We start from the raw sequence: 72,089 nt of genomic DNA on the forward strand, positions 1-72,089 counted from the left end.
GCCAAACAGACTTTGTACCAATATTAATAAAAATGATGAACAACCACCAGTAAAAGCAAAATGGTGTACTGAACTAAATGCCACAATTAATGAAAAAGAATGGAATTGCATATTTTAGCTACCCTTTTTAATAAATAACTAATGATGTAAAGGTTGAGTGGTTCCAATACAGAATAATTCACAGGAAACTTGGAACAAATGGTCTTTTGACTAAAATGAAAATTACAGATGATCCATTACGTTCTTTTTGCAAACAAAGTCAGGAAAATTATATATATATATATATATATATATATATATATATATATATATATATATATATATATATATATATATACATTTGATAGTGTTTTGTTTTCAGAGAAGTTTATTTTTCGTTATAATTTTATCATTTTTCATTCAAAATGATCTTTTACTAATTAATATAATAGCCACACGCCAGCCACCTGTGATTTTGAAGTTGCCGGTTATCTATTATAACAGAGCGCGCACCTCATAGAAAGCACAGTCAAATCCTCTCCTAAGTATGCAAATCAACGCAAACCGAATGAATCAGATCCTGACTTGAGATCATCCGTACAACGAAAGATTATGGAAGGGAATATCCTCCAGTTTATTCATGTCAAAAATGTAATGTGCGATGTTGTAAAGTGCCAAATGCGTTATGCTTAAAGACAAACCGCAATACGTCTCACGCTTGACTGCAACTCGAATACGAAACTAAACTCAATATTAAAACTTGTTTCTTAATATTATAATACTGTCAGTATGGTTTTGGGGCAATGTTGTAAACCGCTTATGCTAAATGCTAAACGAAACACCGAAATACGCTTGACTTCAATTCGAATACGAAACTAAAATAATTCTTGCCATAGCTAGCTGTAACTGAAACGGTATCGAGCGGTGACATTAATTAACGGTTTTTATTTTTAAATGATTCATTTCATAGACCGCTCAATTTTTAACGAAAACATAGATAAGCATAGTTGCCGTAAATCTCGTAAGCTAATTATGCTCCCCGAAAATTTTCGGTGGAGCATTTAGTTTCCAGTCTCACTATTGCCGGTAGAGCCCCGGTCAATTCCGGTTTGCTAACGGCGGTCGACCGGCGACCGGCTGATAACGTAGAATTTTTAACGCGGTCACACTATTTCCCGGTCCTGCCCCGGTTGAAGCCGCTCAACAACCTGGCAGAAACCCGGTCAACCCCGGACTAGCTTCGGTTTATCCCGTAATGCCCAGGTGGAGCCCCGGTGAAAGCCGGCAGCGTCCCGGCAGAGCCCCGGTACTCCGTAACTCCACCGGCACTCACCGGGGCTATACCGGCATCAGACCCCGGACGGTGCCGTCCCGGTTGTTCCCGGTGCCACACCGGCCGTTGCCGGTCCTTCCCGTCCTTCCCGTTAACTCCCGGAGGTATTTAACATTTTAATACTTTCCCGGTGGAGATCCGGATCATCCCGGTCGTCCCTGATGCATCCCGATAGAGCCCTGGTTCATCCCGGATTACGCACCGGGGCTCTACCGGCAACATAATGAGACTGGGCCTTTACTTCCTTCCGTCATACCATCCGTAACACTTTTGTTACAGTTTCTTCAATATTTTACCGATCTCTCACATATTTGGCATGAAGGTACCTTGCATAAACCTCTACCTTTCCATGAGGTTTGAGGTCACTGGGGTCAAGGTCACCGAGGCTAATAATAGATTTTCTCAAGGTCATGTACTTTAGTGACCAGTGTTATTTGGGTTGGAGTTCCATTTTAAAGGAATAGTGAGTGTATACTATTATTGTCATTAATTATTATTAATACCTGTTTACTTTATTATGAACTTTGAGCTGCATCCATCGTTTTCAACGATACTTCTTGCTATTTTAATTTAGACGTACCGAAGGATACTTTCATGAACACGTGCTTTCAAAGCGAACAACCATGTGATTATATAAATACACGTGCAACTTAATTGACTTAGTAGCATGTGGGTGATTATTTTTACATAAAACCATTATTCTCCAAATGAAACAATTAAATGTGTAAATCCATATGCCGTCATGAGCACGAATACGGTGGATTTTTTGCGACATCTTGATCCGTTCAAAAATAATAGAGCTGCAAAGTCATATTTTCCCATATGTATTTACACAGAACGGAATACAAATCAAAGGGTGGGTAACCTTTGTACCCTTGTAAATGTTTAATTGCAGCTTTGTTTTTTAAACAGATTTAATATTCGCGCTCAGCGACAAAACGTCATAAAGATAAACACTCAGTCATTCCCTCACTACCTCACCCACTCACAGTCAGTCACTCAATCACTAAGTCACTCACTCAGTTACTTATACAGTCAATCAGTCATAAAGTCTTGCGGATAAAGATTTTAGTTATAATTATCGGATACATTTAGCCCTTAAATAATATTGCAAGTTCGTTCGCACTGTTGCGTTTAGAAAGTCTTTTCGCTTAGCTCAAGGCAATATTGATAACAACAATTGAGTGTCTGTAATATTATTACACTGTTGTGTGTACTAATTTTAATAGTTTCAGACAAAAAAACTGAGCAGAACCAGTACTAATCATGAATGCATATTAATTGAATAAAAAAATAAATCAAGTAATTTTCCTGGGTAGGGTTATTAGAACCAGTACTTACAAAGTATACATATTAACATTTACAAACTATTTACAACATAATAAAGTCACATTCCTGGGTAGAACCAGTGCTTGACACAGAAATACATGAATACAGCGAGAACATAATCAAGTTTCCTGGGTAGGGTTAGTAGAATCAGTACTTACAACGTGTACACATTAATTAAAAACATATTTACAACATAGTAAAGTCATGTTTATGTGAAAAACCAGTACTTGACACAGAAAAACCTGAATACAACAAGAACATAATCAAGTTTCCTTGGTAGGGTTAGTAGAACCAGTAGAACCAGTACTTACAAAGTATACATACATAATAACATTTACAAACTATTTACAACATAATAAAGTCACGTTCCTGGGTAGAACCAGTACTTGACACAAAAATACATGAATACAACGAGAAAATAACATAATAATATACAACAGTTTTCTGGGTACAAATAACAGTACTGTCAGCCGACACGGGTAACGTGAACTCATGGATAACCAACTCCATTTGCAACTTTTGCAACTCGCGGTTTTTCTCAATGTGGTGTAGTTTCTCACAGAGTTGTTTTTTCCAGGGCTGTGCCATCTTAGGTTTACGCTTATCACGTACATCTAAGACAGACACTGTTTTACCCGTGTCGAATGACTCAGCTATCTCTGCAAAAATTGGACAGATCTCGTGAGTCTCGTCCTCCGAGACTTGCTTGCGGTTACTCTGGCTGAGGCGCGACGAGGTCGTCATAGTGAAGACGTCGTCCTCATCACTAGACACCTGTCGAGGCCAAAGCCCACCCAGATGGTCAGATAAGATGCGTATTTGCGTAAAATACGCATAAAAAAAACAACAGAAAATACGCATGACTTAAAATTTTCTGAAGTAAAAAACACTCCTGGCTAAATTCGGATTACGCATCGTGTGCAATTTCAATGCGTATTAGCCGTTTATACATGCATATAAATTCATGTAAACATGACTGGTTCCCGTCATTGTGTCCACACCGGTAAAAACGTAGTGACATGACCATCTATGTATAGAATGTGGTTCCCGACCTTATTTACTCCTCAGTCAGAACGGTATCATTTCATTTCGGTCCACGATAAAGGCCAATGTCAACACAACAGGCTCCCCGCTGTATTGTTGAGCATCGATATATGCTTATGGTGAAAACATTTGACATCACATTCGATAAAACCCGAATCGCCCAACTTCAAGCATTTAATTTTTGCTATCAGTTCATCTCTTGTGAAACACCTTTTTCCTTCAAGCACTTTTTAAATGGCAGCCGAAATACACATATAATAAACAAGTTGTGTTGACCAAGCTTAGAAGAATTTGATCGTGGCTGTACAGTGTGTGCTAAACAGTGGCTTGCCAAATCAAGACGAAAAAAGAGATTAATGGCTGCTTATAAGCCACGGGCAAAAAAAACCAGAACAACTGTTAAATACATTGTGTAAAACAAAAGTGATTGCTATATTGTGTACAAGACTGCTTGTAAAAGCGAGTTAACACTACATGTACAATTTATTATTAATTGTGATCATTGACTCCTTAAAATAATCGGAGTATGATTTTTACTTATCAATTAAAAATTTCATGAGTGAAATACCCCTTGGCTGAAAAAATTATCTGGAGCTCTGAAATTTTGATTACGAATTGAAGCTATGATACTTGAATAATTAAGCTTCCAGGTTTAAAAAAACATATTATCGACAATGACATAATATAATTATAAGGAAATTTAAATACATATAAACGATAGAATATAGTTATTAACCTAAGAAAATAAAATTGCAATGGAATATAATTGTTAAAATATTGAATCAAATAAAACAAAAACGATATGCTGAAGCTTGGTACATTTTCAATGTTCTCATCAGAAATACATCAAAACTCGTTTATGTAGATCAATAAAACGTAACTCATTATTAAACATGCCCATCATCAGCACCATCATGCTCGTCGTCGTAATCATCATTATTATCGCCATCATCATAATAATAATTTTATTTGTGCACATATCATATCAATACAATCAACAGTCACAATTATTAATAATTCAGATATATCACAGAAAGTTTCCATCAGAAATCATAAAACATATATATATGGTTCATACTCTATAAAATCGATAAAATCGTACAAAACTTATTTCCAACGGGGTCCAACGGGGTCATCATCCTCGTCGTCGTAGTCATCATCATCATCATTATCATCATCATCATCATCATCATCACCATCGTATTTAATTGTCTTTAACAATCGCCCTTAACACAAAGCCTCGATGCTGCATCCGTATTTCCTTTGAAAATTGCAGAATTCAACTGAGTATAAGCTTGCGTGTGAGTCTTTTTCATGCAAATAATTACGACGAACAAATACTGATAAAAATATATAACTATGATAACTTTTTTAGACAGCCATGATGCTAAGGAGCCTTTTGATAAAAAACGCCTAATTTCTATGTTTTTAAAGGTGACTGTAAATATTTTTTTATGAAGTGTTCGAACAGTTGTATATAAATGGCTGTTAATGGAACTTGCAGTGTTTTTTTTTAATTCAGACACTATAAATCTAATTAAATGCCCGAACATCCGAAAAAAATACCTCTTTGTGAATGAATTACTGACAAAAGAAAGTCATAGTCGCACGGCGGCGATTCGGAAGTTTGATCGTTTGTCTCATACATAATAGGTGGGGGATCGGGATACAGTACTCAATATAAAAGCGTTAGGAAACATGCGTTTAGGAATATGCTTATGTAACCTACTGCTAAAAAGTTCACAGTTCAATTCACCAAGTTTATGATGTTTTTTGACAATTAAAAGTTTACTTTGATGTATGTAGAATCAAATCAACTAATGGAATTGATTTTTTTTGCTCTGCAACTACACTCAACTGTCACACTTGGTTTCTTTTAAACTAAAAAACTGTGTCTTTTCCCTCCAAAAGATAGGTCATGTGTAAAACACCGGAAAATGATACTCTTATAATATTAGCAAAGGTTACACAACACCATTAAATATTAAGATAATTGACTTGGTCACATACTCTCCCACTTCAAGAAATGGCATCCCGTCATCAATCCAGTCACGTCAATCAGTCGTTATTAACATAGCTACTATTTAAAAATTGAAAACATCACTGAGGGCCCTATGTCAGAATAGTGACCAGCCAGCCATTGAGCCTGAAGTGAGGTTTTCTATTTCTTATATTATACCGAGCATTTTTGTGCAGATAAATGTCAATAGAAGTAAAAATAAATAACACAATATAATTTCCATCAATATTTATCAGTTACTAATAATAATATGTACCGGTGTAAAACAAGACTACATAATGTACATTTTTGTAAACAAAGGAAACTGTACTCGAAAATCTTTGCATTGTTAAACTTGCACAAATGTTACAAATAACTAACTTTCAAGCGGGCACTATTAGATGCGCGCGCATCTAGTCAGCGGGCGCTATACTGTATATATAGCGCCCGCTGACTAAATGCGCGCACATCTTTACCGGGCGGTATTCAAAATAGTTGTAGTTTATAAACGCAAAGAAGAAACAAATTTATGTGAGGTATAATATTTGATAATATCTACAATAATAAACTTCCATTCAACTACTGAACATGTACAACAAGTCGAAGTACGCATGTTCCTAAAACAATCTTTACTGCACAACTACCTACATGCAACAACAAAATTACAGGTAATAAGTAAGCCGACAACTCAAGTCTCTTCCCTCTCCTTTTTTTACTGCGATTACGCAAGTCTGGGAAATATCAAGATTTAAATTTATTGTATTACCTTTTTTATTAAAATATTTAGTTAAATTTTATGTTTATTTTATATGTATGTCCACTTGGTATTATGTAATACATTAATGTTTTATTTTAATTAATGAATAATAATTAATAATAATGATAAATTAGCATTATCATTTTTTTAAATTAGTTTTTCCTTTATATTATAATTTTAGCATATGGTTGTTTTCATGTTAAACTTAAAACACCTTCTTTAATAAATGCATGTATGCTTATTTTACACAATATCATGTATGATAAAATTGACTTTCACCATCAACTTCAGGACCGTATCATCTTTTTTACAATTCTCAATAACAATTTTACATGACAATACAATTGTCACATAAATATATAGCTTTATTAATAGACAAACATATGCGTATGAAGTGGAACATTGACACTTCATAATTTGATAGGACAAGTATGAATGCCTAACACATTTCTGCTCAGTTGTAACATCAATAGCAATTCAAACAAGGTAATGACTAAAACTATATACAAGCTTGAACATACCTTGTATAAATTTCAAAACAATATAAAAACACAGCAAGTGTTTGATGTTCATTTAAATACGGCTCCTAGTAACTAATAAGCCATATCATTATCCATGTCATCCAATACTCAAGAATCAAGTAAAACATTCAATGTCTTAAATTTACTATCATAATGCCTAGTTGTTAAAGAGGTCATTTGGTGCATAGTCTATCTATCTGGTGGCTATCTTTGCCTCACAGATCTACGTTGCGGTACTGGGTGAGTTTTTCTCTTAGCACCTTTATCCTGTCCTAGACCTTTTTTTGTAGCCTCAATACTACTGATTTCTTTATCATGTTACTGTGCTTCGGTATGTTCAGATTCAAAGTGTTCTGATGCTATTCCTGAATTCTGCTAACATCTGAATTATAAGCTTCAGACTCAACATTATTTATTGTACTTTCATGGCTCTCGGAAACGCTTAATCAAGCGTATTTTGTACGCATAAATTAGAAAAATGACGCCTATTTGAAACCCATTGAGAGTCCCCATGACGCAACTTTTTGCATAACTGAGTTCTTCAAGTCAATACATTAACAAACAATACCTCTAAAGCAACATCCTATTTAATTTCAAGCCAACACAATTAATTTTCTCATTCCTGTTTAAAATTCAAGTAATGAAATGATCTGTTTAATGTTGGATAATTTTCTCTCATCCCATCCTATATGGATCTTAGCATTAATGCTGTATCTGGCTATATAAGCATGCTTCCAGTAATGAAGTGTTGATTAATGCTACTTGCCGATGTGTTACAAATGTGCAGTTTAAACTTCCTAGAAACTGGCCCCAACTCCGCATACACATCAAAGACCTTTGATGTCTTCCAAGAGCATTGACAGCTTGAAGCTTTTTAAGCGAGCTCGCCGCAGGCGATGCGAGCACTACGTTAACACGTTTTTTTACTGTAGATCTACAGGTCATTGCTTTGAAAAGTTTGGTATCTGCGCGCGCAACCGAACCGGATATCCGCAATATCCGAAACCAGAACTGGAAATGTTCGAAGTAAATAACCAGCGTCTCCTGATTGATCATAATGATAAAATAGATAAAAATATTCTAAAATTCTTCTCTGTATTTATTGTGACTATATTTCGAATAACGCATCGGCATTCTTCGTGTAAAACAGTTGTCTTCATTTCGGGAGTTCCCCGTTCGATAACGTCATCGCTAGATTTAGCACTGGAATATTCTTGTTTTTAACAAAACAGATTTTTATTTCGATTTTTAAATCATCATTTCACGTTGTTTTTCCATTTGATAAAACATAAATGGTATGCCAATTTATTTACTTATCTCAAGAAAAAAAGTAAATGAAATGGTGGGCGGAGTCTATAGAAGCTATGTTACAGTATGCATGTCAGGCTGTGACAATAAACTAGGACGAAATTAATCTGTTTAAATACCATCAATACAAATGCGTGCATTTTGTGCAGCGTGTGGTTTTTCTAAGAGATATGACGGAATACCATGTAAGTATAATTGTGTATTTGAATTTGTCCGACGCGTTAAAGAAATGATTACACGTCGATGATTGCCATGAGCAACACATCATTAGCATCATTAAGTGACAAACAAGAGTTTATAAAAACTCTTAATTTAGTATAAACGTCACGCTTACCTTAATGCCATCGATAATCCATTGTTTATAACAAATAAGTTGACAACTTTAATCCAAAATTTATAACAAACACCTTGCCCTTGGAACGATATGCACTTCCACTTTTATTCTTCCATGTCTTTATCGAAACTTAGTTTAAACCACACTGTTTTATGGTATTCCTATCAAAGTTTACATTTATGCATGATCCGAAATACGTTTTGCATTCGTTCGATGCTTTAGTTTAAACAAATAGTTTAATGGTAAAAAACACCACGTCCGACATGTCATACATTCCAGATAATCAAACTAAAACTATTGTGTTTCGTCACAGAAATGACGTCACACGATTTACTACATTTACTTTTTACAATTTAATACATTTTGTAATATAAAATCAAAGCGCTGAAGGTATTTAAAAATGAATTAAATACTATCTTATGCAAACGTATGATCATTGATGATGTTTCGATTAAAATACAATGAAGTTTGTAAATGCAGAAAAGGGCTTTGTGTTATTCTATTGTGTTTTGGAAAAAAGTGGGGATGTCCGACAAACTGCAGTTGTTTGCTCTTTTTACCTTTTTAATATTATAGTCAAGGGAAATGAAGTTCTACTTTTTAAGGTAGCTAATCGAGCAGCCACGAAAAAATAAAAATTTCTGCGAGCATTATGGTAACCATCAACTAATGCACAGAAAGAATCGGCTTTCAATTTGATTTGTTCTCCCCACTCATTCCATCCCGCGAATCCCTTATTCTCCTAAGCAAGGTAATCATGCTAGTATGCAGCATTGCAGTTTACCTATATATTTTTCAAAAGGTCAGATAGCTTAATTGGTAGAGCAAACCAGGCCGGTATCATTAGATGGCTCATGTGTGGTTTCGGGTTCAAATCTCGATCTGACCTTCGTAGGTAAACCTTTAATAATTTAATTCAAATATTATCTTATGTAAGTTTATTGTTAGTTCCTTCTATTTAACATAAAACGAGCTCGCTTTGAGGCTTTGCCTTATTTCATATTAGGCATATGTATATTACCGAAATTCCCAGTTCAGTTCACCAAGTTTATTATGTTTTATGACAATTAAATGTTTACTTTGATGTATGTAGAATCAAATCAATTTATGGAATTCAATTGTGTTTTTCCTCTGCAACTACACTCAACTGTCACAATGGTTTGCTTTTACTGTGTCTTTTCCCTCCAAAATATATGTCAGGTAAATATTAAGATAATTGACTGGGTCACACTTTAAACGAAAAGGAACGTTATGAACGCGTCATTAACACATTTTAGCTGGAAGTAATATTGCATTTCTTCGTGATACACGTTGATGAACATCAATTCGTTCTCTGTCAAAAGATAATGTAGACAGTTAAACAGTGTTGTAATCAGTTGAACACACAATTATTTTAGGTAAGGCACTTGATAATTGATTTTATAATAATAATATTAAATATAATTAATTTAATTATAAATATTAATATACATGCACTACACGGGAATTAAAAATATTTCTGTAATACTTTCTTAAATTTCAACCTCGAAGATTTCTCATCTCAGCGATTTTTTTTATCCAGTGATTTTGTTCTGATGTAATTTATAGCATCCTGGATATCGTGAAGTCCGCAGCTGATTCCGAGGTCAACCATGGCCTGCAGTACAACAAACCATGGTTCAGATTGGTTTCAAACTTGAACATAATGTCTTAATGAAATATCACATGCATTTATTGAAAAGCTAATATTCATTCTGTGTATGTCGTATATTAATTAAGTAGGCGTGGATATAACTTTCACACAGTCAATACATCCATTATGTTAAGAATGCGTTTTATATCATTTCTTTACAAAAACAAACATAAGCATTGAAACTTTGTAAGTACATTCCAGCTGCCCTCAAATTTCTGCTGCTCTAAACTTGCAACGTTTTGTGCTGCATCTGAAACAAAAAATAATAAACATCAAAGGTGGATATTTCCTGAATTTAAATAGTTAGGATTGTAAATAAGGTTACCAATAAACTAGATGTTAAAAATTAATAATGCAAATTTTAAAACTGTCCTTTAAATAGGTCTACGCGTACTTACTTTGTTTCTCACGATCCTGATACGCTGAATGTTTTCCTGGTCTGAATAACCTTTAATTTTAGCGTTATCTTTCTCGACCCACGCCTTGTCTTTGGGGTTTTAAATCACAGAGGTTTTGAAAAAGACCCGTTAACAGAGTGGCATCAAATTTGCTCGAATATGGATTCGGGTTTTACAATTTGTATTGATCATTGGATATAATACCATTTCTTTTTAGCTTATCAAGTGTTCTCTTCACCCCTTTGAGTTTCTCATGTAAATCAGCAGGTTTGATAATGGAATCAAACTTGGCTCGCAGAACCTTTTGAACTTCCATAATAAGCACATGGAAATGTAAGTAATACTCCTCGTTTTGTCTTCCGTCAACAGTAGCCATTCTGACCAAATAAAATAACGATTGTGTTCGTTTTACACAGCACAATAATCTTTAACCACTAACCAGTATATTATTTATCTGACTGTTGCATTAAGATTTTCCGTACATCTTTTTAAAACAAATCAAAACTCAATGGGATATCAACATAACCAGTCGTTCAGTGAATCTGAAATATCTAAGGACATGTACTTGTGTTATCATAACATTACAATCAATATACAAGTAATTGTTAATTGAAAAAAATCGTGAGACGTTAGTTTTAAGTTTCCAATTTATGCCGCCATTTTGAACAAACTAAACTATGCCCCAATCAATTTGAATAACAACTTTTAAAGTCATAGTGATACCACTATCAACATTTTTCTACGGTAAAAACGAAACAGATAATGAACTGTAAATACATCGAACATATATACACAGTAAAACATCCATTTTGATATGTACTGTTAATTGATCAACATACCTGCGCGTTGAAGACGGGCCAGCTTAACTTATTAAAATACGCAATAAGACACCATGGGAATTCCTTAACGCATGAGCTACTTTCATTTTCCGTTGGTTAGTACCATAGACATTTAAATCGTTTTCTGTCTAAAATCAATAGAATATATTCAAGAGAAATTATCAAAATACAGAAAATCTTATTGAACCATGTTAAAGTATGGGAAAAAACTTAGTCCTGGCGAGAGAGTATATCAGATGGAGTTCTGCCCCTTATTAGCATCTACTACTACTGTTACGCTACCTTCTGGCGAGAGAGTATATCAGATGGAGTTCTGCCCCTTATTAGCATCTACTACTACTGTTACGTTAAGGTAGCGCACCTCTAATGATTTCCCGCGATTTCTTCGAAGGTTGAAGATCCTACTATTAGGTGCCGTAGCCTAGTGGTTAAGGCGATAGACTAGAAATCTTTTGGGATATTCCCGCGCAGGTTCGAATCCTGCCGACGACGTATACTTTTTTGCGACGCGTTTTATTTATTTTCTAACGTAATTTGATTTAATATGGCATATAAGCTATATTTATTGTTAAATATGTTGCAATTTTTATGCACATTCTTCAATTATTAAAATTAAAACAACGTTATGGCGAAATTGGGTGATTAACTGTTGAAAATACGAACCATGCATGTTGCATTTTTATTTTTATTTCAAAAAGTAAACGGTAAATCTGTCTAGTTCTTGGTATTTTTTGCTGTATATAGTGTTTCTATAAAAACTAAGTTTAAAATATGACTTAAATGATACTATTTTGAATTTTATGACACTTTGTTTTTAACCGACCCAATTTTTACTTGGCTGAAATCACTTACATTTCATGGCGCTCTTCCATAGATAAAAATTTGTAAAAAATAAATGTCTGTAAAAGAATACTTATTTCATCTTGTTTAAACTTTAAACACCTTTACAGCATCTGTACACACCAACTGCATGCCCATATTTGGAAATTTGAATGAATTATGGAACTTTTATATACCCCAGGGGTGAAAAAAAACTGGACAAAAGCCGAGCGTGGGGGTGGTTTTGAAAAAATCGGTATATTTCTTTAAAAAGCATGGAAAGCCTACCTACAAATTTGCATGTAGTTCAGTGAAATGATGCTGATTAAGAAAATAATTAATTAGATTATATTTGGATATGTGCCCATTAGAGGTGCGCTACCTTAATATTTATACTTATTTGCAGAGGGCAAATTATGCGTACTGAGTCGTGTAATACGTGTATATGTATTTCAGACATTAAACATACACTAATGATTTACACTCAAATAGTCAGCTTTGTGAATAATTCTGGGCAAAAGATGAGGTTCGGCGCGCCTTTAAAATGTTGTAAAACATTTGCTATACGCCTAAAAACATTGCGGAGACTTACTAGAAATACCATGAAAAAGTATACATGTTACTCCATGAGATACATTTGTTTCCTATTTGAGTCACCTTTAGTTTATATTTGGAATTAGTACATAGGCATCTCACAATACATGTATCTTTCAGTAAGATTTCAGTAAATGATAACTTAGAAAGCGTTACAATACCTAATTTATATAAATAAAGAGTCACAATAGCAAGAAAAATGAATGGAGTGATTATTTTATGTACACTGTCACTTTGATCAGTTCCTTTAAATACAACCAGTCCTGGATAACCCATTAGGCAGTGTAGACAACTGACTATGGGTCTCGCGACTTTTAGGGGCCCCATGAGACCGTGCAGGAGGAATTGTTTTACTTACATACTTACTTGGCCTGCAACAATGTATTTCTCGGTAGTAAAGGTGTAATCGTTTGCGTGTATATCCCTTATTAATATATCAGATAAATGTTGAAATATACAATCATATTTGACTTTCTTACCTTTCATAATTATTTTTATTACGAAAATCCATAAATGTTAACTGTAGTATCAACAAATACAACACCACCGCGTGGGCCTCCGAGGTGCTTGGTTCGGCGATGAACACAACTTTCCTATTAAAATCTGCTTACTGTACTCCAATGCTATTGTCTTAATGAAGTTATACACCTGAATTGCAAAAAGTATTACCGTTACAATTAACTCAATTATATAGTCCTCAGTACTGCTTAAGTATTAGTTGTGGACAAAGTCCTTGAAAATACACTAGGAGACTTTTCTAACGCAATACCCACATTAAGATTTTTTAACGCAACAATTTTTAAACTTGAATACATCAGTTATGAGTAAAGATTTTGATTGAAAATTGAATATGTGCCCCTTTGACTACATTTGTGCAAGCTTACGATACCATCATTCATCCGTGACGATCGGACGCTTTAGCGCGTGGGGTCGGTAGCCTACAACATGCAAATTTCGCGGTGGCGCTACTGAATATTCTTACGAACCATAATGTTTTCTTAAAATTAATTAAATTAAAATTTACTGGTGTAAGAACCCACCTAAAATGATGAAATCGCAAAAAAAAAATAAAATTACATCGCGTTAGTCCATTTCCCAGTGCAAAACGGTGAAACCATACTTACAACACGTGCAAAAGCGTCCGATCGTCACGGCCCACTAAACAATGTTACCTACCAACATTAAAGTCTCTATCATTAAATATATTTTATAAAAAGTTACTTTGCTATATTTATCTTTTTACTCCAAGGGCTTCGCCAATTTTGACACCAAAGGCATGATCAAAGCTCTTAGCACTAAAGTTCATATGATAAATGTGACACAGCCATTGCGTCCGTATCTCACGGTATCTCAAATGCTCACCATAAGCACTAAAAACATTAACGTCTAAGAGGCCGTATTTTGCTATCAGACATACTGATTATCACATATTGATGTTGATCATCGAAGTATTATGTATAAACAGTTGTATACATTCAAATGTCACATTGGAGTCTACAATCAATTAATGCTATTATACAGTATGGAACCTTTCCTGGCGTAGCCTTCGGTTTTTATTATAAGCATTATTAACAATAATTTTATTCGACTTGACGTTTAAAAAAAGTGAATGAACACTGATTTTTATGTTTTTAAATGTTGAAAACTTTATTCAAGACGTTCCTAATGTATTCAGTGTTATTAAGCCTGTAACATTATCAGCGAATAACACCAGGGCTTGATAATTAACAATTCAAGACACACAGTAATAATTTATCATTGAAACATCTTTAACACTGTAAGCCTTTCCAATGCATTAAGCATAGCTGAGCAATCATAATGAAATTATTACTTAACTTTGAAAGTAAATCATGATTGCCCTGAAGACTGAATATGTTGTTGTTGTTTCTACAAAATCAGCATTAAAAGCTAATAAAAATCGGCTATAACGACCACTCAAGCAATTCTTTTAAATCTGTATAGAAGCCTCATTAAAGAATTATAATAGAATCATGTATTAGGTGTTGTTTGGCCAGACTTATAACAGTGCCGCCGCTTAATTCTTTGATATTTGTTTTTAGTTTACATGTATAATGACCCCGATAATATTTGTTGGTAATGAGTCGTTTTTTTTTAAATATTTATGATCTGATATTATACGTTCACAGGTAACTTAAAACAATCCTAGTTCACCAAAGAGGTATGTGCTTCGTCTTGACACGTCTTGTCAACCGCCTACGATCACCCTTACTCATTCCAAGTCGCAATTCAAGTGAGTTATATTTAAAGGGGCTATTTACAACCAAAATAACAATGTTAACGAGTGGCATTAAATTTTATAGTTTAGTTGAAATAGTCCCTTTAATATAAATATTATTATGTTTTGTGTCAAACAAAATTAAAACTCTCCTTATTTGTTATATTATTATTTAATAATGAGTTCTTTATAGCCTTCAAACCTGAATAAGTCTCCACCCCACTGCTTAACATTGACCATTCCAATGCGGCGATCCCTGTTTTTATTATTTAGCAAGTGTTTTGTTTGATGCATATCTGTTATCGTACAATACTAGCTGAGGGGTTAGAGGAAATACTCTTCTGATAATGTATCTTGAGATCTATTGTTTCTATATTTATGCCAGTCCTGATCCACAAGAGAACTCCCAAAGATGTCCAAGAGTGAGTTTTGGAGGGCTAAAATTTTAAACGTAACTTATTCAAGATTATATTCATTCATCGTTTTTATCATTGACTTTGTGAGATCATTAATTCAATTCAAACACTTGGACCTCATAACTTGTTGTTATTGTTCAACAATCAATGACAAGTCGAAAATGCAGACTTTTATTCTGACATGAGTTATCACAAAAATCAACAGAATAAAAATCAACAGAATAATCATCAACAGAAATAAGGCTTTTATTATACTTCGCTTGTTCTTATTTTTTTATTTTAAAACAAAATTACATTTAATATCTTATCCATTTGAAATCATTTAAACACTAACCGTAATAAATAATAAAGACACGTTACTTACAAAAAGCTTTACTATGTTGTAAAATATTCTACGATATACTTTCCGATGTAACGTGATACATACAATGTTGGTATTTTGCAAACATGACGGCAATACATAAAACATTATCATCAAAATACATCGCACCTAACTTATCTGAACAAATATATTAAGTTTAATGTATTGTATTAAACCACATTGACAACAATCACATTTCGAATCAAATCGATTGTTAATAGGTATGTTCAATCTGTTGTTAAAGTATTGAAAACTTTTCAATAAGACTTACAATCAAGGGCGACAATAATGCTCTTGAAATGTAAACCACCAAATGTGCAAAATACAATAAGCTAAGACAATGTAAGCCGGGAGCAGAGGCATTAATATTACTGATGTTAATAGCCTATCCTAAAGATTTAATATTATATATAAGTATGCAAGAAGAAGGGTTTATGAGCTTCAATAAGAGGGTTGAGGAATAATTGTGTGGAGCCAGTTAATGTTTATTACATTATAATATAAAAGCAGAATTTCACAATACAATTTAAACACAAAATTGAAGTTTTATAAGTAAATTAGTATCAGAACTAGAATATAACCACTGGAATGTGATTGATACGTTGTGTGGAAAAAAATAATCTGTGTATACCGGGTATTTGCTTGTATAAGCTTAAATATAGTCACATCAAACATATAGCAAAACTCATCACCTTATCGATTGAAATTGCAATCAGAGAGCTAAAAGAACTGCAGTTGTTCTCTCTTTGAATGTATTTAATGTAACAGTCACAGGGCATGAAGTTTTTTAACGTAGGCCAATAGAACGGCCATAAAAAGCAAACGCCAATCTAATTTATTTTTAATTGTCTACAGTAGTGAGATTTTGCAAAAACACTTAGGAAGAAAATGAGATTGATTTACAATCTCTCATAATTTCATACATGATTCATCCAAACTCCACTAATAATTACAAAGATGAAGCTAAGTTTAACCAAGTACTATCTTTAAAAAGATATTTCACGTATATTCTGACTTTGAAATAAAGTTAGAGCAATGACGTTTTTTAAATTATAAAATTAAAACCAAAGATTAAAATTGCTTTTGTGTTCTGTCACTTGTAAGTCGCATATTTAACGCATGAAATTTGTGTAATTAAGTGTACGTATATCCAAACCACTCTTAAATGTTCGTAAATAAAAATTATACTATGGGACATAACATCATATATGTCCTCACATGACTACGTATGTGTTTAAAAAAAATTTCGATATCGAAATATATGGTATTTTAATATTTTATTAACACGCATTTCACTTTCATAGCCGCGTCATGCGAACATGGTTCTTATGACGTTTCGGCCAGCGTAGCTCAAGGTTTCGTGGTCTCATCAGGTATCTCCTTACCAAACTGCAAGATGCGCAGGCTGGGCTATAGCTTCGCTTGCCGCATATGGGATAAGACCCGTTTTTGCATGACGCGGGTCTTTCAACATCTCTTTTTTAAATGGAACATCCAAGCACAATACTTCTCGATAAAAAATTGAAGTCAAACGACTGACCGAGTACAGCAAATATTTGATGTTAGATAATTATACGATTTTCGTCTTGTCATGAGACTATACTATTTCGGTATTTTTTGTTTTTCTCATATTGAAACCAATACTGTGTTATCAACGTTTATCGATAGGCCATTATGTCATTCCCGGACGATTTAATGAACGAGTAACGAGTCAAAATGCGAAGTTTGCCATCGATGCGAAAAGCTGGTTTTAATATTAATATAAGTATTCTTTAAACATAATAATATCAATAAGAACTATCTTTAAAAAGATGTACGGCGTTGATTGTGGTTGGTGTTGGTGAAAGATAAAGAGTTATATAAATGAAATCAAAATAACGAATTTCTTTTTCTGCGTATTTCTTAACTGCATCACACGAAAATCGATTACGGGGTTTTACGCCAGATTTCGTGGCATATTTCGCATTATTAGATCTATAGAAACAGAACAGAAATGAAATGAAAACATATAAGTCAACCGACCACACGCAAACTATCCGTACATATTTGAAATATTTATACGCGCGTTCTCCGAACAGACCTGTTTTAGTGGTTTGTCGGACATTGTTATTTGATTCGATTATTAATAGTATCGGGAATCATCGCGCTCATGCTTAATAAATTGGTCAATATGGTGGAATTATTCTTGTTAAATTAATACAAAATAGTATTTATTGACATACCATAATTATATCGCCGAATACCTTCGTTTAAGATATTTCTGGTTAATATGAAATTCCAGTTCACCGAGTCAAAGGGATAGCGTTTATTAGTTGTTCGCTTGCGAACAAATAAGGTTTATAACAAGTTTCGCAAGCCAGGGCCGGTATTCATAAAGCACCTAAGGTTTAAGGAAGAAATTTCCTTAGTTATCAAACAATTTTCCTAAGGTAAGGATTTCCTTAAATTTCGTATTCATAAAGAACCTTAGGTTAATACTTAGGTAAGATTTCAACTTAAAAACTAAGGCAAAATTATCCGATTTCGTCTGTGCGACGATTCGTACTATTTTAGTAACCGCTTCACCGAATCTATAATTAGGTCGCAAAATGGCAGACAATTGTTTAGCGGAATACGTTGTAATCAAATTGAACGGGTGTTACTAGTGTTAATGGTGGGTAATTGATACAAAAAGGATATATATGTGAGGTTTACGGATTCGGTATGTATCGAAACAGTTGCCACATTATTTCTGAATCGATAACATACTTTTCTCGTCGACCTTGTTTTCAACAACAATAAGCATGTACACAATTGGAAAAACCCGGAAGTAAACGCAGACGATAATCATGGCTGAGATGGCAAAGCAGAGATCGCCTAATTTTTCTATGCAAGAAAACTCTCTCCTTTCCCAGCTTATGGGCGAGGAATATAAAGACACGGGCCTTTCGCGTCACAAGTACAATATCCATAGGTTTACCAGCAGTGAGTAATTTATTAATACTATATTTTATATAAATAGATTTTTTATAACTAAACTATTTAAACATGTTAATGATTTGTTTTAATCATAATTCTCCTTTGTTCATATATACATATTGGGAAACAAATATGTAGGTCTATTCTTAAATATATTTGAAAATGTTTTAGAATTAAATTAACATGGTAATAATTGTTTCATTGCCTTATTCTGTTAAAAAGAATTTGCTAAATATTTAAAAAAAAGTTCAACTATAAAATGAATACATGTTCCAACACGAATACGTATTACATCCATGCAAGTTGTATTTTCAAATGTTGATGTCAATTACAAGGTGAAATACTATTTGTTACTTCATTACTGAAAATGTTGTCATGTTAACATAACAAGAGAACCGCATAACGGATGCCAACGTTCGGCTGCAGGTACAGATTTGAATAAATGAAAGATTGTCAGAATTTTTTTTAAGAGGTCACAGTGACATGTGACCTTTGACCTAGTGACCCAAATATGGATGTGGCGTGTAGAAATCATCAAGGTGCAGCTACATATAAAGTTTCAATGTTGTAGATGGAAGCACTTTCATTTTAGAACCAATGTTCAAAAGTTTAACAAAATTTTAAGGTTTTAGCACGACGCGGACGACACGATACAGCAAGCTGGTTATGACAATACATTGGATTTTCTCCGAAAACAGCCGAGCTAAAAATACATGAGCACATTTATGTACTCTCAAAAAGTCATGTGGCATTTTACTTGGCTATAGCATTTTATTATTGTTTATGCAGAGATTTCCAGGGTAACCAAGAATGAGATGTGGGCTGAAGTTGCAGAAATGTTCTCTGCAAATACCACTGGTCCACATCGCACAGCAGACCAGCTTGAAAAAAAATGGGAAAACAATGTCTCCAAGCACAGGGGATATATAATGATCACCAGCGCCTGCTAAGTTTGACTGGTGAAACTTAATTTTTTTTCCCCAATATGTTTGTAGTAACACCATTAATATTATTTATTCTTTTATAAAAACTTATATTTATACTATACACCCCACATGACATTTTAAAATGCTTTCAAAAATTATAAATTGCAATAAATTACCTGTATATGATGTCAATGTGAAAATGGAAGTTCAGAATGTAAATGCAAGTCCAAAAAGCTTCTCTCAAAGCAGCAATAATAGATTTAATATAGAAATGTTAATGTTAGTAAACTGAAAAAAACAACTTAATTTTCCTGCCTGTACATAACCTACATTTATATTGACACATTACAGGAAGTGCTCCCTTCCAGTCAAAATATGATATTATAACTGAGTCCGTCATGGCAGTTGTTGGAAAGGAGAGTGCGGCTGTGCAAGGCGTTGCCCCATTCACCCTGGATACAACCTTTATCCAGTTGACAGACACAAGGTAATTTAATATTCATTGTTATGGAATGTATTACAACCTTTTACACCATTCAGGTACAAACCAATACACAAAACACAAAACTGGCATAAATCTATTCTTTTAAACACACATAAGGTACTTTGACAATTTTTTATAATTTAAAAATATCGCAAACTATGGAGTAAAATGCAATAAAAGGCCAATAGCATGAACACAACCAATATTGCAAAAGTATCTTAACAACATAATACAAGTATTAAAACACAAACTTACAATAATGCCCCATTCCAAAAGCTTGGCTTTCTATTTCAACTACTAGTAATGATCAATAATTAGAATCGTACAAGAAATTCAAATTGTGATTGCACAAATATAAAACACCAAAATTACAATTACTCTTTTGTTGTTCCATTTTAAAACATGTTTTGTATTTGTTGCATACAAACAATAAGTACAATATATTCATAATTCTATCTAATTTTGTACTTAGCGTAGTTCAAAAGAAAATGCAAGCATATAGAATGGTCATTGGCAAACAAAATATATATTACAGTCAAGCAACAACAGTTGAACCACCATCACCTGCACCGCCACAACAATGTGACAACAGAGCTGTGAAAAGAAGGTATACTCTTGGACTGGATATACATGTATTAATGAGAATACAACTTAAATTTATTTAAATTTTCGTTCAGTGTGTTTCAAACACTTATTGAATATCACAAACTAATTAAAAAAAAGCCTATTGACTTTTACAGACTCGATACAAATGGGGAACATGCTGTTTCTGCAGTCAAACCAGCTACCACATGGTATAATACTTTCAAAGATACACAACTTATTACCATTGAACTGTAAATTGTCTTTATATTTTCAATAGGTTAAAGTATTGTAATATACTGAATATAAGATAGTGTCTAACATTATAAACAGTTTTACAATGTCTCCTCAACTAAATGAGACACAACATACATTATTTTTAAACAAAATCAGACAAAATAAAAGAATTAGACACCCATTTTTATAAAGAAGTCCCTTTAATATCATGTTGACACATTAAATAGGTCACTGAGGTAAAACCCATATACATTATTTACATTTCGGAGGACTCGTGCGTCATGCACTGAACCCAGCCATCTCGGAACCATGTCTTTTTTATAGTAATTATTGATTTAAATGAATGTATTTTTAAATATAATAAATTATTCTACACATTGATCTAGATAGCATATGCATGTGCAAAATATGAATGATTGAACATGTAGTGCTATCAATATTTACAATGTTTCATTATAACAAAAAAGAAGCCATTTAAAAATATCAACTTTATTTTTGAGAATGAAATTAAAATTAAATAATTAAAATACAATATTTAAAATACAATGTATCCATTTAGTTGCAGTCATTGCAGTCTGAACGAACTGAATGTTCTGAAGAAGAGAAAGATGGAACTACAAATTAGACTGTACAAGGCCCAGTTGGCGCGACTTGGCGAAGAATAAAGCAAATAGTATAATTATATTATGTGTATTTTATCAAATATTACATTATTATTTTGTTATGAAGATAAAGTTTAGTTATATTTAAGGTTAGTTTATCTTAAATATAACTATACTTTATCTTCATAACAACATAATAATTTAATTTTTGATAAAATAGACATAATATAATTCTATTATTTGTTTTATTCCTGTTCATGAACTTCATCAACTTTATGTTTTTTTATGATTTTTGGACTAATTGTAGGCAGTAAGTTTGAAATGTCACAAATGCTAAAATAATTATTTAAATTAAGTATGCAAGTTTGCTTTGTTGAAAGAAGTTAAACCTTTGTTTTCATGTATATTTACCACACTATTCACACTAGAGTATATGTATGAACAGTAACATTTATTATTGCATCAACAATTTATTGTTAATATATATCAATGATGATGAATTATGTATTGGAGAAACAAAAACACTTTTATATGGAAATGATAATCATTTCCATATACAAGTTTTTTGTGTTTTATTGCAAACACATTTTTCTAAACTGTTGCTTTTATGCCTCTAGTATGCCAGTATATTTATATTACACATACTAAACATGCATCTGTAAGTTTATATAAAAGTATGTATTGGAGAAACACAAAAACTTGTATATGAAAATGATTATCATTTCCATATACAAGTTAAGTTTTTGTGTTTCTCCAATACATACTTTTATATAAACTTACAGATGCATGTTTAGTATATATATATATATATATATATATATATATATATATATATATATATATATATATATATATATATATATATATATATATATATATATATATATATATATATATATATATACTGGCATACTAGAGGTATAAAAGCAACAGTTTAGAAAAATGTGTTTGCAATAACATTCCTGTAGTGAAGACCATCTTCAAGCCCAGCATAATGTTCCAGTTGGTCTTGCAGTTCTTCAATGTTCACTTCATCCATTTGAATGTTCCTAGTTTTGCAGATATTGTGCAATACACCACAACACAAAATGATCCTGAAATTTAATTTAAATTTTTAGTTATTGGAGCCAGTATTTTACACAATTTGTCAGGGTATATATTGTTCTAATTCATTTCATGTAAACATTGACTATTTTAACAATTTATATATTTGAAACATGAACATATGGTAACACAGTGACACATTTTGTTTCTAAATCAACACGTGGTGATATTTTGGTTTAAAAATACATGCATACAAAGGGATTACTAGGTTATTGTTGAATACAGAGAAGTTTTTCTGAATTATTGTACTGTGTAACTTATAGTACTTGTATTTGTTAAAATCTAATGCAAATAATACTTATGCTACTACTTTTAATAATAATAACTGTAGTTCAGTTCAGAATCTGGTGTGTATGCATAGAGAAAGAGCAAAGTAAATTTGTCAAATTTGATGAAAGTGTTCTATTTAAACAAGCAGCTTCTACTTTTTTGTCAAATGGGTGCTGCAAAACATGTAATTCTTTAAAAATTATGAAATGACATGCTTATAATTAACTATTTGAGATCAATTTACTGTGCATTTTAACTTCATACAATAAAGGGTGTTTAAAGTTGGTGGCACAGTTAGTTGTTAAAAACACCATGGATCTGACCGTTTCCAAACTGAACATACTTGCATGCTTTGAGTGGCTGCATTCTTATCTCCCCATGAAGCACACCCCATCATCGTTTCAGCTGCCCTATCCCCCTCTCCACCACAGACCTGGTTCGTTTATGAGCACTGAATTATAACAAGAAATAACATAAAGTTTATATAACCAATAAGTACTACTGGGTTAAAAGTTAGTCATGTGCAGTGTATGCAATATTTTCGAATATCTTTATCGACCAACAGATATATATTTATAGCCATGTTATCCAAAAATTTGTAATTTGGTTCATACATGTTGAAGTTAAGTTGATGTTCACCATCAGGCCGTAAAAATGGGGTCAAAAGCCAGCGTTTACAGGGGTAGCCCGAATCCCCCAGCAAGTATTGGTGTCTTTCTTGCTCAACGTTGTCCTCCATGAACTGGTACACTCCACTGTTACGAAGGATTCGGGCATCATGCACCGAACCTGGCCATCTTGGAACAATATCTCTAATATGGTAGCTAGCATCAAAAATGATCTGTCAAAAGAAACAGTAATGTGTATAAATGTACACAAAGTCAATTGTCATTGAAAATAATTTTCGAATTAAATATGTATATCAGTTATTACTATTGGCAGGGCGTTAATAAATAATGGAAAAATTGAAGTTTGAGGAGTTAAACCTTTCAATAAATTATTTTTATATGACCCAAACACCTATAAATTATATTTTTTAGTTGAGAATTTAAACTACACCAGCGATGAATGATTTTTCTAACAAATTAAAATATGTTTGTATTTTTTTAAGCTGAACATTCACAAAAAATACATATCAATATTGAAGTCCAAGTGATATGCAAGTATGTTACTGTTACTGTAGTTCATGTATGCACGTCAATGTAAATATTTTTTTATAAGCAACTACATACAATGACGCTCTTTTGGTCATTGTCGGCTTGGGTACTTCTCACATGTACCCGGGTACTCTTAAGTAAACTAACATAGTACCCCGGTATTGTAAATATACTAAAATGTACCAGGGAATTTTTACGCTAAATCGGTGGTTGTCAACTATTTTTTTTAATTAATTGTGTTCGCATTTATGTCAATTTTCTGTTTAATGGCCTCTATATTATCGGAACTAATACTCAAAAGGCATGTTGATGCAGTTTTTTTAAATAGAAGTTTGCTTAAGATGAACAATTGAATATCGTTTAACTGTAATCGATAGCACGTTTTACTACATCTGTTTTAGGCGGAAATACAACTCGGGTACAGTATAATATTGACTGGGTACGTTTAAGTATATTTTCTGTACCCGAGGTACATGTACGTATACTTAAGTGAGTACCCGAGGTACATGCAAGTTAATACTTACCGAGCCAACAATGACCAATCAAGCTACAATGACAAATAGATGTGATATATATAATAAGTGGTCCTCATGTAATGCAGCCAATGTGTGGACTGACTAAAGTAGAAAACACGCACGATGTAATGTATTATATTATACTATAATATACACTGTTTATATGAAAGCAGTCTTTCTAGGAGCATGGCATATACAGTTTACCTGTGTGTTAATGGAGTGGTACCCGATTCTATTGACATATTGGGGTTCATCAACTGTTGGTGCCTGTATCTGTATATGTGTTCCATCTACAACCCCAATAACGTTGTGAAAGCCAGCAACATTAAAAAAGTCCGTTTTCTGTTGTCTGACATCCCATAAAGTTGTGGGCAGACAAATATATTGCCTCACAATTTCAGGCAGTGTCAGGGCATCGATTACTGCAGTAATCGACCGAGAGACTTACGGCATGGATGTCACCGTCATTAAGTTGTATGCTTGATGAGGGAAAATAGCGCAGTGTTAATAATATTTTTTCAATGCTGTTGAGACTGTGGTGTCTTTGAGTTGTGGGAGATATAATATGCTCAAGCTGCTGGTTTAAAAATAAAATTCCATCTCTGTCAAATCTGTATCTTTCAATTAATTCAGTGTTATTTAATTTATCTAAGACATCTACACGTTCACGGAAGTTTCTTCTTGGCATTCTGCAATAAAATGGTTTACAATTCAGCAGATGTTGTCATGTAAAACTAAACATAGATTACTATAGATAAACAGTACCTGTTTGATGAAACTAATATAATAATAAAGGCTGGCCAGTTGACACTAATCATCAAGGTTGACACAAGTAAGATTCATGCTCCCAGGACCATGGGTCAATATATCGGACAGATGGGATTTCCACTGGATAATGATTTTTATTAATCCAGTTCCAACGCTGCCCAAACACAAAATTAAAAATCATCTCATTCTTCGACGTCAACTTCTAGTTCGATTTTAAATGGTGAACAGTCCGGATGTACGAAAAGCATACCGAATCTTTTGATGACTTATTTCAAAAACAAAAGAATGGTTCACGTTATCATACACCCAGACATCGTTTGAACCAAACAAACACAGACATTTGATCAAATAAGTTGGTGTATATTTTGATCCGCCATATTTGTTATGAAGTTCCGGTATGCGTAAATACCGATTGTGAGTGATATAACAGTAGTCTTAAACATCGAACATCAAAAGTAAAAAATACATTTATTTTTTATGAAAATTAAACGCAGAAATGGTTGTAAAATGAAAATATCGTCTGTTTTGTCGCCATATTTAAGGATTTAGTCGATAAGTTAAGGCAGCTATGTACGAACCTTAACTTTTTAGGGAAAAATAACAGTCCTAAGGATTTTCCTAAGGTTAAGATTTTTATGAATACAAACTTAGGGAATTTCGCAAAGTTAAGGGAAAAAACGCATAAAACTAAGGAAAATATTTGTAACCTTAGGTAATTTTCACCTTAGGTGCTTTATGAATACCGGCCCAGATTTGTAAGAGACCCAAAGTATGATAACTTCCGCATTTGCGCCGTGAAAGAGTTCGCTGCGCGGTTTCAGGTCTTGAACTATAATCATTAACACATTGACACATAGTATGAATATCGTGTTAAATGGAATAATTTTGAACGGATCGTACATTGAAAAAGACAAAAAAACAACAACATTTTTTTAAACTATACGTGTCGCGGAAGAGGAAGTTTATAAATTATTAAAATAGTCTACTATGTGCTACGTCAGTGAAGTGGTATTTTTGCGCAGAACAGGTCATTCCAAATCTGAGGCTTTTCATAGATCAGAAAAGATAAAACGACTGCTGATCGACCATGGGATGTCTAGATTGCGATACACTATCATGCGTCTTTTGCGTAACCTAGTTGATAGTGCTTGACTGATTTCTGGTAGTACAGCGGGGGCGGGATCTGATTTGGCTGGGAAATGTTCAGAGATTCTCAATTGACTGATCCCGAAATACGCTCGTTGTCTAATGAAAATAGTCCACGGCGTGTTATATTATAATCGCGTAACACAGCTCTCCTTAAAAATCACAGGGGCAGATCAGCAACTACACCGTTTGAGGAGGGCCGGATAGGGGAACTTCTGCGGGCGGCTCTGCTAATTCAGCTTTTATCGTCATCCCTCGAGCCGGACGTCCTCTCTACAGCTAGGTTCGCTGTCTCCCAGAACTCAAAGATCGGGGTTCCCCAAGCGGAATGTCCGTAGAAGATGAAGATATAGTGTTTTAGGGGTTGCCACTGTAATCGTCAGGAGCGGAACGGGGCTTCGATGTCTCCCAGAACTCGAGGCTCGGGGTTCCCCAAGTGGAACGCTAATTGTTCGTAGGGTATGGAGATATAGTGGTTTAGGTTGCCACTAAAATCGCCAGGAGTGGGACGGGAGCAGCGGATTTACCAGCATAGAGGGCGGATGGGGCGGACCTGGAGCAGCGACGCAGTCCAGGACTTCGAGGGGGTGGCCTCATGAAGACATTTGAAGTGCACTACTTTCAATATGCAAACAAATTATGTAAAGTGTACTCTTCCGCGCCGCAAACTCTTCCTCGCCGAGAATGCGTGTAGATTGATTTGGTGAACAGTAGTACCCTTCACGCCGATTTTCTACGATTTAATACATTAACAGCATCGAAATATGTTATAAAATTATTTTAATTGTTCAATTTATCAGGAATGCTATGGGATTATGTCAAAGTTAAATAACGACAAATTTATGAAAATGCAAGTATTTAAAACAAGCATGCATTCACTTAAACAAGTTACACAAAGCACAGAAAAGTAAATATTGAACTGTTCAAACAGCAATTCAATAAATTAGTCATTTTACAGTTTTTGAGAAATGAATTATGCAAACATGCTGTATCTCATTTCAGCCAAGTCTCCAATTTTTGCAGACTGACTTCTGCTGATATTTTTCACAATTAAACAAAGAAATAAACTTTATATACATGATACATCAAACTATAGAATAAAGCTACTATTTTAAACAATAAAATGAAATAGTTGTTGAATCACTCATGTACAATACCAACCAAGATGATTGAAGTAATTCAATAAAATAGCTCTTAATCACACAAATCGTGATGGATAATGTACATGTGTTACAGATCATTTTCATTATAAAATAATTTATGAAGTGTATTGAATTAATAATTTACTATTCGGTGTTGTGTTGTATTATATTGATTTTAATTAATCAATTAATAGTAAATCACGACTTTTCTAAGGGATTACAACTGTAGATATTTTGATACTTAATGTAAACGTCGATTAGTTGCTTATTCAATTTAGTCGTAAGTCGTTTTTCTCAAGGTGAAATTAACTCAATTCATCTAATACATACAGTTTCGAGTTTATAGTTTGACTAATACTCAGATTACTCCTCAATTTTCCCATGCACTAATAGGTTCAATATCGATCTCGTGCATCTAAAATCTGTCAGTCGATCCTTAACTTTCAAAGGTTTATATCTTTTATATATTAATTATATATACTTTCATTAATAAATATATATTTCATGTTATTATGTTTTAGTATTTTGATTATGTAAGGGTCGTGTCAATTGTATTTGTATTGTTTGTATTATAATAATCACCGTCGGATCATGAATTACTTGTATTTGTGTATTAATAGTATTGATATATTTAAGTACACTCGATGCTGTACTTTCAAAGAGTTTACATTTTTGATATATTAATTATATATAATGTCATTAATAAAGATATATATTTCAGCCAAAACAATGTTTTCTTCCACGATAGAACACACAAAATAAACGCCCGTCAAAACATGTATGAATTTACATTAAAAACAATAACATCAGCTTTGTAAAAAAAAACCTGATCTTTGTAAAAATGTGTAACTTTTTATAAATATAAAATAAACATTCCTTTAATTCAATTTGTAGAAACTTGTCCTAACGAATGTATGTACCAACTTAAACGACTTAAAATGACTAGAACACACACATATTTTACTATTATTGTCAATATATTAAGGAGATGTCTAGTACACTGATATAGCCTATATAGAATTGTTCATGATGGAAATGCACATATTCATGTTCATTATAGAAGTAGGATTTATGATAGCCACTAAAACCATTGTATGCAATATGCATCCACTAGCTATAAACGCATACACGTATGTAAATATGTGCATCTTATGATTGAAGATAAATTAAATGCAGCACCTAGCTTCAGTATTCATATCACATGTCGTGAACGTCATAAGAGTTTAGACTGTTATCAAATTGAGCAACATCATATTGATATATGTAAGCAAAATCTGCCTGTTTACACATTCCATTCATTTTTGAGATATACATGATCAAGATCAACACTGACTGGCATTTGGAACGCGAACCTTTTGTCACCAAATGAACAAATAGAATGAGCAGATCTGTTTTTGAAACTGATTGACACACACACATATATATATATATATATATATATATATATATATATATATATATTCTATGATATTAATACTGACATTTGTATATTGATACTGAAAACAACAAAAGCTCTAACTTTAACAACACGTCTTATAAAACGGTACCCTTTGCTTACTTAATTTTCGACAACACTTCTCCCAACACCTCCGACAAATTGAACAATTTATGACATTCATCTTCTATATTATCTAATGATAGATAAGTGGAAATGTGTTGTAGTCTTTGTTTGCAACGCTCAATCACAAGTGTTGAAACTGATTCTTGTTCTAGGCCATCCTCGATAATGTATTTAAGACTTCGACAAAATGCTTATTCCAGAGTATATTGTGTCTAAAAATTCCGAAATTCAGATCTTTCACTGGTTCCGACATTGGCAGTTGGCATTCAAGCGTATGAATTACGCGAGTAGAATAATCACGAGATAGGCTGCTGCAGAATATTTTAGCGAACTTTTTGCAAAGATAATGATAATTATCTATGCCGACAAAGACAAAAAATTCTTTGCTCAATGAACAACACTTCTCGCAACGCATCATTATAATTCCACAATAAAAAATATTCATCATTTACATGTATATTATCAAATGATGGATACGTGGAAATGTGTTGTAGTCTTTGTTTGCAACGCTCAATCACAAGTGTTGAAACTGGTTCTTGTTCTAGGCCATCCTCGATGATGTTTTTCATGAAGACTTCGACAAAATGCTTATTCCAGAGTATGTTGTGTCTTAAAAATTCCGAAATCCAGATCTTTCACTGGTTCCGACATTGGCAGTTGGCATTCTAGCGTATGAATTACGTGAGTAAAATTATCACGAGCTGCTGCAGTCTGTACGGCAGAGTATTTTAGCGTACTTTTTGCAAAGATGATGATAATTATCTATGCCGACAACTACACGAAATTCTTTGTTTTTCGCATTCTCTAAACAAATCCTGTCCATGAGGAAATCTCACGGGCACAGTTCGATCGTTTCAACAGTTTTGCGTCTTGCATCTGCAAGAACAACACCAACCATGTCACCAATAACATTATGAATTTATGACTGAACATGTTTTCTTCAGAATGTTTCACATATTGCAGGAAATCTTTCTCATGACTTTTTAACGCGGAGCTTATGTTCTACGTAAATTTTTGGTTGACCTTGATGCCAAATGTACTTGCAACATACCTAATGTGCTCTGATGCATTTGGGAGAGTAAGATAATCGTGGTGTTAAGAGTAAACTGCACTTAAACAAATATCGACGCTGCTCAGATCCTCGAAGGCTCACCAGACTGACTACAGCTCAAACGTATACTAGAGACCCCTGGTTTTGGGCTTCTTTTTACTACAGGGATAAAAATCAAACAAACTTTGTAGAGGTCCACTAAACGATGTTATCTACCAACATTTACACTTCTATCATTAAAGATATTTTATAAAATGTCACTTTTCTATATGTATCATGTTCTCCAAGGGCGTCACCAGTTTTTACACCAGAGGCATGATCAAAGCTCTAAGCGCTTAAGTTCATATGATAAATGTGACACAGTCATTGCGTCCGTATCTCACGGTATATCAAATGCTCACCATGAGCACTAAAACGTGAACGTCTAAGAGGCCGTATTTTGCTGTCAGACAAACTGATCATCAAATATTGATGTTGATAATCGAAGTATCGTGTAAAACAAGTTTTATAAATTAAAATTTCTACAATCAATAAATGCTATTATACAGTATGGTACCTTCCCTGGGGTAGCCTTCGGTGTTTTTATAAGCATTCTTAACAATAATTTTATTCGACTTGACGTTTAATAAAGTGAATGAACAAGGATTTTTTTCAAATCTTGAACAATTCATTTCATGCTTTCCGGTGGTTTATAGAGAAATATCAGTGAATTAAAACTGATAATTTCACTGTTTCAAACAGTACAAATTAACAGTGAAAATTGTCGATAATGTTCACTGTTGACTGAGAAATGTCGTCATTTTTGCCGAAATGACGTCATTATCCCAGCGAAATTTTTTATTTAGTTAAACTCTTTAACAATGTATATTAACTGTGGAAAAAGCATGAAATAAAAAGAAAATGTGTTGGATTCGGTGGAATATCGATTTTAATTCACTCATAATCATAGAAAATATTATTTTCTATGATCACTCGTGAATTAAAATCGATAATTCACCGAATCCAACAAATATCCTCTATTTATTTAAGACTTTCCTAATGTATTCAATGTGATTAAGCCTGAAACATTATCAGCGGATAACACCAGGACTTGCTATAAATAAACAATTCAAGTCACACAGTGTTAATTTATCTTAAAAAACATCTTTAACACTGTACGTCTTTCCAATTCCTCAAGCATAGCTGAAAAATCATAATGACATTATTATTTTACTGTGAAAATAAATCATGATTGTCCTGAAACCTGGATACTTTGTTGTTCCTACAAAATCAGCATTTAAAGCTAATAAAAAATCTGTTATAACGACAATTGAAACAATTCTTTTTAATCTGTATAGAAGCCTCATTAAAGAAATATCATGGAATCAAGCATTACGCGCTGTTTGGCAAGACTAAGATCAGTGCCGCCGTTTATTTCCTATGTATGGTATTATCTATATATTACAAAAATCAAAACCTTAGATTTGATTTCTTTGATATTTGTTTATATTCTACATGTATAATGACCTCGATAAGATTTGTTGGTAATTGGTCGTTTTTTTGTAATTTATGATCTGATATTATACGTTAACAGGTAAGTTAAAACAATCCTAGTTCCTAACAGAGGTATGCGCTTCGTCTGGACGCGTCTTGTCAACCGCTAACGATCATCCCACTTAGTCCATGTCGCAATTCATGTATATTATATTTATAGGGGCTATTTAAAACCAACCTACCAATTTTAACGAATGGCATTTAGAGTTTAGTTGACATAGTACCTTTAATATAAATATTATAATGTTTTGAGTAAGCCAATATTAAAACTCAACTTATTTGTTATATGATTATTGTTATATTCTTATTTAATAATGAGTTCTGTGTACCCTTCAAACCTGATTAAGTTTCAACCCCACTGCTTTACATTGACCATTCCGAAGCGGCGATCCCTGTTTTTATCATTTAACAAGTGTTGTGTGTGATGCCTTACTGTTATCGTACAATACTAGCTGACGGGTTAGAGGAACTACTCTTCTAATAATGTATCTTGAGATATAGTGTAACAATATTTATGTCAGTCCTGACCCATCATAGAGCTCACAAAGATGGCCAAGAGTAAGTTGTGGAGGACTTAAGTGACTTACATGAATTTCCATATTTCCACTTGAATTATTTTTATACGTAACTGATCCAAGATTATATATTCATTCTTTGTTTTTATCGTTGTGAGATCATTAATTAAATTTTAACACTTTGCCCTCATAACTTATTGTAATTGCTTAACAATCAATGACAAATCGAAAATGCAGATTCTTATTCTGATATGATTTATTACCAAAATCAACAAAATAACAATTAACAGACTAAATCAACAGAATAAACATCAACAGAATACACATCAACAGAATAAGCATCAACATAATAAAAATCAACAGAATAAAAAACAGCAGAATAAACATCAACAGAATAAAAATCAAGAGAAAAAAGGTTTTTATTATACTTTGCTTGTTTAATTTAATATCCGAGTTCTTAATTCATTGTGAACAGCAGATAATATGCTACAACAATATTTATAGATAACAAAACGTAAGTAGTTTACCAATGGAACCAGTATTTTTGGTTGGGGTTTTATTCGGGATCATGTCGATTAGATTGCTTTCTTTATTTTAAAACAAAATTACATTGAATATCATATCCATTTGAAATCGTTTAAACATTAAACGTTATAAATTATAAAGACACACTACTACTAAAGCGTTACTTTTTTGTAAAAATGTCCTAGGATATACTTTCCGATGTCTACGTGATACGTACATTGCTGGCCTTTTGCAAACATGACGGCAACACATAAAACATTATCATCAAAATACATCGCACCTAACTTTTCTGAACAAATTTATTAAGTTTCATGTATTGTTTAAAACCACATTGACAACAATCACATTTTTAATAAAATCGATTGTTTACTGGGCCCGTATTCACCAACCGATTCTTAGACTTAAGAATAAAGAATAGACTTTGAACCAAGAAAAATGTGTTCAGTGTTAGAATATATACAGGCCTCCACTGGTGATTATGTAATTAACAAAATGTTCTATATGAAGAATAATATAGATAAAGATGTTTACTGCAGAGTTTGACTCAAAATTAAAGAAATCATTGAATATTCTAATTTAAAGAATTTTCTTTATTCTTAGACTTAAGTCTAAGAATTGTTTGGTGAATACGGACCCAGGTATGTTTACTCTGTTGTTAAACAAAGTATTGAAAACTTTACAATAAGACTTTTGCAATCAAGGGCGACATTAATGCTCTTGAAATGTTAACCTACAAATGTGCAAAAATGCACTGAGATTCCCTGTCGAACAATTTTGGTCGGGAGCAGAGGCTTTAACATGACTGATATTAATAGTCTTATCCTAAATAATTAATATTTTATATAAGTATGCAAGAAGAAGGGTTTATGAGCTTCAATAAGAAGGTTGAATAATAATTGTGTGGAGCCAGTTAATGTTTATTACATTATAATGTCAAAGCAGAATTTCACAATACAGTTTAAACAAATAATTGAAGATTTTTAAGTAAATTATTTTCAGAACTTGAATATAACCACTGGAATGGGATTGATACGTTTGTCCAAAAACAAATTACTTGTAAAAGCTTAAATATAGTCACATCAAAACAGATAGTAAAACTTATTACCTAATCGATTAAAATTGCAATCAAAGAGTTGAAAGTACTGCAAATGTGCTGTCTTTGAATGCATTTAATATAACAGTCACAGGACATGAAGTTCGACTTTTTTTAACGTAGGCCAATCGAACGGCCACGAAAAAAGCAAAAACAGATCTAATTTAATTTTAATGTCTACAGTGGTGAGGTTTTGCAAACACATTAAGGAAGAAAATGAGATTGATTTACAATCTCTAATCAGTTGATACAGAATTCACACAAACTCCACTAATAATTACAAAGATGAAGGTAAGTTTGAATAAGAAATATCTAAAGTCAGATATTTCACGTAAATCCTGACTTTGAAATAAAGAACAATTACGTTTTTAAATAATAAAATTAAAATAAAGATTTAATATTTTTGTGTTCTGTCACTTGTTAGTCGCATGTTTAACGCATGAAATGCGTGTTATTAAGTGCACGTATATCCAAACCACACTATAAATGTTCGTAAATGAAAATTATACTGTGGGACATATCATCATGTGTTCTCACATGACTTATTATGTGTTTATTTTTTTCGATATCGAAATCTTTTGTGTATTTATATTTCATTTAGACGCATTATACTTTCATAGCCGCGTCTTGCGAAAATGGGTCTTAAGACGTTTCGGCCAGCGTGGCAGAAGGTTTCGTGGTCTCATCAGGTATCTCCGTACCAAACTGCGAGATGCGCAGGCTGGGTTATAGCTACTCTTGCCGCATATGGGTTAAGACCCGTTTTTGCAAGACACGGGTCTTTCAATCTCTCTTTTTTTCTTATAAATGGAACATCCAAGCACAATACTTATCGATACAAAATTGAAGTCAAACGCCGGATCGAGTACAGCAAATATTTGATGCAAGATAATTAAACGATTTCCGTTTTATCGTGAGACTATACTATTTCGGTAGTTTTTGTTTTCTTATCTTGAAAGCAATACTGTGTAATCAACGTTTATCGATAGTCCATTATATCATTCCCGGACGATTTAAAGATCGAGTAACGAGTCAAAATGCGAAGTTTGCCATCGATGCGAAAAGCTGGTTTTAATATTAATATAAGTTTTCTTTAAACATATTTCTAACACAATAATATCAACAAGAAATATCTTTAAAAAGATATGCGGCGGTGAGTGTGGTTGGTGTTGGTGAAATATAAAGAGTTATATCAAGAGATTAAAATAACGAATTTCGTTTTTTGCATATTTCTTAATAGCATCACACGAAAATCGATTACGGGGTTTCACGCCAGATTTCTTTGCTTATTTCGCATTATTAGATATAAATGATCGTAGATCTATCGGTACAGAACATAAATTAAATGAAAACATATTCGACAACCCACCACACGCAAATTATTCGTACATATTTTAAATATTTATACGCGCGTTCTTCGAACAGACCTGTTTTAGTGCTTTGTCGGACATTGTTATTTGAATCGATTTTAAATAGTATCGGAATTCATCGCGCTAATGCTAAATAAATTGGTCAATATGGTATAATTAATCTTGTTGAATTATTCAAAAATAGAATTTATTAACATACCATAATTATATCGCCGAATATCTTCGTTTAAGATATTTCTGGTTAATTTGAAATTCCAGTTCACCGAGTTATCGCGAGAGCGTTTATTAGTTGATCGCAAGCGAACAACTAATGTTTAAAGCAAGTTTTGCAAACCGGATTTGTAAGAGACCCAAAACCTGATAACTGCCGCATCCGTTTGAGTTCTTGAACTACAGTCATTTACATATTGACACATAATATGAATATCGTGTTAAATGGAATTGTTCAAGATATGAAAGTGTTAAAAAGGAATGATTTATGAACGGATCGTATATAGAAAAAGAAAAAAAAGCACACACCATTTTAACATAATACGTGTCGAGGAAGAGGAAGTTTATGAAAGATTAAAATAGTTTACTATTTGCCACGTCAGTCAAGTGGTATTTTTATTTGCGCAGCACAGATAATTCCAAATTTGAGGCTATTAATATTAATGAAAAAAACGACTGCTGATCAACAATGGGATGTCTATATTGCAAAACACTATCATGCGTCTTTTGCGTAATTTAGTTGATAGCGCTTGTCTGATTTCTGGTAGTACAACGGGAGGGGGGTGTCTGCTGGGAAATGGTTCTCAATAGACTGATCCCGGAATACGCTCGTTGCCTAATGAAAATAGCCCACTGCGTATTATGTTATAATAGCGTAACACAGCTCTCCTTAAAGGTCACAGGGGCAGAACAGCAACTACACTGTCTGAGGAGCGTCGGATAGTGGAACTACTGCGGGCGGCTCTGCAAATCCAGCGTGCACCGTCATCCTTCGAGCCGGACGTCCTCTCTTCTGCTAGATTCGCTGTCTCCCAGAACTCAAAGATCGGGGTTCCCCAAGCGGAATGTCCGTAGGAGATGAAGATGCAGTGGTTTAAGGGTTGCCACTTTAACCGCCAGGAGTGGAACGGGGCTTCGCTGTCTCCCAGAACCCCAAGCGGAACTCTAATTGTCCGTAGAGGATGGAGATATGGTGGTTAAGGTGGCCACTATAATCGCCACGTGTGGGACGGGAGCAGCCAGCTGGACAGCGGATTTACCAGCGTAGAGGACGGACGGGGCGGACCTGGAGCAAAGACGCAGTCCAGGACTTTGAGGGGGTGGCTAATGAAGAAAAATGAAATGTCCGTGGACGGCGGTACTTATTTATTTACTTAATTATACTTTTTTTTATTTCAGGTACTCAACACAGTCATTTCAACATGTATTGTCTTGTCAGCAGTGATGGAGCAGTACATCAGATTTCCAGAATATTGTTATGAGCTGAAGATCATTGCCGATGCATTTCATCAACGATGTGGAATGCTTGGCGTTGTAGGGGCTGTTGATGGAACCCACAGTGCATGTCCTGCTCCAACATCCAAACAGAGGTTCTTGTTTATCAGCAGTTTAGTTCTTCAAGCAGTCTGTGACTGTCACTTGAAATGTTTGGACATATGCCCTGGATGGCCAATTTCTGTGCATACTGAACGTGCATAAAGGAACGGCCCAGTGGCGCATTAAATGGAAAATCTTCCGCATGATCACCATGTTCTCGAAGATTCAGTATACCGCCTGACAAGAAATCTTATTGTTCCTGATGGAGGCCATGGAAATTTTAATCATTTGCAAAAGATACTGCGATATTTGTGCCTGTGTTCATGCTTAAAAGTTGATTAACAATTGGAAGCCATAACCTGTTTTGTAGGATGGTGTTGGTGGCACAATGAATTTTGTGAAGGTAAAAATACTGGAAAAGATAATTAAAAGTCAAAGAGTTATGCTATTGTTAAACATGCTTTATTGATTTGTAATGTTTGCAAGATAGCATTATTAACAGAATAAAATGTCCATAATTAGAACATTCTACTTTTTTTAGCAACATTTAATTTGTTATAGTACAAACTGCTGTATTATGTTATATCATGATCCGTTTCGTGAACAATGACATTACAGTGTATATTTGATAATTTGTCAATGGGTGTTGCACGCATTAGCTCTACCGTTAGCTCAAAAAGTAATTGACATGACGCCGCCTGTCAATCAAATCCTTATCTAAGAATTGATCTACCAATTAGCGATCGATTAATCGGGCGCGCTAGTTAGCAACGAATTGTCCGCCATTTACTAGACAATCTGTGTCTAGGTTCACTTTTATTTCATCGAGTTTCTTTTGTTTATCTCTTGAAACAACGTTGATTAAAATGGTTAAACGGTGTAAATGGGAATAATGTAACTCGGACAATCGATATCCTGACTGATTAGTTGGTGGCATTGAATTTAAATCGTTTTCAAAGCCAAAAAAAGATATTGAGAAGTGTAAATGATGGATAAAGGCATGCGGTCGTCCCCACGAACAACTGAACGTCGACACTGTCAACGACAATTACAATATGTTCGTCTGCACAAAGGTATTTTTGTTACTTTTAACCCTTCGATTATCTATTCGGTGTAGGTTTGTTTGCGTGTAAACAGACCCTTGAATGAGTATTTTGTGCTAGGAGTACTGTTCTAACTTTCATAGATGATGTAATTTGGCGTAATATCAAAATAAACAGGCAGTGTTGACAGCACTTCCTTATTTGTAGTGTTGTAAACACGGCCATTTTTATGACACATATCAGGTTTTAATGTTTATTGAAAATGGTGGACTTGTATCATTTACAAGGTGAATACGCAGCATCAGTATTATTTCTACCAATTCAACAGAATTATTCGCGCAAATAGTAAACATGCAATATGCATACATTTATTGTTTATTTAGTAGTTATTTAGAAATTTTTCGTCAGAAGTAAATAAGCCTTCCCTATTACATATATTAAATTATGCGTTTCGTTGCAGCACTTTCAAGAAGGAAAACCAACAGCACAGTTCCCTGAACCATTGCCTGCAGACACATTGGGTCACACGGTCACACCAGCCAGATGGTAATTAAAGAGGCTATTGGTTACTGACACAGCACCACAAAAGAAAAGAAGAAATCTTTTTATTGAAATAAATAACAGGTAGATAACCAAACACAATTGCAATACATATTTTTTTATTTTCATAACAAGTAAACAACGGTGTAAACAATAAAATGCGCTAATTTGGAACCAATAATTTAGTATATTATAAATTAAATAGGATTCAATAAATGTCAAGCACAGATATTCACTTCTTACACACAATCATACATAGCTTTTATTTACAGTGAACAGAAAGAAAATGCGGAGCCTTAACAACATTCTCACACTGCCGGGACCCAAACTGATGCTACAACAGGTAACTACTTTAACAAATATTTATTGTACACATCATACATTTTAAAAAGTATGTTTTCAATTGTTTTTTTATCGGGCAAAATTCGCATAATATGCAAGTCTTGTCTTGTGTACGTGACGAAGTCACAAAACTTTGCACCTGTAACAAGCAACTGTCCCTGAACTTGAAACAAGTACTGGTGTGCCTTATTTAAGCTAATGTTTTCACCATCTGAGATTTAAAAAAAATCTTTTCTTGGATTTGTTTTGTCGAAAACATCTAAAAATGCCATGTTGCGAACTGAAAACGGACACTTAATCTCGAAAATACCGGTTTCACCGCTGCCGCATACTTTGACATCAGGCGAGGCCCCTATACATGGGAATTCCTGGTTAACAAATAGGCCGCAGTCATGTACATGATTGTTTGTCTTTTTTCGATACATATTTTTATGCTATGAGTTCATTTGCTTTTCCATAGCTGGTGGTTGCTGATAAAAATGCTTTTGCCTTTGTGATGCTGTCTATGATATTTTCATTCATTGGCGCTTTTCTCAGCATTATTCTTCCAAACTTTGAGGCTGTTGAACGCTTCTGTCGTTCAGCAGCCCATACAGCACTGGAGCACTGGTCACGCTTGTTTAACTCTATGGCCCGGGCTTCTTCATTTGTAACACTCACATGCTTCCACGTTGTTACAATGTTGACTGATAATGTTCACATTTATATTTATTGGTCTGGGAGTTCATGGTAGCCACACGCTTCTCTTTGACATAACATGTCATCTACTTGCTGGATACGTGGTATCTGAAAAGCAAATACTATTTCTATTAAATAACGTTGTGTTTGTCTGCTTTCAGATGTTTTGGCTCTGGATATGTTGGCCTTAACAGCCGAAAACATCGCCTTGAAACAACATCTGCAAGCTGTTCAGGCAATTTTGCACCAACAAATGGCCAAACAAATTCTTAATAAAGAGGAATTTTCAAGGGTTAATATTTCACTAAGGGAAGAGATTAATACAGCATTGAAGTCTCAGAACTCTAATGGACAATTCTATTCAATGCAAAACTTTAAAAAGTTAAGGGGAAAAACAACTTCCAATATTACACCGGATTTGTTTATATGAAATTCTTGGCTATTTTCCAATTCCTTGTCCCAAATATTGATGAATGCCCGTTTGATGTTCCTAGAACAATTTCCAGTATAAAAAATATGAAATTGGAAGATCAAATCCTGTTAACACTAATAAAACTAAGACTGAACCTGCAGTTCAAGCACATCGCGAGTCTCTTTAACATCAACCCTCAAGATGCAGGTGCTCTATTTAGAAATTGGATTAACTTTCCAGACACACTTCTTATACTCCAATAACCTCTTTAACCGAATTAAAACTGGAAAGGCCATCATCATTACATACACAAAGTCAATGCTACTCCGACTACAAATCAGCCACAACTTTGAAAGGAATAGTTGGAATAGACCCTAGGGGCTCCTTCACATGTATTTCCATGTTATTTTCTGGTGGCATATCAGATAAATAAATGGCAAGTCAATGTGGACTCCTGGATATGCTGCAACAACTGATAAACTGTGGCAAAATAAAGAAAGGAGATGGAATTATGGTGAATAAAGTTTTTTTATTTTAAGAGGAGGTTGAAAAATTAGGACTTAAATTGTTCATGCCCGAATTTCCTCCAGGATCAGGTCAATGTCGGACAGTGATGTCAAACCGACAAGGAAAATAACAAGACACCGTGTTCACGTAGAGCGTGGCATTTCTCGGGTTAAAAAAATATAATTGTTGACCATAGAATTGACATTAGCCTGTTTCCAGCCATTAACCAAATATGGTTCTGTTGTTGCTTTTTAACATGATTCATGCATTTCCTTGTGCAAGACTAATATATTTGTTACCTGATGTGATAGGGTGCTAAAGACAACAGCTTGAGGCCCTTTGTCTGTAAGTATGGTCTGATCTTGAGTGCAGGCCAGGTACCCCAGTGGTGTGTCATTAAGTGATGCCAGTAAACTCATATCTTTTTCTGTAAGCCGGATTTTTCTGAAAAAGTAACAATATGTGAATTACATGCTTTTTGTATTTTTATTGTAGTGAATATAACATATTTGCTGCAATTAATTGTACACTGTTTTTATGCCATAGTATGTTATCAATTTTGAATAAAAGTCTCTGTCTTTATGTTATTTTGATTTTTGTGTTAAATTCAACATAATAACAACCTGTTGTCAATGAAGATTGCGGTCATAGGTCTCTTCTGCCTAGTCACATTGGAAGACCGAGAGAAAACCATGGTAGAGACCGGTTCAGCCTTGATCTTAGATCCTCTCGGCTTGTCCCACTGTTGCGGACATGAGGTGCTTGACGGCCGGCTTGGCACAGCAGTAAGGCCGTCTAAAATCCAGTCTGTTAACTTTCACACCACTGCCAGCAGATGAGAGCATTCTCCAACAATCCTGCACATAAATAACAATGCAAATAATACATCTAAATTAATGATGACATACATATTAACAATATTAATATAACTGATTATAAGGAATACAGATTGAAAATGCATCGTGTCTATATTTGTGAATCTAAGGATCATTATACATATAACAAGTATAATAATCATTTCAAATCAAGATCGGGTGTTTTAAGTCAACAACTAGAAAAATTGCCATATCATATGCCTATTGATACATGCGCGAATTGTCGTTCATATGAAGTGATTATTTATGTTATAACAGTATATTAACAAACATCAATATGTTTCCGGTAACTATAGTTAAGAACTTACCCTGCCTTACAACTACAATGTGCGATCGTAATTGCAGTTTTGGACATCGAGAAATGCACGGTATGGGGATCCTCTCCCTTTCGTTGACTTCTGAAAATACGGGATTTGACGTCGATTTCATCATTATTTCCCCTAAAAATTCGGACAGAATGTACGACTCATTAGCAAATTTTCTTCCTTGAATTCGTTGACGTAGAGAGCATCTATACGGCAAAAAAATGTTCAACAAAATCATCGGGAATATCGCTCAACCTTATCATAGACGCCATTTTGCGTTTAGCTTGTCTATGTTTTCTAAACGCCTGGTCACGTGATTAGGTGGGCGGAGCGATCGTCTTCCAGGCGTCATGTCACTTGCTTAGTAATTTTGCCACCTAGAGAAAAATACTTCTCAGGAACAATTGCATTTGGGAAAGTCTATGACTAGTAAAATTTGGATTCCTTTGGGTTTCCCAAGGTAACAAATTTATGTTTAATGAATTTGCAATAAAAAGCTTTGACAGAATTTTCCAACATGTCACAAAATGTCGAAAAAGTGTATGGAATAAAATGGAAGTTGATTTAATGTGTAATACACATGTTTATGCTTCTTTGATTCAAAGTTTGTGTTTTCACGAAGCTTTATGGCATTGCAACTAAATAAAAGATTCAGATATAAATTGTATTATTTGAATGAGCTTTCTTATGCATATGAGTCTCGCTCTGTGAAAAAGAGGTTTAAAGCATGTGCGTTCCAGATAAGCCAGTGCCGACAGCATTTTACCCCCTTTTCAAATACCAAGGCTCATATATGTTCAATAAACCAAAGATTATAAAAAAAAAAATGAGAATTTTAACCCTTTACCACTTAACAACGCACTAAGACGTATTCAAGAATAAATCTAATCTAGTAAGAAAGGTACTAAATTAAAGTTTTAATGGCTTTCCAACCCAAGGATACTGATGAGCAGCAAATGGCATTAAACCTGAACAGTTGCGAGTTACTCGCAGGCTGTTCTGGTTTTATGATGTTTGCATGTAGCCATTTTAACTTTGCCAAAGAGCAGGAAAAGGTTAATAATAACTCAACAGCAATTATTCTTCCGTCATTTTAAGACTTCCCGTCAAAGTGCCATAGCATCTTTAAATTTGGTATGTAATTATTTCATTTCATAGAATTGCCCAGTGGTAAAGAAGTTTACTCAAGAAGCCCCTGGATGGAATCCCGGTGAAACCGAATTAAGGTTTTCTTTAATCAATGCAGCCTGGCTTTAATAGAAACGATGTTCATACTAATGCAAGTAACTTGCAACTGTCTAACTAGAATCGGAGATGGTGGAAGGCAAACGGCTATACAACTTATATTATCTATTCATACACAAACAATATAATGTTGATTGACAGTATCTTGTACAGCATTCATCTAAAAAAATGCTACAGCAAAATTTGCTTAAAAATAATACTACAAAAAAAACAAGTCATCAAAAACTTAACTTTATCAACCATTCAGCAGGAATAAAATATAAACAGAAAAACTATGGCATTTTTTTCATCTGAACATACAAGTCCTGATATGCAAACCCATATTAGGATAATTATAAAAACGACAGTTTACTATTTCTCGTTTTATATGTCAGCATAAAGACAAGGTGACAAGGTGATATTCACTTTGCAATGAAATACAAGCACTCCTCTAACAATTGCTTTTAAACATTTAAACTGTACCTTCACTAGCGTTCACGAATTTTAATATAAAACATGATGAAAGATGAGATTTTTCTTGTCTTTAAATAACTTGATACTTTACAATGACCAAACAATACAACTCAACATACAAATTATCCAACAAAATATATTTTAATGAAACAATATTTTTATTCAACACAACAATAGGAATAGCTTTAGGTTGCAACGCATACAGTCACCGTGTCAATTTGTTGCGAAGAGTAAAATCATATAGAGATGTCCACAACGGATGATGTGCAAGCTGGCTCTGACTCAGATTTCCACAACAGATGATGTACAAGATGGTTATACAAGGATGTAAACAACAGATGACGTGCAAGCTGGCTCAAGACAGATATCCACAACAGAGATTTCCTTGCTGGCTCTGACTCTAATGTCCACAAGAAATGAGATGCAAGCTATATCTTACTGATGTTCTTAACACATGGCGTGCAAGCTGGCTCTAACACAGATGTCCACATGAATGATGTGCAAGCTAGCACTAATACGGATGTCCACAACAGAGGACGTTCAAGCTAGCACTAACACGGATGTCCACAACGGAGGACATGCAAGCTAGCTCTGACACGGATGTCCACAACAGATGACGTGCAAGCTTGCTCTGACTCGGATGTCCACAACAAATGATGCTTAAGCTGTCTCTGACTCAGATATGTACCTCGAACATGATGTTTAAGCTGGGAACACTGCTACAGCTATAAAATACAAAAACCATGTTTCATACTTGCATTAGTTTTTTCTATTTCTTCCACAATACAGAACATTTAGCTAATTTTTGCATTCTGCTATTGATATCTGAAGGTGTACCATATGCTTTGTTTGTGTGAAGATAGTTCATACCAGATATTAGCCTTAAAACACTTTTTAGACATAATGTGCATTCTGATTCGAGAAAAATAGCTCAGAATTCACTGGTTAAGTCAAATTATTTTGACTACGTTGGCTTGCCATGCAGACAAAATGTTGAATTTTTAAACCTATTATCTGTTAACTGTAAGAGTTTAGAATGTCTTGACAGTCACTGTGTTTGTAATACATTGTGTGTGTTTTTTTCAGATTTGTGTGACGGTACGGGTTAAATGTAATAATCAATAATCTTCTGAAAGCCGGTCAAATCGTTTTGTGGTGAACACCTACCTATTGCGGTCAACTTGTACCTGTTTTTGCTCAACTTGTACCTACCCGAAGTAAACCCATACCCGATATACAAAAAAGTCAAGCTCATACAGACAATGTTAATTGTTCTCTTTACGTTTCAAATTGAATGATCTAAGCATAAGATTGTTAGAATTGACGTCTCTTTCTTACGCAAGTTGTCTGCTGCAGATATGTATGAAGCAGAGAACGGGTTAATGAAAATAGACACTTGTGATTGGTGTCTTTCAAGGGTTTTACAATTGTGACAAAATAAGACAAATACTACCAGCTGAATAGTTCGAATGAGGTACTAGTTGACCACGGTAAGAGTTGACTAAAATGGGTACGAGTTGACCAAGGTACGAGTTTCCTTTGGCACGAATTGCCTGTAAAGCCTTGTTCTTTCTCTTTGTAATTGAAGATGTACACGGTGCTGGACTAAAACACACGACTACCTTAACAATAACTTGGCGCTCTACTAACTGAGCTAAAGGGAAGATGATTCTTGACCACAAACACTATAGTCTATATTTAATTTTTTGACGTGTTTATGTTTTATCAGAGACATTTGCATATCGGAAACCCGTGAAAACAACACTTGATACTCTTAACCTGTTTTAATTGCATTCAAATTCATAATTCACGTATGTTAAATACTAACCTCGTGGCTAATGTCATCAAAAGTGATCCCTCTTTCGCCCTTTAAAGGTTTTGTGTTAATGTTGAACAACCGCCATTATGATGACTGCATGCATGCTGGATAAGACGCGAGTTTTGATTGGTTCATTCTAGGTGTCGGAACCAATCAAATTTTATCGCGTCATAGCGACATAGCAACCCGAATTTCGTGCAGTAATTCAATGCTTATGAAAAATCGCGCGGAGTAATGAATCTTCCATACCTCCGGTTTCACCGGTAGGGGAAAATAACTTTTAAAGAATCTACGCGATAGCAATTTAAATTCAGTACATGTATATTTCGCTTTTCTTTAGCCATGTGTTAATGTATGCTGATTAAAGTCGCTTCGTTCGCATCTAAAAAGCGTGTTTTTATAAAAGTGCCAAATTGTTGTTGTCGTCTGTCAAGTTCCATGGAGCCTATAACAGGATCATTAGTAACCCTCATATCAAACAATGATTTCCGAAAACGGTTCGAAAATAATAAGCTCAATCCTGCTCATTCCATACTGAAGACATATTCAGGCGATGTCATAGAGCAACAAGGTACAGTTATGGTGCATGTCAGTTATAATGGACAATCGCAAACAATGCGACTTTGCGTCGTAGAAGGTGATGGGCTTTCACTGTTCGGAAGGGACTGGCTGAGTCATATCAAACTGAACTGGGACACACTGTTAACGTGAACTCTGTGACAACGGAAGGCCTGAATATAAATCTAAGTTTTATCTTGGCAAACATTAAGACGTGTTTAGTGACGGTATAGGTAAGGTGCATGGAATTAAGGCAAGGCTCACTCAAAATGAAAATGCTAAGACAAAATTCATAAAGGCTAGGGCGAAACCGTACTCCATAAAGCCAAAAATAGAGAAAGAACTGGACAGTTTCGGCCGTCAAGGAATCATCTCGAAAGTTGACACCAGTGAATGGACGACATCGATCGTAAAAGGAAACGGCGATGTGAGATTATGCGGTGATTTCAAGGTTACCGTAAATCAATCAATGAAAAAGGTTGATAGATATTCTATCCCAAGAATCGAGGATATTTTCGACTATTTTCCACATGGGCGAAAATACAGCAAGCTTGATATACGACAAGCGTACCTACAGCTAGGATGCGATGACGAAACCAAGGAGTTGCTAGCGATCAAACACCCACCGAGGATTGTACCGTTACAACCGAATGCTTTATGGGGTTTCTTCTGCTCCAGCTAAATAGCAACGCACAATGGACCAAATTCTTAAAGGAATCCCTGGAGTGCAGTGCATTCTGGATGATATGGTGATTACTGGTGATTGATAATGTGCATTTGGATAACTTACAAGAGGTGTTATGTAGGTTACAGCAATATGGAATTAAAGTAAAAAAGAATGAGTGTGTTTTTTCGTGCCAAGTATTACATTATGTGGTCACGAAATTGACGAGCAAGGTTTATGAAAGTGTAAGGATAAAGTAGACGCGGTATGAAATACACCACCTCCATGTGATGTTACATCACGTAGGGCATATCTCGGGGTACTCAATTAATACCATCGTTTTCTGCCAGATCTCGCGACCGTTACAAAACCCATGAACGCGTTGCTTGAGAAAAATCGAAAACTAGTAAACACTTCTCATTACATAACCTGTTCTTACACACTATTACTTCGGAACTTTCGGTTAGGCTCGCGTCGAATGCCTCACCGTGTGGTATTTCCGGTATATTGTCACACGTTATGCAAGATGGCTCACAAAAGCCGATCGCGTTCACATCAAGGTCACTTAACAAAACTGAAAGGAAATATGCTCAAATCGATAGGGAAGCATTGGCAATTTATTGAGCAGTAAACAATAATTACCCATATATCTATGTTAGAAAGTTGACATTGGTTACTGATTGCCAAGCCCTCATATCAATATTCAGCCCGAGCAAAAGCAATCCGGCAACGACTGCTGCACGCGTTCAGAGATATGCTATATTTCTCTCTGGATTAAATTACGATTAACAGTACAAAAGTACTAAAATGCATACTAAGATTGTCGCGTTTACCCGCGCCGTCAAAGGGAAAGAGTGAAGAAATTTCGGTTGAAGATTTGTTCTACACTTGTAATTTAGAACAAATTCCGGTCACGAGCGCGGAAATCAGCCGTGAAACTAGGCGGGAGCGCGTTATGTCACGTGTATTTAGGCTAGTATAACAAGTTTGAAATGCTAATGATGATGACCCTCTTTGGAAAGGTTACTACGCGCGACGGAATGAATTTACAATTCACCACAGATGCCTAATTGGGGAATTATGGTGATAATGCCCATTAAAATGCGCCAACGTGTGCTAGATTTATTGCACATCAACCATCCAGGTATCGTTAAAATGAAGGCATTTGCAGGTAGTTACGTCTGGTGGCGTGGTATTGACACTGACATCGAACAAATGGTTAAACGATGTGAACCGTGTCAGATGCAACAGAAATCGCCCGCGAAAGTTCAGGTTGGAATTGCCTCCGTCAAGTTGGAAGCGAATGTATGTAGATTTCATAGGATGAAATGTTTTTGGTTATCGTAGATGCTCATTCTCAATGGCCAGAAGTCATCGAAATGAAAAAGATTACTTATGGAAAAACAATTGAAGAATTGCGTGCAATGTTCGCAATATACGGCTTGCCCAAGCAATTAGTATCAGACAATGGTTGTCAATTTATATTTGAAGAATTTTCTCTGTTGAAGAGAAACGGGATATGTCATATAAGAACTGCGTAAGCAAAACCGTCCACAAATGGTTTTGTGGAAAGGTTCAATGGCTCTTTGAAATCTGCAATGCACGCTTTAATGCATGACAATATTTCAATTTGAAGATTAACTCTGTCTTGTTGGCATATCGTAATACGCCGCATTGTACGACGGTGGAAACTCTTGCAAAACTGTTTTTTGGTCGGAATTTTACAGTAATCTAGATTTGATAATACCCGACACACAGAAACGAGTCACTGATGGTCAAATGAAATTGTCAATGGCTGACAGTTAAAAAGTTCGCGAATTCGAATTAGGCCAACGTGTCTAAGCGCGAGATTTCAGACCTACTGCAAAGGAATAATCGATCCCTGGGTAAATAGTTTCTCGAGATGATACACTTTTACACAAAGTAGATATCGAGAATAATATGATATGCAAATGCCATGTTGATCAGCTTCTCGCCACGGAAATTCAGAATTATTCTGGTATAAATGTACCGGTTCTCACACCCTTAGAAACTACTTTAAATGCCGCGGACACAAATGTCAGTGAACGTGAGCCGGGACCGAAACCGATGGAAATAAATAAGTACCGGGATAATCGTAGAAATGATACGGATTTACGACTGCCACAAAAACGCTATCCATAACGCAATAAAAGATAGCCCGAACGCCTGCAGTACTAATGACACTTATGGTTTAATGTTAAGCCAGTTACGTTTTATAGTGGCATAACGACATTTACTTTAGTTGGCAGGAGAGAAAAACAGGTTATCGGTTGTTTTTACAACCTGTGTCGAATTCGGAAGCTAACTGATGTTCTTAAATTGCATCCTATAATGAAGAAAAGGCCATGCTAAGTTAAGAGGTAATGAACTTGAAATGGTAAAGGTGTTATTGATTATTCATTCTAATGTTTAGAATTGTGTAAATTGATATTAACATGTAAACGCATTTGTATGTATGTTCATTTTTATTTACATGTATGATCAATGAAATGTAATGGGGAGAATTGTTGCGTATTTAGATAATGTCTGTACGCCATGCCTAGCGTAAAAACGCTCCGCCCCCAAGTTCTATATAACTGCATGTTGACCCCTGATCTTGGTTAATTAGTAAGGAATTGATTGCTTTTATCGTTGTAAGATAAAACAAGAGCCACTGAAATTATTTGTGTTACGTTTCATTACCCATACACAACAGTCAGGATAGGGAAAAACAATAATTTTAAATATAAAAAAAATAAACATTTTTCTTTTAATATTGTTTTTTTTTTGCTTTACATACTAAGATAATGGTTTTATTGATCACTTAGTTAAATGGTGTGCTTTTTCCGTTTTTCTCCCGTTGATCTGATAAGGTGTCGGCTGTTATTAAGGTTGTTAATTAATAGCCTCATCTGCTACGCGCGTGCATTGTCTTCGCAAATGCATCTATTGAATGAACTGACCCTTTGGCCTTTTCGGACAGCTGTGATACGCGATTATAAGGAAGCACACAGTGGACTATTTTCATGATGAACAGAACAGAACAGAATGGTTTATTTTGACTAAAGCATATATACAGCTCATCGTCATACACATACATATTCAATAACAGCATGCGTTTCAATTATATACAAAACATACATCATTTCAAAGAAAGATCGTTTCAAAAACAAATTAAATACAACAAGTTTAAGTGAGAATGTAACATGGAAGAGGTGAATACTCAGAGACCACATAATATAAAAACATTGTTTAATGATTGCAACAAGTATTACATTATTTCTAAGCTTATTAGCTTTATGGAAGATATATAATGTATACTACATATATAATACATTTTCTCGCATTTCAAAGCCTTTAACACAAAACATGGCTAGTTTTCTTAACACCTTTTTCTTTGAACTATTAAGTAGTTCGATAAACTTAAACATTTTTGGACGAAATCTATAATACTTTGGAATTAATGTTTTCCTAACATCGGCATAGTAAGGGCATTTAAGAACAAAGTGATACTCATCCTCGATATCATTAAGGTTGCATAAAACACATTTACGTTGATCTCTAACAATGTTCTGGTGTCTACCCGTTTCAAACAGTTATGTAAAGTATACTCTTCTGCGAACTCTTTCTCAGCGCGGATGCGGATTGTATGTTCAACTATTGAAGTTATAATGAAATGAAATATGCATAGCAAGATAAAACATTTTTTTACATCATTTTGATGAAATAATTTTACTTGTGCTTTCTGCTGTAATTTCTTCGAACCAATCTTTGAGTCTGCGTATGAGATCTGCTATCCTTTCTTCGTTTCTGCGTTCTTCGGATCTGCGTTTGACATCTGCTACCCTTTCTTCGATTCTGCGTGTACATATCAATGTCATCTCATTAATAATCAACTCTCCACGATTTATATAATCTATCTCACCTAATGGAAACTCGGAAATGAGTTGTAGTCTTAGTTTGCAACGCTCAATCACACGTGTTGTAACTGGTACTTGTTCATGACCACCCTCGATTATGTATTTCATGAAGATTTCGACAAAATGCTTATTACAAAGTATTCGGTGCCAAAAAATTTCGAAATCAGGATCTATCACTGGTTCCGACATTTCCAGTTCGCATAATGCCGAATCAATTACGCAAGTAGACTCAGTAGAGTAATCACGAGCTAGGCTGCTGCAGATCATTTTAGCGAACTTTTTGCAAAGATGATGATAATTATCTATGCCGACAACTACAAGATATTCTTTGTTTGTCGCATTTTCTAAACAAATCCTGTCCATGAGGAAACCTCGCGGGCACAGTTCGATCGTTTCAACAGTTTTGCGTCTTGCATCTCCAAGAACAACACCAACCATGTCACCAATAACATTATGACTGAACATGTATTCTCCGGAATGTTCCACATACAGCAACAAATCTTTCTGATGACTTTTTAACGAAGAGATTATGTTCTCAATGAATTTACGGTTAACCTCTATATCAAATATACTTGCAACATATCTAATGTGCTCTGATGCATTTGCAGGATTTCGTACACTATCTGCTTTTATTCGACCTGTCGGTTCTGCCCACACAATGACCAGTGCTAAAAATTTATGAAAAATGTCGTCGTCTTTTACATTGTACAGCTGTTCAATACATGTTTTGAAGTAGGCCTCTGGTTTTTCAAAAAAAAGTGGGCCCAATTTAATCATTTTCTCATTCTGAACAAACAAATTTGAACACTGTGGGAATCCAAACGCAAAATTGTCTGTTTTGTCAATTTTAAAACTATTACTCTTAGACGTCAAAACGCATGAGTCAATATCAACGTGGTATCCTTTAAGCATATCTTCAGATGCATAGCGTTTTGCTCGCAAAAGGAGAATCTCTCTCTTCTCATTATAGGTCAAATCATTGGAAGCAAGATGAACAATATATCCTTCTTCGTCTTTAAATATTGAAATATCATTCAAATAATCAAGAGCCTGTTCCTTAATGTAATGTCGTGATGTTATAATTACATCCAATCGCTTCTCCGTTGCAGCTTGCACTATTTCACGAAGATACCTCTTCCATTCTGAAAGCAAACTGATGTCCAAAGCCCCAGCACCAAATATATCATCTATAATGACTGTGCTGAAAAGTTTCATCGTCAGGTCAATTTTTCTCCAATCAGAGGCATGTGATAGTTGCACGATGTTTTCAGGTTTCGATCTTTTCAACGCCAGATACGCCACCATTGTTGTTTTGCCTTCGCCAGGGTGTCCAGTTAATACTGTCAGATGTTTTTTGTTTAACATCTTGTCAGCCTGATGAAATGTGTCTGTCTCGACGTAATATTGCTTATAATCTAGATACTCTTTGAGGAACAGCAATGTGTTTTCTGTGAAAAGGATGTTATAAGTTAAGCATTATAAACAATTACAAGAAATTGAACATGAAATTATAATTGGTAAGTCAATTGATAATTGGTTTAATAATAATAATAATTATTATTATTATTATTATTAGTAGTATTATTATTATTATTATTATTATTATTATTACAAATAACCTGTTAATTAATAATAAATTAACGTATGTTAATTACAAATATTATGTTACATGTATTACACGGGAATAACGTTTGTAAATAATTTAAGCTGCGAACCTCTAAGATTTCTCATCTCAGCGAATTCTTTATCCAGTGATTTTGTTCTGATGTGATTTATAGTATCCTGGATATCGTGCAGTCCGCAGCTGGTTCCGAGATCAACCATGGCCTGCAATACAACAAGACTGGCTTCAAACTTGTACAGAAGTGCCCTTATGACAATAGTGTATGCCAGGCATTTATTGAAAAGCTAGCACTGAATTTGTGTACGTCAGACATTTAGTAAGTAGGGGTGGTTTTAAATTGTACATGGAGTTTCACAATGTCAATATATGACACAGACCTCTTGTTAAAAATGCAACGTGTTTATTATCATTCCATTATGAAACAAAAATAAATATTGAACCTTTGCTTGTACATTCCAGCTGCATTCAAATTCCTGTTCCTCTAAACTTGCAACGTGTTTGTGCTGCATCTGTAATAAAAACACGTAATTATTGCAAGCGTTTGCGACCTACATTCCAGTTATACGGATAATAACTAACGTTACATACTTTTGTATCAACTCCATAAACAATTACTCTTGCTACGCAAATAGTTAATAAAGCATACAATGCACATTCTAAGAATGAACTTAGAATAAGTTTACGCGTACTTTATTTCTCAAGTTTCTGATACGCTGAATGTTTTCCTGGTCTGTATTTCCTTTTATGTTAGCGTTATCTTTCTCGCCCCACACCTTGTCATTGGGGTTTAAATTACAGATGTTTTGAAGAAGGCACGTTAACAGAGTCACATCAAATTTGCCAGAATCTGGATTTGGGTTTAACAATGTATACTGTTCAGCGGATATAATACCATCTTTCTTCAGTTTATCTAGTGATCCTTTTACCCTGATGAGTGTGTTTGTTAAATCAGACGGTTTAATAATGGAGTCAAACTTTGCTCGTAGAACCTTTGGTGCTTCCATAATAAGCAAATGGAGGCGTAAGTAATACGTCTCGTTTTGACTTCCGTTAACAGCAGCCATTCTGAAAAAATTAAATATAACTCAATGGGATATCAACATAACCAGTCGTAAAGTGAATCTGAAATATCTAAGGACATGTACTTGTGTAATCATAACATTACAATATATAAATCATTGTTAATTGAAAAAAAATCGTGAGACGTGCGATTTTAGTTTCCAGTTTATGCCGCAATTTTGAACAAACTAAACTATGCCCCATTTTGATATCAATTTGAAGAACAACTTTTAAAGTCAGAGTGACAACACTATCAACATTTATCTACGGTAAAAACCGGAACAGATAATGAACTGTAAATACATCGAACATATATATAAACAATTAAACATCCATTTTGATATCCATTGTTAATTGATCAACATACCAGCGCGTTGAAGACGTGCCAGATTATCTTATTTAAATACGCAATAAGACTCCATGGGAATTCCTTAACTTATTAGCTACTTTCGATTTCCGTTGGTTAATACCATAGACATTTAAATCGTGTTTTGTCGATAATCAACAGAGTATATTCAAGAGAAATTATCGAACTACAGAAAATCGTATTACATGTAGCACAGGGATCTTTAAAAAAAAAAAATATATATATATATATACCAGGGATCATATTTTCCCGCAACATCAATCGGTCTGGATTTAAATGGGGAAAAAGTGTCCAAAAATGTATATCCGAAATCATGACAAATTACGTTAAAATATAAAACATTGATTTTGCCATTCATGAAGGTGGTATAATAAATGTTGAAATTTAATTCCCTTAGGCATTTTTTTAAACGGAACATACAAGTTTTCTCATTTGGTTCTATCATTTGCTATTTCATTGTTGTTTCGTGTGCTGTTTTATCTGACTTTTCATCGCTGTCAATATTATCAATCTGTCATTCTGTGTGATTTGAAATCACGCGTCTAAACTTCCAGTCATGGTTATTCAACAACAAACAATAAAGTACAAGAATTATTTTGATTCTATCACGTTTTTTACTAAAGATTCATACAATGTATATTATTTTTCTTGTGTACTATTTTATATGAATGTCCGCCCATAAAAATAACTTTCGGCTGTTCTGTCGATCAAATCCGCGACTTTCATTCATTTATTGCCGGATTATTACGCTGGTAGAAAATGTATCTGCATGATTTGTTTATAGTTACAGAGCGTGCTTTCAGGTCCGCATATCATTGTTGCAGAATATCCGATTTTCTTCTTTGTTTATATGAAAGTTTACTGTTTCATGCATGAAATGCACAATGTCCATGTGGATAACATCCAGGTTTTCATCTCACAAGTAACTGTCAACAATTTTATCGTGGACAATTACACATTACGGACCGATTAATTAGTGTGCTAGGTATAAGCCATTAAAATTATCGATTTATATTGACACGGGGTTATACACGCATGACTAATACACAACCGCGCGAATCTTCGCTGCTTGGAGTCATAGTCCGCCTTATCACACCTAATCGAGATAAGAATGTAAATAGGGTGTGTTAGCATGTGCACTGTGTAATCCATTTCATGACATTGGAATTTTAGCAAACAGAATCGGACCGACTGTTTGGGATTTTCAATCGGTCTTTCATGACCCCAATCGGTCTAGGACCGACAAAACCGAAAAAAATATGATCCCTGATATATACCATATATATATATGGTATACATATTAATTTTTTTTATTTTTTTTTTTAAAGATCCCTGTGACATGTAGTAGGCCCTGTTAAAGTATGGGAAACAACTTAGTCCTGGCGAGAGAATATATCAGATGGAGTTCTGCCCCTTACTAGCCTCTACTACTACGGTTAATATTTATTTGCAGAGGCTAAATTATGCGTACTGCGTCGTGTAATACTTGTATATGCATTTAAGACATTAAACTTATACTCAAGATAAACACTTAACTAGTCAGCTTTTTAAATAATTCTGGGCAAAGGATGAGGTTCGGCGCGCTTTAAAAACGTTGTTGGAAATTTGTTATACGCCTAAAACATTGCGGAGATTTACTAGAAATACTATGAAAAGTATACATGTTACTCCATGAGATACATTCGTTTCCTGTTTGAGTCACCTTTAGTTTATATTTAGAATTATTATTTATTCGTCTCACAATACATGTATCTTTCAGTAAATGATAACTTAGTATGCGTTACAATACCTAATTCATATAAATAAAGAGTCTATATTACAATAGCAAGAGAAAATGAATAAAGTGATTATTTTATGTACACTGTCACTTTGATCAGTTCCTTTAAATACAACCAGTCCTGGATAACCCATTAGGCAGAGTAGGCAACTGACTATGGGTCTCGCGACTTTTAGGGGCCCCATGACACCGTGCCGGAGGAATTGTTTTACTGACTTCCTTAGTCTGCACCAAGGAATTCCCTTGGTACTAAAGGCATAATCGTTCGCGTGTATACACCGTATTTATGTATCAGATAAATAATGGAATATACAATCATATTCGACTTTATTACCTTTCATAATTATTTTAAAACGAAAATCCATAAATGTTAACTGTAGTATCAACAAATACACCACCGCGTGGGCCTCCGAAGTGCTTGGTCCGGCGATGAACACAACTTTCATATTAAAAACTGCTTACTGTACTCCAATCCTATTGTCTTAATGAAGTAATAAACCTGGATTGCAAAACGTATTACCGTTATAATTGACTCAATTATCAAATCCTCAGTACTGATTAATTATCCCCACGCTTTTCGGAGAAAAAGTGGGGATTATGTGGTTATCTCCGCCGTCTGTCCGTCCGTCCGTCCTGGCCGCTATCTTCTCCTACACTATTAGCACTATAACCTTGAAACTTAGAAGGTTTGGGTGGGGCCGGGTCAGAGATTTTCCTGCTACTGCGATTCGAAACACTACCGTGTCCCTTCAGATACTGCTTTCATATTTGGTATGCATGTGTATCTAGACAACACTTTTACAAAAAAAATTACCCCTGTGACCTTGACCTTGAGGTCAGCGTTCAGGTTTCTAAATCTGCGACCGCGATTCAAAAAGGCTCATAACTACTGTTCCAATATTGCTTTCATATTTGGTATGCATGTGTATTAGGACAACACCTTTCCATGCACATACATTTTTTTAACCCTGTGACCTTGACCTTGAGGTCAGCGTTCAGGTTTCCAAATCTTCGTCCGCGATTCAAAAAAGGCTCATAACTGCTGTGTCTCTTCAGCTTTTGCTTTCATATTTGGTATGCATGTGTATCTGGACAAGACCTTTCCATGCGCATACAGTTTTTGACCCCTGTGATCTTGACCATGAACTTAAGTGTCTGCTATAGATTTTGAAATCAATTAAGTGGTTATCTCCGCCGTCTGTCCTGGCCACTATCTCCTCCTACACTATGAGCACTAGAACCTTGAAACTTGCACACATGGTAGCTATGAGCACATGTGCGACAGTGCACTATTTGGAATTTGATCTGACCCCTGGGTCAAAAGTTATGGGTGTTGGGGTGGGGCCGGGTGAGATTTTCACTCATTTTTTAGGTTATTTTACATTAACTTCTTCATTTCTACACCGATTTACTTCAAATTGATACTGAACATCTCTTATGACATTACAGTCAATCTCAACTATGCATGGCCCCATTACCAACCCTGGGTCAAACATGCGGCGAGGGGATACGCGTCGGCCTCTGCCGCGCCATTTCTTGTTGTTAGTTGTGGTGGACAAAGTCCGTGAAAATACAATCGGATTCTTTTCTAACGCAATACCCACCTCAAGAATTTTTTAACGCAACACTTTATAAACGTATTGGCGTCGCCCTGGAGGGAGGCGACTAGTATGTAATGCATTTTTTTCGCTTATGGGAGGAGAAGTTATTTTACGGATCAATGTATATATTTTTGTTTTAAGAATATCTTGCATAGTGGTGATTGTTTGTGAAAATAAGTGTAAATAAGTACTGCATTTGTGCCTATTACATTTATTACAACATTCATTGCCAATAATGCAAAGCTAATTGTTTAAATTAATAACTGATCAACAACTGATCGCAGGGGAAAGATCACAGGGACTGGGCAAATACGCGACACTTTCTGGTTTTGTATAAAAACAAATGATGTTTTGTATAAAAACAAAACATAATCAAAATATATTTATTTTGTGGTATTTCTCATTTGCTTATTTAGTGGAGAATCAATGTAGTACGATATTTGACGACCTATCGCGCAAGCAAGTTTATTGGAAGGCGTAGTGGTACGAAAACGTACAATGTATTAGTTTATTAATAGACATATAATAACGATCGCTATACCCAACTTCACCAAATAGCAGTACATAAGTGAATGTCAGCCGGAATAGCTCAGTTGGGAGAGCGTTAGACTGAAGTTGTTTACGCAACAGTCATCTTAAGGCCCCACAATTCAATACCGGGTTCCGGCACGAACGGAACAGTTTGGCGGCTGACATTTTTTTCAGTCAGGTTAATAAATATAATAAAGCTTTATTTTATGTAGACATTTTAAATTCCATTTTACTACAATTAGACATTTTTATAAAAATTAATGGATGTAACGTGATGACAACCTTATTTAAAATTTCTTACATCACTTAAATATAAAAAATACACGTGTTTTATATTAACAAATAAATGCAAACAACACATCTATTATCCATGTATTTTTATGGTTGTCTATCATAGGCCTATCCCTACCACATATAGAGCGCGAAGCGCGACACGTATTATTGATTGTAACAATGAGTTGCGATAAAGGAAGCAGCCGCTTATCAAGGAGGAGCTGTGTCCCAGCAACCCGTTTCCCTAGAGTCAAGCACTCTGTACTGGAACAAGGATAAGGCTAGCAAGTAGAACCATTTAATACCACCGGAAAACTACACAAAGTCCTTTATGCGATTTATTTTCCACAATGACATACGATGATATAAGATGGTATTACATGCGGTAAATACTGAAAATAGACAAAGAAACTAAATAAGCTATATTACTAAAAGACATTGACCGAGGACCTTTCTAATTTTACAATTTAACATCGACGTATAAACACATATTGACTCCAAAAGTACAAATACTGCAGTTGCATTCAGGAACTAGACTATTAAAGATTCAGAAAACCATAAAAATCGTTATATAAATGAAGAATTTAAGCTTTAAAGGTTAAAATACGAAATGAGCACTAGTACGAACAAATTTGGGTACGAATCCAGAAATCTATAAAAACCGAAGTTGAGAGAGTTAAACACGAAAGTATTACTGCTAAAGTAACGATTACATCAAGAAATAATTAAATACTTCAATGACTTACACCATGCAACCTCCATAACGCTGCATTTATATTAAAATTGATGGAACAATATTTTGTTCAAACATGGCTGACGTAAAAAATACACGAGGCAAACAATCGACAGAAAAGATTACCAACTATCGAAAAGAAGCGAAGAGCTAATTAGCGACAAGAGGTACTCCCAGTATCTGGGGGACACGACACTCCCCATCTAATATCTTTAAAGATATTACATTAAAATTATTATACAAATGTATCAACAACAAAAATATAACAATCAGCCGAATTAAATTCAAAAATTGAAAATTCCGTTTTGCGAAGTCTTATGAAGTTCTGGACTCAAAATATCTAGGGCCCTTAGATAAAATTAAATACAGAACCACAATAGGCATTCAAATTCAAAAAGACTTAACACAAAATATGTGATATACATGAACAATTTACTAGTAGAAAAATTTGAAACAAGTTACAAAAATTACGCTAATTTAGTAATTATGAACTAATTACTGCATATTGCAAGTATTTCTTAACAAGACGTTTCAAAAAATGTGAACACTGGAATGCAATTAAACGGCCAACTTATGATTAACTCACTATTCAAACTGTAACACTTTTAGAGCACAAATAACGTTCCACCACTTTAAACGCACAAATAACGTTCCATCTTAACGGCTTCTTAAAAGTTCCACATCAGTCAATTATATCAATATAAACACTGTTCACCACATCAACATTCGTGCATTACTAACAACACTGTTTCTATGACTGGTCTAACAAAACAGACTGGTTTATCGTCTTTTATTACACAAACTTCAATTTTGCGAATTTTCTCATCAGAACGTGGAAACAATTTGCTCACTCTTCCTAAAGGCCAATTATTGCGAGGTACTTCATAATCTTTGAGCAGAACTACATCATTAAGCTTTAGTGGGGCTCGATCTGCATACCACTTAGATCTGGCTTGAAGGGTCCGGAGAAACTCTTTTGATCCAACGTAACCAAAATTCCCCTGCAAGGTACTGGACACGTTTCCATTGATCTTTGTATAGGTTTTTAATGGATTGGTGATCAACAGGCTGTTTATTAGGATCTAGTTTCAAGTTCAGTAGAGCTGATGGACTCAAAACTTGAGGGCATTCTGGGTCTGAGGACACAGGTACAATGGGACGTGCATTCACGATCGCACTAACCTCGGCCATAAGAGTAACTAAGACATCATGAGTAAGGTTATGCACATTAGAAAGCATAGACTCTAGTATACGTCTACAGACCCCAATCATCCTCTCCCAGACCCCTCCCATGTGTAAGCTGTGGGGGCGTTGAAAATCCACACAGTGCCAGACCTATGGAGATAACCTTTCATTTGTTCATCTTAAACATTGATAGCATCGACGCCAATATGAGTGGTAGCACCCACAAAATTTGTACCGCAATCAGACCTGAACACTTTTACAGGACCACGAATTGCAATAAAACGTCTAACTCTAAGGGCGTTTATAAATGCTGATGAAGACATTTCATCGACTACTTTAATGTGTACTGCTCGAATTATGAGGCACGTTACAAACAGAACTGTCCAGCGCTTAGATTAATCCTGTGAACTGCGAGTTTTATGAGAAACAACTTGCCACGGGCCGAATACGTCGACCCCTACATAAGAGAAAGCAAACGTTTGCTCTGTTCTATCTGTCGGCAAGTCCGACATTTTTTGAGTCTCAAACTTTCCCCTAAGTTTCCTACATGTCACACAGTTAAATATTAGAGAAGATATAATGTGTTTCCCCCCCCCCCAAGATCCAATAGCCTGACTGTCTAATTGCACCTTCAGTAAACAAGCGCCCTTGATGATACACGGATTCGTGACAGTGTCTAATGAGCAGTTTAGTCACATGATGATTTCTAGGCAATATAATGGGATGTTTCTCCTCTACGGACAAATTACTTTGACTAAGGCGACCACCTACTCTAAGCAAACCTACATCATCAAGGAAAGGATCCAAGGACAATAGGGGATTTCCCTTGCTAAGAGGATTCTTTGAACACAAAGCTTCTATTTCTACTCTAAAATTGTCTTACTGAACCTCTTTAAGGATTAATGTCTTGGCTCTAGACTTAGTTTCTAAAGACCGAGACTCTAAGCATACATGCCAACCTAAACACTTCACAGATCCTTTGATTGATAGGACAATGTGCATCAATACACCCATAGCAAACACCAACCTTTCCCATGAGGAAAAGTGTTCGAAACGGCTCGTACCTAAATGTGAATTTTTCTCTGCACAAGTTACCATGGCAACTACATTACGCACTTCACTATCTGACTGAGGATCAACTAATGGATAAAACTCTGGTAACGGCTCAGTAAGCTCTTGCAGGAAAGATGGAGCTAACAACCACATACTATCTTTCAACTGTTGAGGGCAACTACCTCTTGTATCTATATCTGCGGGATTTTTTTCTGATCAAATGTATCTCCACTGTTTAGAAGTACTTACGAGTCTAATCTTCTGTACTATATTGCTTACATACGTATAGAATCTACGAGACTGGTTGTTTATGTACCCTAGTACAACTTTACTATCTGTATAAAACACTACCTGGGTAAACTCTACATGCAAGTTCTCTACGACTATCGAAAATAGCTCAGTCACTAATACGGCGGCACAGAGCTCTAAGCGTGGTATTGTGTGTCCCTTGGAGGAAGCTACTTTGCTTTTACCCATAACAAAACTAGCGTGCTTGGTATTACTATCTGAATAACCAACAATGTAAGCTACCGCTTACAGGTGTAATTCTAATTGGTGCATCTCCGACAGAGATATGTTGAAAAGAGACCTTGGGACTTTGATACATTCCAAATCTTTCAAACTTTCTAACCAACGCTGCCACCTTGTCTCAAACTCAGAAGGTAACGGTTCGTCCCAGTCTACACCACTAGACATGACATCTCTCAGTATCAATCTACCCACTATAATAACAGGAGCTAAAAAGCCAATGGGGTCGAACACACTATTTATGATGGACAAAACACTTCTTTTGTCAATGGTTTATTCTGTACATGATACCTGAACAGAAAACAGTCTGAGTTCAAATCCCACTCAAGCCCTAGACTACGTTGTACGGGAAGGCTTTCAAGCTCAAAGTCAACTTGGTTCAAATCCACCGCTAAGTCTTCCTTGGTAAAACCTTTCATAACGTCAGGTTTATTTGAAATAATTTTATAAATACGAATTCCTGTTTCAGACAAACATACTTGTGTACGTTGGAGCAAATCCACGGCTTGTTGGACGGTAGAACATGAGGTAAGCCCATCGTCTACATAAAAATCATTATGAACAAACTGCCTTACATCGTCATGCGATTTTTCAACGGACTTTCTTAAAGCGTAACTAGCTATAGCTGGAGATGGGCTGTTACCAAACACGTGTTTGGACATACGATACTCTACAAGTGGCTTTGAGACATCGTTATCTTCATGCCAAAGAAAGCGGAGATAATCTCGATCACTCTCGTGAACTCCAAAACAATAGAACATTTGTTCTATATCTACCGAAACTGCAACTAACTCGCGCCTAAACCTAAGCAATACACCAAGAAGGCTGTTGGTGAGATCTGGGCCTTGGAGTAATTCAGAATTCAATGATACGCCATCATACCGAACAGATGAGTCGAAGACAACACGGATTTTGGATTTCTTTGGATGATATACCCCAAAAATGGGACGGTACCAGCATTCGGAATTATCCTGTAACTTTGGAGCAATTTCTGCATGGCCATTAGCAAGTAATTCACCCATGAATTCAACGAAATGCTGTCTCTTGTCTGGGTTCTTACTCAAATTAGCTTGGAGACTTTTTGCTCGTTGGAGAGCCTGTGCTTTGTTATTTGGGAGTTTAGGACGGAGTGATCTAAAAGGAAGGGGGGCAGACCACCTATTCTTAGAATCAAGGACGAGCTCGTCACTCATGATGGCCAAAAAATCTCTATCATCTATAGACAACGATTCCTTATCGTCACGGACAGTAGACGTGAACACATAATAATATGTCATCTGTGATGACATGTGATCAAGGTTTAATACGTCATTACATGGTTTGAACAAAGTATAACTACCATTGTCTATAACATAGGTTGAATTGCAGCCATAATCATATGCCACTTTACCCATTTCCTTTGACTCAGACACATGGATTTTGCTAGGACACGGTGGCAAAAGTGAAGCTCGCCCGTCACCCACAACAAAGGTCTTCATAACATTCACATCTGGGATAATGTGTGCACTGCCTAAACAGACCTCACCTACTACGACCCAACCAAGAGGCAAGAGTTGTGCAAAAGGGGAACCTTTCAGACCTAAACGTTGATCCATGACATGATGTACATCTGGGATGTCACGGCCAAGCAACAACAAGATTTTTGAATTGCTATCTATCTCTGGGATTAATGGGACTATATCTGACAGATGTGGGTGATTGGCTGCCACACTAGGTGTAGGAATCTCATTCCTGTTACTTGGTTTATCATGAAATTCTAACACAGTAGGGAGATCAAACTGTACACTTTTATCAATGCATTCAACAACCAAATTGTCTGATTCTCTACCAGATTTAAAAGAAACACCATTACATGACGACATTGTATACTCAACAGACTTGCCAGTTACATTTAAAAGATGAAATAATTCTGGCTTTGCTAGACATCTATTACTTTGATCATCAATGGTAGCGTAACACTGAACACAGCTATCTGGGTTATCTTTGACATATACATTGACGAGCATAATTTTTGCACAAGATTTACCAACATTTTCACCGCAAATTTCAGTACATTTGTTATCAATGTTCTGTTTCTGTTCTTAAGATCTGTTGATCTATTGTCTGTCGCTTCTCCAGGTAGATGATTGCTGTTTCTCCCCACCATGAGGGTCTGTGGGTTTCTGGGTATTAGAAACTTTACAATCGCGAGCTTGATGATCTCCGGAATAGCACCGAAAGTACAACTTGTTTTCATAAAGAAACGACTTCTTCTCCTCCTCCGTCTTACATTTAAAATTTCTGCATTCCGCTAGAGAGTGAGGAGCGCCGTTGTGGATTAAACACTGATTACTAGATACACATGACACATTAGATTTCTGATCGCGATGAACTCCGGTTTTTGCTGCTGCAATACGACCGCTGTATGCTGGTTTCGAAGACGATAAATCGTGTGCTGTTACACTTTTGTTATTTATGAAGTTGGGCTAGAGCTAGGTGCGGAGGGCGCAGATATGTACGGTTAAGTACGGGTTTGGTACGGTCTATACCGGGTTTTAGCTTTTCGCGTTGTAGAAGTTGTTCCCCTTAGATAAATGTTCACCACTGGAAAATCATATACGTTTAGGCGGCTTTTTGCAGGCAAAGTGATTTTCACCCAAAATAGGTCCCCTTTATGCCCCCACAGTGTAAGTTTGTGTTTTATATGATGTTATTATATGATTACTTTGCATTATGAAAGTCGCAATGCTGTATTTCTTTGTGAGGTTATTTTTTGTCGTGTTTTAATGGTTGTGACGTCACGTTAAATTTTACTATTTGTTTAAGAGAGTGATTATTCCTTTTGTATGTAAATCTATCTGTTATTCAGACATTCTGATATTATATAATGAATAGGACAGTACATTTTTGCTGTTTATGAATAGGACAGTACATTATTGCTGTTTATAGGTCTTAGGCCAAGGCATATATTTTTTGCCTGGGTTCATGGTTCGTTTATGCATGCATATAGTACCGGTCCGTCCGGGAAATTAGGTTTTTCCAGGTCCGTCCGGGAAAATTAGTTTCTTTCAGGTCCGTCCGGGAAATTTAGGTTCTTTCAGTTTATCTGAAATTCAGCTAAGGCACATGTTTTTCTGAGTTTAAGGATTAATAGATTATGGCATTTCACATTCTGATTTGTTTATTAGGCATACATGTATGATATTCATATTATGATCATGTATGAATTCTGTATGGTGGAATTATTAGCGTTATTTGTATACTTTCAGTCTTTTACCTTGGCTCCCCGGGGCGACATAATGAATAAAAGGAAGAAAAACAAACATTAAGGCTTTGTCATTATAGTAAAAGAACTGTGACTCAGTAAAGATGGATAACTTTCTAAGAACTATACGCGCCATCCGCAGACGTATAGAGGCAACCATTCTTAACATCGAAAAATATAAATATAACAAAGTGGTGTTACTTGAAATACAATCAACTTTGGAAGAAGAATTGTCAAATTTTACTGTAAAATGGGATGAATTTCACGAGTATTTATCGATCATAGAAAATGAAATCCCTGAAGCAAAGGCGGAAAAAGGTGCACAAGTAGTCTTAAAAAAGGCTTTGGAAGAAAAGGTAGAACTCTCAGTTCGTATAATAAACACACTGCTAACTGCACCTGACAATGCTGAGGAGGATGAAAGCTCCGTCAGTGGTAGTAGGCGTTCCTCACGATCAAGTAATAGTAGTAGATCAAAGGCGATAAGTGATGCTGTAATAGAAAGGAAAGTAAAGGCCGAAACCGCTCGAGCTAGATTGCAGTATGTGGAGGAAGCGGAAAGATTAAAAAAGGAACAGTATGAATTAGAATTAAGCGTTCAGAAGAGACGAAGTGAAATGGAATCCAACTTGAACATATTGAAGTGTAAACAAGAGGTTGTGGAATCAGAGGCAGAGCTGAGAGCTGTAGAAGAAATGTTGAATGAAAATTGTAGTGTTAAAAGTGAAGCGGTGAAGTCTGTTTCATCCATCTCTAAGAAAAGCAAAAGTGAAATAGTCAATGACTATCTGAACAAACTCCCGGCCAGGCCAGATTCCCAATCTAAGATACAGCAAGACACATTTCACTTAAGGCCAAGTGCTCCAGAATTTGTCCCTCAAACAACTGCGAACTTTGCTAACTACATGGTGAAGAAAGATCTCCTCCTTTCAAGAGTCACTAAATTCAATGACAGACCTGAACAGTTTTACACATGGAAAATTAGCTTTCGGAGCATTTGCACAGAAATAGAAACAAATGACAGAGAAGAACTTGACTTACTTCTGAAGAATCTTGGCCCAGAGTCCGGTCGCCAGGCTAACTCCATTCGTAATGCGAACCCACATGATGTTCACGGAGCGCTAGAAAAGATATGGGAGCGATTAGATCTTCGTTTCGGTGCTCCTGAGCAAGTGGCCGACAGTTTGCGCCGAAGAGTTGATGCTTTCCAGAAAAAAGGAAACGAAAAAGAAAAGCTGTATGATCTAGCTGATTTAATTGAAGAGATTAATAGTGTGAAGAGCAATTCCAAATACAGTGGATCAATGTCATTTTATGATTCTTCCCTAGGTGTCAACTCTATATTGTGTAAACTACCATTGTTTGTTCAGAATAAATGGGTTGATCACTGCAGCAACTATAAAATAAAGAACTATGTCATGTATCCACCATTCCAGGTTTTCGTGGACTTCGTTAGAAAGATGGCGGTTCGTCAGAATGACCCTAGTTTTAATTTACATGCACTAGGTAAACCGGATACGACTAAAGCAATTGAGAAGTCTAGTAGGTTAGGATCAAGAACAGGTGTGTATAGCAGAAAGACAAACGCACATTCTGACAATTGCAAAACTAAGAACAGAACGGAACCATATTGTGTCATACACGGACAAAATTCTAGGCACGAACTTAAAGACTGTAAATCGTTTTTACAGAAATCCATTCAAGAAAAGAGGGAAATTGTAAAGAAGCAAGGTTTGTGTTTTAAGTGCATGACATATAAACATTTAGCGAGTGAGTGTAAAGTCCCAGTTAAGTGTGAAAGGTGCAACAAATCTAGTCATTGTACTGCATTTCATATTGACACTGAAACATTAAAAAACCAAGGCGGGGAAACACCGAGGTCCAGTGAGCACGGCGGGGAACCTAAGAACCAGGTCAGTCCCAGATGCACGGAAATATGTGGAAGTGTTATTGGCGGCATATCTTGCGCTAAAACAATGTTAGTAAGTGTATATCCAGAAGGCGAGAGACACAAGGCTATTCAATGTTATGCGGTCGTCGATGACCAAAGTAACAGGACATTAGGCAAAAGTGAAATCTTTGATCTTTTTAGCAATAGTTCTACTTGTGTACAAGAAAACTATACGCTTTCTACATGTGCTGGAAGTGTGAAGACAGTAGGTAGGCGTATGTCTGGTCTTGCCATTGAGTCTCATGATAATACATGTGTTTTGAAGTGTCCCGCAGTTCTTGAATGTAATGACATTCCAGACAATAAAGGTGAGATAGCAACACCAAATATCGCGAGATTATATCCACATCTGAAAGACATTGCCCACTTAGTGCCGGAGTTTTGTCCGGAAGCTGAAAGTCTACTCCTAATAGGTCGTGATATGTCTGAGGCACACCACGTTTTAGACCAAAAAGTAGGAAATAACAGTGAACCTTATGCACAGCAACTTAGATTAGGTTGATCTATCATTGGCAAGACCTGCTTAGGAAAGGTTCATCAGTCAAACACAGTAAACGTGAATAAGATAAGTGTGTTGTACAACGGCAGGAGTACTATACTACAGCCATGTGAGAACGTCATTAACGTTAAAGAAACTGATGTCTTTACACGCACACCCGATGATGACATTGTAGGCATGTCACAAGAGGACAAACAGTTTGTCAAAATTATGGACAACAGCATGAAGAAAATGTCTAATGGTCATTTGTCGGCTCCGTTGCTTTTTAAGGAACAAAGACCTAGACTCCCGTCAAATTTTGGGCAAGCAAAGCATCGGACAGAAACATTAGTCAAGCAGTTGAAGAATAATCATGCAAAAAGTGAACAGTTTGTTGAATTTATGGGGAAGATGTTTAAGAACAACCACGCAGAGTTAGCGCCATCTGATGCCCAGGGTGATGAAGTCTGGTATCTCCCTGTATTTGGGGTATTCCACCCGAAAAAGCCCAACAAAATTAGAGTCGTGTTTGATTCAGCAGCGAAATATCAAGGAACCAGTCTTAATGATGTTCTATTGACAGGTCCTGATCTTACAAACAATCTTGCCGGAGTCCTTACAAACTTTCGAAGAGAAAAATATGCGGCGATGGCAGACGTCGAGCAGATGTTTTTTAATTTCGAAGTGCATGAGGAACACAGAGACTTTCTGCGTTTCATATGGTTCCATGAAAATGATATCTCTAAACCATTGGTTGAGTACCGAATGCGTGTTCACGTTTTTGGGAATTCACCCTCACCAGCAGTAGCAACGTATGGAATGCGAAAATCAGTCTGCAGTCATGACATGAAAGGAGAAGAATGTGATGAAGTATGTAGATACGTAAGGCAGAATTTTTATGTCGATGATGGACTGGTGTCGAAAACTGATGAAAATGAGCTAGTTGATCTTATTAAAGAAACTCGAAACAGATTACAAGCTGGTGGTTCCATTTGCCTTCATAAAATAGTATCGAATAGTCCTAGAGTTTTGAGTTCGTTTCCGCAGACTGATCTTGCGAAGGACATTACTGAAATAGACTTTAATGGTGAGACACCATTCATTCAGAAAAGCTTAGGTATGAGTTGGGATGTTGTTTAAGACAAGTTCACATATAAGGTTAATTTAGAGCGAAAACCTTACACGAAGAGAGGACTTTTGTCAACCATAAATGGACTGTTTGATCCGTTGGGCTTTGTTGCGCCAGTCGTGTTAGGTGGGCGTATCATCATGAAACAGGCTGTGCAAAATCAGACACTCGATTGGGATGATCAACTTCCTGAAAGGTTACTCAAGGAGTGGACCGACTGGCAAGATTCTCTAAAAGCTCTTGACGACTTGGAGGTACCGCGTATGTTTACAAGTATGTCTTTTGATAAAGCTGCAAAACGGGAACTGCACGTGTACTCCGACGCTTCAAAGGAAGCAATTTCAGCTGTAGCATATGTTCGTACTGTAGATTCTGAAGGAAAGTCAGAAATGGGTTTTGTAAAGAGGAAAATCTAAGCTGGCCCCAAGCCATGGTCACACGATACCCAGACTAGAGCTATGTGCAGCAGTGGTTGCAACTGAACTTGCTGCTTCTATTCAAAAGGTCTTGAATATATCCCAGAAAGACGCATTCTTCTACACAGATAGTCAAGTGGTTCTAGGTTATATCAACAACACTTCTCGTAGATTCTATGTTTACGTGGCTAATCGAGTGGATAAGATCCTTAAGTTGTCATCTCGCGACCAATGGAACCATGTAACTACCGACAAGAATCCGGCTGATCATGGAACAAGACCAGTGAAATCTGACAAAATGCAAGAGTGCAAATGGTTAAAAGGACCTGAATTTTCTGACACTGACATTGACTCAAATTTTCAATTAGTGGAACCTGAACAAGATTGTGAAGTACGTCCTATCGTTGAAAATAAGAAGGTACGAGTTGGTAAGGCAAGTCTCGGTACCGATCGATTTGTTAAGTTTTCATCGTGGGATAGGTTAGTTTCTGCTTTAACATTGTTGAAACAGAAAGCAGCATCATTAGTTACAGACAAACAAACTGAGAAAAGTAGAGTTGAATGCAAAACTGAATCCGAATGGCAAATACTGAAGGAAGTTCAACATGAAATGTATTCAGAGGAAATTGAATGTCTCAAAGAGGGTAAACAAATTAAGAGAAATAGCAATCTTGTGAAACTTTCTCCTGTGTTGGACTCAAATGGACTGTTACGAGTTAAAGGCAGATTAACAAACTCAACATTTGATCTAGGTGAGAAAACTCCACTGATAATTCCTGGAAACTCTCACATAGCCCTTTTATTGATTAGACATTATCATGAAAAGGTTGCACACCAAGGTCGTCATCTCACCGAAGGAGCCATACGTTCGGCCGGTTACTGGATAACTAGTGGAAAACGACTCATCAATAGAGTTATCCATGATTGTGTTCGCTGCCGCAGACTTCAAAGACCAGTTGAAACCCAGAAGATGGCCGACCTTCCAACATGCCGAGTAACAGAGAGTGCTCCGTTCACTTATGTCGGGGTTGACACTTTTGGCCCCTGGTCTGTAGTTACACGTAAAACTCGTGGTGGAGCAAGCAACTCTAAGCGCTGGGCGGTACTGTTCTCTTGTCTTTACACTAGAGCGGTTCACATCGAGGTTGTAGAAGACATGACTGCTTCTTGCTTTATCAATGCCATGAGAAGATTTATTTCTGTTCGAGGTCCAGTGAAGGAATTCTTCTCAGATCGTGGAACAAACTTTGTCGGTGGAACAGCTGAATTAGGCATGGATCAAATTTATGTAGAAGATCTACACAGCTTCCTAGACAAAAATGGCTGTGTATGGAATTTCAGTACTCCTCAATCTTCGCACATGAATGGGGCGTGGGAACGTATGATCGGTCCCGCTAGACGAATTCTTGAATCGATACTTTGTGATACGAAGGGACTGACTCACGAAGTGCTTTGTACTCTCATGGCAGAAGTCATGTGTATTATCAATTCAAGACCAATTACTGCCGTTTCTGATGACCCAAGTTCACCCTCAGTTCTATCACCAAACATGTTATTGACACACAAAGTAGCAACCCCAGCTAATCTCCGATAATCCCACATTTTATCTGGACAACTGTGAAAAGTCTACACCGCCTGTGGCATTTTGGGGATTAAATTTACATTTGTAGATGAATATTTTTATAATTGGTCTCATTTTAAAGCTAATAAAATTCTCCACAAAATGCATGTTTTACTTTTGTATTTTACCCACTATAACCCAGTTTTATCTGTTAATAAACAAGAAATATTATGGTTTTTCGCTGTTGCGCGTGATTATCAACTTTCATGCACTCGGCGCGTGGCACATGTACTCTTTGTTCCTATTCGCGGGTGACTTAAACTTTATGAATATTAATGAGATGGACGAATCCATTTAGAAAAGTTCACGACCTCCATTCGTGACTTTGATGCAAATTTTTATGTTCATCCGAACCGAAGATATAGTCCCCTAAAGTCTTGCCGATTTTTTACAAAAAGTTCTGATTTCCGAACTATGCATCATATATCATATTGTAGGGAATGTTCTGACGTTTATTTTGATAAAAAAATCTTTGGTCGGAAACAATAGGAACCCTCCGGCATTTTACGCCGAACGTAGTAATTTATTCAAATTTTCGGGTCATCCGGCGACCTCGCTTTTCACCTCTGACCGCCATCTTGATTGACAGATTACGGGAGCTAGTCAACTCGTACCTAAGTCAACTCGTACCTTCGGTCAACTCGTACACGATTTGGTCAACTCGTACCCGATTTTTGGTCAACTCGTACCCCCACTAGTCAACTCGTACCCGAATTGGTCAACACGTACCCTCCTAAAAATTATTTATATATATCAAAGACGTGAAATATGTTGTGTATGTTTTTGATATGAATATAGATAAAGGTTATACAAAAAAAATGTTTGTTTTTTTTCAAAAGTAGACAAGTTCATTATTTTTCACACGTGTATAATTATAAAGGACGTGTTTGTCGGCGTTTTGTTTGATAAAATGTTGACTAATAACACCTTTATGACAACAGGACTGTCGGCGATTTGTTAAACAATTTGTTTGTCGTGCATCTAAAATGACACGCGCGAAAGTTGTCGGCATTTTCTTTGATAAAATGTTTGATTGTAAACACCGCACGATGACTTAACCAATTTAAGGTATGATCCACTTTGAAGTTAAAGGAGTATGTTTTTCTCACTTTTATATGAGTAAATCCCCAAATTACTATATAAAGGCTTTGCAGATTGGCTTTAATCATTAATCATTAATATCTTGAAATTAAATACGGACTCTGTGTTTCGTGTCTTGGACTTAATTGCATTTATTGTTTATCGTGGATTATAATTTAAAAGTGTTTTGTTTAATTAATCTGCTTCATCATGGATGAGGGAGATAGGGACTGTGTTTGTGTTGTTTGTGGACATATTGTTTCCGATGAGTGTAAGGCCATTATGTGCGATGAATGTGATAGATGGCAACACAGACACTGTAAATCTGGTAAGTAATCCCTTTATATTTTTTTTAATAAGTTTCATTCAAGAAACGGACCTCTATAGAAGCGTAAACTGAGGAATACAAACCTTTTTTTTGTTATAACTGATGGTATTTACATCTTTATAATATATAGCGTCAGTACATACGTGTATACGGTATCGGGTCCGCGACGTTTGTGAACGTTGGCAGCATCGGCTTTGTGAAACTGGTTACTTTAATTTAATTTGTCAATTGTATATAATAAAAACATCTTAATAAAATATAGCTATTCAGTTTTTATTATTTTATCATTATTACTAGCTATAATCATTTAAAATAAACTATTTGGAACTGGTGAGTATGGAAAGTCTAAATTATAATGTACACAATATAAAGTGCATCATTTATTATTTTATATATAAGCTGTATATATTAAATTTATAAATTATTTGTACATTAATATGTGTATTATAATCATTAAGATTATGAGATTTTGAGTGTAACTTCTTGCGCTGTTTATGATTCTTTCATTCAGCAATATATAACCACCGTCTGTCGGATTATCTAATTTATTGTAATCTTGTCGATCCCTGCATAGGCAAATAAATTTAAAATTCATATAAACATCATTAAATCTCAATAAAAACATCATCAATATTCAATTTACTAAACTGATCAACTTCCAATAAATCTCGCGTGTATTGCACTGTGTGAAGTAGCAACTGTCCTTTATTGATCAATGTCGATTAATTAAGAGATTAAAGAGATA

At 35.3% G+C, this 72,089-nt stretch overlaps 3 protein-coding genes and 1 long non-coding RNA gene across 5 annotated transcripts; 2 read left to right on the plus strand and 2 right to left on the minus strand.

The window, feature by feature from the left end:
• Positions 1 to 19,227: 19,227 nt before the first annotated feature.
• On the plus strand, positions 19,228 to 21,791 carry LOC127835532 (uncharacterized). Its single transcript, XM_052361968.1, has 5 exons — positions 19,228 to 19,856; positions 20,175 to 20,310; positions 20,843 to 20,914; positions 21,048 to 21,101; positions 21,701 to 21,791. Exons 1-5 carry the CDS (start codon positions 19,790 to 19,792, stop codon positions 21,789 to 21,791), a joined length of 420 nt encoding a protein of 139 aa, XP_052217928.1. The 5' UTR covers positions 19,228 to 19,789.
• Positions 21,792 to 23,495: 1,704 nt separating this feature from the next.
• On the minus strand, positions 23,496 to 58,455 carry LOC127835533 (uncharacterized). Its single transcript, XM_052361969.1, has 9 exons — positions 58,345 to 58,455; positions 52,680 to 53,055; positions 52,431 to 52,499; positions 52,082 to 52,193; positions 50,738 to 51,814; positions 30,109 to 30,222; positions 24,979 to 25,064; positions 23,717 to 23,943; positions 23,496 to 23,553 (listed from the first exon to the last, which is right to left on the minus strand). Exons 1-9 carry the CDS (start codon positions 58,368 to 58,370, stop codon positions 23,496 to 23,498), a joined length of 2,145 nt encoding a protein of 714 aa, XP_052217929.1. The 5' UTR covers positions 58,371 to 58,455.
• Positions 38,756 to 42,315, minus strand: LOC127834354 (uncharacterized). The gene is made up of 3 exons (XR_008027876.1): positions 41,151 to 42,315; positions 40,827 to 40,971; positions 38,756 to 39,716 (listed from the first exon to the last, which is right to left on the minus strand). It is a non-coding gene; the product is annotated as an uncharacterized LOC127834354 (long non-coding RNA).
• Positions 58,456 to 63,661: 5,206 nt separating the features above from the next.
• On the plus strand, positions 63,662 to 69,908 carry LOC127834351 (uncharacterized). Of its 2 annotated transcripts, none has more exons than XM_052360112.1 (2): positions 63,662 to 63,763; positions 64,346 to 69,908. In XM_052360112.1, the coding sequence occupies exon 2, from the start codon at positions 64,446 to 64,448 to the stop codon at positions 66,792 to 66,794; it is 2,349 nt and encodes a 782-aa protein (XP_052216072.1). In that variant the 5' UTR covers positions 63,662 to 63,763; positions 64,346 to 64,445; the 3' UTR covers positions 66,795 to 69,908. Both variants share the same exon structure in this region, with proteins under 2 accessions (XP_052216072.1, XP_052216073.1).
• Positions 69,909 to 72,089: the final 2,181 nt, after the last annotated feature.

This window comes from Dreissena polymorpha, chromosome 6, assembly GCF_020536995.1.
Source record: "Dreissena polymorpha isolate Duluth1 chromosome 6, UMN_Dpol_1.0, whole genome shotgun sequence".
In the NCBI taxonomy this organism is placed as follows: domain Eukaryota; kingdom Metazoa; phylum Mollusca; class Bivalvia; order Myida; family Dreissenidae; genus Dreissena; species Dreissena polymorpha.

What these genes read in the sequence shown, in the direction of transcription:
- LOC127835532 (XM_052361968.1), top strand. Translation starts at nt 19,790, where the DNA reads ATGGGAAAACAATGTCTCCAAGCACAGGGGATATATAATGATCACCAG. An exon ending in GCGCCTGCTAAGTTTGACTG is followed by an intron (nt 19,857 to 20,174) that starts GTGAAACTTAAT and finishes GACACATTACAG; the next exon opens with GAAGTGCTCCCTTCCAGTCA. An exon ending in ATCCAGTTGACAGACACAAG is followed by an intron (nt 20,311 to 20,842) that starts GTAATTTAATAT and finishes TATATATTACAG; the next exon opens with TCAAGCAACAACAGTTGAAC.
- LOC127835533 (XM_052361969.1), bottom strand. Translation starts at nt 58,370, where the DNA reads ATGCAGCGTTATGGAGGTTGCATGGT. An exon ending in TCAGAAACTTGAGAAATAAA is followed by an intron (nt 52,500 to 52,679) that starts GTACGCGTAAAC and finishes TTTTTATTACAG; the next exon opens with ATGCAGCACAAACACGTTGC. An exon ending in GCTGGAATGTACAAGCAAAG is followed by an intron (nt 52,194 to 52,430) that starts GTTCAATATTTA and finishes GTTGTATTGCAG; the next exon opens with GCCATGGTTGATCTCGGAAC.
- LOC127834351 (XM_052360112.1), top strand. Translation starts at nt 64,446, where the DNA reads ATGGATAACTTTCTAAGAACTATACGCGCCATCCGCAGACGTATAGAG.